This window comes from Grampus griseus (genome assembly GCF_964374135.1).
Source record: "Grampus griseus genome assembly, chromosome: X".
NCBI classification, from domain to species: domain Eukaryota; kingdom Metazoa; phylum Chordata; class Mammalia; order Artiodactyla; family Delphinidae; genus Grampus; species Grampus griseus.
Window position 1 is genome coordinate 42,207,936 of NC_138999.1, and position 68,688 is coordinate 42,276,623.

The 68,688-nt window shown below is 47.9% G+C and overlaps 5 protein-coding genes across 14 annotated transcripts; all 5 read left to right on the forward strand.

Annotated features, from left to right (window-relative positions):
• The first annotated feature begins 5,485 nt into the window (after nt 1-5,485).
• Nucleotides 5,486-16,057, forward strand: PORCN (porcupine O-acyltransferase). Of its 5 annotated transcripts, XM_082681032.1 has the most exons (15): nt 5,486-5,613; nt 6,280-6,452; nt 7,685-7,877; nt 8,202-8,245; nt 8,630-8,811; nt 8,893-9,023; nt 9,138-9,155; nt 10,373-10,387; nt 10,485-10,610; nt 10,771-10,871; nt 11,913-11,989; nt 12,083-12,146; nt 12,269-12,354; nt 13,377-13,487; nt 15,632-16,057. In XM_082681032.1, exons 2-15 carry the CDS (start codon nt 6,317-6,319, stop codon nt 15,731-15,733), a joined length of 1,386 nt encoding a protein of 461 aa, XP_082537158.1. In that variant the 5' UTR covers nt 5,486-5,613; nt 6,280-6,316; the 3' UTR covers nt 15,734-16,057. The 5 variants fall into 5 exon arrangements, with proteins under 5 accessions (XP_082537158.1, XP_082537160.1, XP_082537156.1 ...); XM_082681034.1 differs by lacking the exons at nt 9,138-9,155; nt 10,373-10,387; XM_082681030.1 differs by lacking the exons at nt 5,486-5,613; nt 6,280-6,452 and having other exon boundaries at nt 7,233-7,877.
• A 948-nt stretch (nt 16,058-17,005) lies between these two features.
• EBP (EBP cholestenol delta-isomerase) lies at nt 17,006-21,132 on the forward strand. 3 transcript variants are annotated; one of them, XM_082681142.1, is made up of 6 exons: nt 17,006-17,147; nt 17,420-17,569; nt 18,046-18,409; nt 19,744-19,780; nt 19,906-20,036; nt 20,661-21,132. In XM_082681142.1, exons 3-6 carry the CDS (start codon nt 18,109-18,111, stop codon nt 20,882-20,884), a joined length of 693 nt encoding a protein of 230 aa, XP_082537268.1. In that variant the 5' UTR covers nt 17,006-17,147; nt 17,420-17,569; nt 18,046-18,108; the 3' UTR covers nt 20,885-21,132. The 3 variants fall into 3 exon arrangements, with proteins under 3 accessions (XP_082537268.1, XP_082537269.1, XP_082537270.1); XM_082681144.1 differs by having other exon boundaries at nt 17,115-17,147; nt 17,450-17,569; XM_082681143.1 differs by lacking the exon at nt 17,420-17,569 and having other exon boundaries at nt 17,022-17,147.
• A 2,643-nt stretch (nt 21,133-23,775) lies between these two features.
• TBC1D25 (TBC1 domain family member 25) lies at nt 23,776-37,760 on the forward strand. The gene is made up of 6 exons (XM_082681385.1): nt 23,776-23,978; nt 25,576-25,685; nt 26,674-26,828; nt 35,471-35,598; nt 35,739-35,927; nt 36,175-37,760. Exons 1-6 carry the CDS (start codon nt 23,862-23,864, stop codon nt 37,534-37,536), a joined length of 2,061 nt encoding a protein of 686 aa, XP_082537511.1. The 5' UTR covers nt 23,776-23,861; the 3' UTR covers nt 37,537-37,760.
• Nucleotides 37,761-45,953: 8,193 nt separating this feature from the next.
• On the forward strand, nt 45,954-49,599 carry RBM3 (RNA binding motif protein 3). 2 transcript variants are annotated; one of them, XM_082681825.1, is made up of 7 exons: nt 45,954-46,076; nt 46,684-46,803; nt 47,041-47,147; nt 47,795-47,900; nt 48,000-48,093; nt 48,579-48,664; nt 49,003-49,599. In XM_082681825.1, the coding sequence occupies exons 2-6, from the start codon at nt 46,701-46,703 to the stop codon at nt 48,637-48,639; spliced, it is 471 nt and encodes a 156-aa protein (XP_082537951.1). In that variant the 5' UTR covers nt 45,954-46,076; nt 46,684-46,700; the 3' UTR covers nt 48,640-48,664; nt 49,003-49,599. The 2 variants fall into 2 exon arrangements, with proteins under 2 accessions (XP_082537951.1, XP_082537952.1); XM_082681826.1 differs by having other exon boundaries at nt 48,582-48,664.
• A 10,707-nt stretch (nt 49,600-60,306) lies between these two features.
• On the forward strand, nt 60,307-66,666 carry WDR13 (WD repeat domain 13). 3 transcript variants are annotated; one of them, XM_082681131.1, is made up of 10 exons: nt 60,307-60,400; nt 60,741-60,820; nt 61,496-61,736; nt 62,618-62,727; nt 62,840-62,970; nt 63,575-63,882; nt 64,606-64,786; nt 64,887-65,028; nt 65,868-65,986; nt 66,400-66,666. In XM_082681131.1, exons 2-10 carry the CDS (start codon nt 60,780-60,782, stop codon nt 66,582-66,584), a joined length of 1,458 nt encoding a protein of 485 aa, XP_082537257.1. In that variant the 5' UTR covers nt 60,307-60,400; nt 60,741-60,779; the 3' UTR covers nt 66,585-66,666. The 3 variants fall into 3 exon arrangements, with proteins under 3 accessions (XP_082537257.1, XP_082537258.1, XP_082537259.1); XM_082681132.1 differs by having other exon boundaries at nt 62,840-62,931; XM_082681133.1 differs by lacking the exon at nt 66,400-66,666 and adding an exon at nt 65,728-65,779.
• Nucleotides 66,667-68,688: the final 2,022 nt, after the last annotated feature.

The following is a 68,688-nucleotide window of genomic DNA, read 5'->3' on the forward strand; positions in this document are numbered from 1 at the left end:
TAAATAATCACAGTTTTTTTAAACAAATGGTGTTGGGAAAACTGTATATCCACATGCAAAAGAATGAAGTTGGGTCATATCATATACAAAAATTAACTCACAATGGATCAAACATATAAATGTTAGACCTAAAACTATAAAACTCTTGGAAGAAAACAGAGGGAAAGCTTCATGACATTGGATTTGGTAATGATTTCTTGGATATGACACCAAAAGCATAGGCAACAAAAGAAAAAAATAGGTAAGTCGGCTATCTCAAAATTAAGAACTTCTGTGCATCAAAGGACAAAATCAACAGAGTGAAAAGGCAATCCATGGAATGGGAAAGAATATTTACAAATCATATATCTGATAAGGGGCTAATATCCAGAACATACAAAGAACCCCTACAACTCAACAACAACCATCATTTTCAAATGAGCAAAGGACTTGAATAGACCTTTCTCCAAAGAATATATATAAATGAGGCCAATAACCACATGAAAAGATTATAAACATCACTAATCATTAGGGAAATACAAGTCAAAACCACAGTGAGGGGCTTCCCCGGTGGCGCAGTGGTTAAGAATCCGCCTGCCAAGGCAGGGGACATGGGTTCGAGCCCTGGTCCGGGAAGATCCCACATGCCGCGGAGCGACTAAGCCCGTGAGCCACAGCTACTGAGCCCGTGTGCCACAACTACTGAAGCCCTTGCACCTAGAGCCGGTGCTCTGCAACAAGAGAACCCACCGCAACGAGAAGCCCATGCACTGCAACAAAGAGTAGCCCCCGCTCGCCGCAATTAAAGAAAGCCTGTGTGCAGCAAAGACCCAATCCAGCCAAAACTAATAAACAAATAAATTTATTAAAAAAAAATACACACAGTGAGATACACCTCATACCCATTAGGGTGACTACTATAAAAATAAATAAATAAATAAAATAAAAAATAACAAGGGCTGGTTAAGATAACCTTGTTGGAACTCTTGTGCACTGTTGGTTGGAATGTAAAATGCTTCAGTCACTGCAGAAAACAATATGGTGGTTCCTCAGAAAACTAAGAATAGAATTACCATATGATACAGCAATTCCATTTCTGGACATATAACCAAAAGAATTGAAAGCAGGCTCTCAGAGAGGCATCTGTACACCTGTGTTCATAGTAGCATTATTCATAATAGCCAAAAGGTGGAAGCAACCCAAGTGTTCACCAATGGATGAATGGATAAACAAAATGTGGCATATACATATAATGGAACACTATCCAGTCTTAAAAAAGAAGGAGATTCTGACACATGCTACATACAATATGGATGAACCTTGAGGACATTATGCTAAGTGAAATAAGCCAGTCACAAAAGGGCAAATACTGTATGCTTCCATTTACATGGGGTACTTAGAGTAGCCAAATTCATAGAAACAGAAAGTAAAATGGTGGTTGCCAGGGGTTGGGGGACGAGGGGAGGGGATTTGATGTTTAACAGGTATGGAGTTTAAGTTTGGAAAGATGAAAAAAGTTCTGGAGATGGATGGTGGTGTTGATTGCACAACAATGTGAATGTATTTAATGCCACTGAACTGTACACTTAAAAATGGTTAAGACGGACTTCCCTGGTGGTGCAGTGGTTAAGAATCTGCCTGCCAATGCAGGGGACATGGGTTCGAGCCCTGGTCCGGGAAGATCCCACATGCTGAGGAGCAACTAAGCCCGTGCGCCACAACTGCTGAGCCTGTGCTCTAGAGCCACGAGCCACAACTACTGAGCCCACATGCCACAACTACTGAAGCCTGTGCGCCTAGAGCCCATGCTCCACAACAAGAGAAGCCACCGCAATGAGAAGCCCGTGCACCACAACAAACAGTAGCCCCCGCTCGCCACAACTAGAGAAAGCCCGCGCGCAGCAACGAAGACCCAATGCAGCCAAAAATAAATAAATAAATGTATTATTTTTTAAATGGTTAAGATGCTAAACTTTATGTTATGTGTATTTTATCACAGTTTAAAAAATTATGTTCAGTGAAAGAAACAAGACACAAAAGATTTGTGATTGTATGATTTCATTTATATGAAATGTCCAGAATAAGCAAATCCAGAATGAGATTAGTGGTTGCCTAGGGCTGTCAGAGACAGATAGGGATTGAATGCTAACAGTCACAGGGTTTCTTTTTGGGGTGATCGAAATATCCTAAAATTAGATTGTGGTGATTTTTGCACAAGCCTATAAATACACTAACTACCATTGCCTTGTACAACTAACTTGGGTGAATTTTATGGTATGTACATTACATCTCAATTAAGCTACTTTTATAACTACATAAAGATAGTAACTGGGACTTCCCTGGTGGCGCAGTGGTTAAGAATCCACCTGCCAATACAGGGGACATGGGTTCGAGCCCTGGTCCAGGAAGATCCCCCATGCCGTGGAGCAACTAAGCCCGCGCGCCACAACTACTGAAGCCCCCGCACCTAGAGCCCGTGCTCCACAACAAGAGAAGCCACACAATGAAGACTAGCCCCCGCTCGCCGCAACTAGAGAAAGCCCACATGCAGCAACGAAGACCCAATGCAGCCAAAAATAAATTAATTAATAAATTAATTTTAAAATGATAGTAACTGATTTTAACCTGTAAATTATGAGTCCCACACTGATACAAATAAACAAACGAATAAATAAATACATGGGGAAGAAGAGAAAGCTCTTTCTCACAGTAGAATCCCAGCTATACATGTAAAAGAAAATCATCATATGGCCACCATCATAGTAGTAATTGCTTCAGGCAAGAATCACCAACGGATGCTAAACTGGTGAGTGGAAGTTTGACGAAAAATAGGAAAGATACATAATCTCAAAGTATGTCCCTACAAGATACTTATTAATTACAAAGGGGAAAGAGTACATTTCGGTGGAGAAATCTGGAAAACACCACCTTAATCGAATGATCAAAGCTAATACCAACAATTTGGAATTAACCAATGCTTTGTGCTTCCGGATACACTGAGGAGAACACAGCGTCACTTCTGTGGAATTCCTGCCCAAAATGCATAATCCAAATCTAATCTTGAGGAAACATCAGATAAACCCAAATTTAAGGACATTCTTCCAAAGCACTGACCTGTGCTCTTCGAAAACATCAAGATCGTGAAAGTTAATGGAAGATGGAGACATTGTTCCAGATTGAAAGAGACCAAAAAGACCTGATAAAGGAATGCAGCTCGTGACCTAGGATTTCCTTTTCCTATAAAAGGACAGTATTGGCACACCCACTAGGATGGCTAGAATCAGATAACAAAGTGTTTGTGAAGATGTGGAGAAATTGGAACCCTCATACTCTGCTGGCAGGAACGTAAGAAAATATCCTTGTTCTTAGAAATTTTATACTGAAGTATTTCATTGAAAGGGCATCACACTTGCAACTACGATCAAATACTTTAGAAAAAATTATAGATAGATAGATAGAGATATACTGAGAGAAAAAGAGAGACAAAATGAGAGAGAGAAAACATTATTCTGAGGCTTGGCAATTTTTTTTTGTCAATCTAATAAGCAAAGAATGGGATCTCTTTGTCTTAATTTTCATCTTTAATTATAGGGAGACCATTTAAAATGTCCTAGAATCTATAACCCAGAATGACTACAAAGGCTATAAAGTCTGACAGATATTTATTGAGTGCCCACTCTCTACTAAGCTCCAGCGGTAAAAATATGAAACATCACACCTAGTAGATATGAAATCATATCTGTTGTTTTAATTTTGCATTTCCCTGATAAAGAGATTGAGTTATCTTTTCATATATTATACGTATTGGCCATTGCAGGTGACTTCTGCCGTGGATTACCTATTCATGTCTACTGTCCATTTTCTAGTGTATTGTTTGTCCTTTTCTTATTGATTTGTAGATGCCCTTTATATGTCCTAGAATCTAGAGACTAGTTCTTTGTCACACACATCAGAAGCCTAGATGGAAACAATCAAGTCTGTGAAGCTCAGGGTACACATAGTGAGGATCTTCCAGTTTTAAATGCCAGGTCTTGCAACCAAAGGAAATATTTCTTGCTTGTGCTGTGGGTCATTGTTGACTCGATTTGAGTATGTTTGAAAACTGAGGAAAAAATTAGAATGAAGTCTAAGTCATAAAATGTATGGCCTGTATTCTGCTGTTAAGGAAAGGAATTAATATTTGTGCATCTGGCCTATGTAATTATCCATTACAGTTGACCACTGAACAACTGGGGAGGGTCTCAATCCGTGTATAATTCATAGCCGGCCCTCCATACCCACAGTTCCTCTGCATCCCAGGAATCAACCAAACAAGGACTGTGTAGTACCGTAGTATTTACTATTGAAAAGTATCCACCTATCAGTGGATTGTGCAGTTCAAACCTGCGTTGTTCAAGGGTCAACTGTTAAATATTTTTCATTTGTAATATATGCATATTCATTTATGAGGTAAAACTCCATCTAACTTCATGTTAACATTTTTTTAAAGAGAGGAGACATGCATTTCTCTTCAATTGCCATTGGTATTTCCAAGCAAAGAACTGCTAATCCCACTCTTTTGTTTAACAGAAAGGGACACTGAAGCCCGGGGAGTGGGCATGGCTTGCCCAGCTCCATACAGGCAGGCATTAATCTGATTAGAACCTGTTTTCCTTAGCTCCTCAGGTCAGGGTGGGGTCCAGCTTGACCTTGGCTTCCTTCTCCCTTCCACCTGATAGCTAAGTAAGTATGCAGTCCGTGCCCAATAAATGCTCCTTTGGAAAAAGGCCCTTCATCAGCCTAGGGACAGAGCGGAGTGTCCAGACACTGCAGGGTAGGGTAGGCAGACAGCAAGTGCTGCATAAATCCTCAGAGTTGGTGCAGATAGGGCCCAATACAAACCATCGTTGGGGACGCTGTAAGTGCTTTATAAATGCTCCCAATCGGTGCTCCGTACTAGCCTCCGGAAGGAGTCCCTAGGGGAAAGCACAGGCGCCTAATTCTTGCTCCTAGGTGACAGTCAGTACTGGTGTTTCTGGCCGGTCCCTGGTGCTGGAAAGGGTTGGAAATTCCCACAGCTCCTTCAAAGGATGGGAAAGGAGAGACCTCGGTTTATTCTCCCATCTGTGAAAAGGGGGCACAACAGTGACACGAAGACGTGCGCGGGTGGGCAGTTTCGGGGGCGAGGCTGATGGCTGGGGAAACGGACTTTCTCTCCTCCCTCCCCCATCTTTCCCATCTCGGCTTCCAAGGATTAGGAATTTGGCGTTTGGACAGTTTGTTCTTGGACGGCCAGAAGACCTCCCGACGCGACCCTTCAGGGACTGGCACACCAAGAGGTCGGAAAGGTGCGGGATCCAACGTTCCACGCGCCGACGTCCTCCCGCGCCCGGCTCCTCTCAACCTCCCGCTCCTCCTTCCCTCAATCCTCCCGCTCCCCTCCTCCTCCGTCCCCGCCCCGCTCCTGTCCTCTTATTGGCCGAGCGGGCCGGCCGGGCCTCCCCGGGATTTAAAGGGCCCGCTCTCCGCGCTGCCCTGGGAGCCGCAGCTGGTCCCGGCCTTGCGGCCTGCGGGGGAGGCTGCCCGGAGGAGGCGGCGACGGTGGCGGCGGCTGTACGTCCCCGGCCCCCTGGACCGCAGCTTTCTTACTGCCAGGTAGGTCGCCGGTAGTGCACGTGCGGCTCTCCCGCTCGCATCCTGAGCCGGCCTCCCCTTGCGGGTCTGCAGCGCGTGTGCTAGGGCCCCCTCTCCATCACCTTTCCAACTCTCCCTTCTGCTGTGTCCCTTTCCACCACCTCCACCTCCCTGCAGCCCCCGGGCCTGGGCAGGGCTTTGTTGGCGGCCGGGAGAGGCCGGGTGGGGGTGGGATGGGGCGCGCGGGGGATACAGGACACCCCCCACATCCGTTCAAGGAGAGATGCACACGGCCCCCAAGTGTCACAGGATCTCCCTCTCTGCCCTCCACACTGAGTGACTCTACCTCGGAAACCAGGGAGCCCCCCAATTTGATATACAGGCCTACAATGTACACCATTCAATCACTATCGGACCCGGACTCTTCCCAGCATACAAGAAACACAGGTCCTTCATTCACCGCAGGTCATGGGCTGTGTGTGTGCACCCAGAACACTCCCCCACACACAGCTGGCGGCTCAATCTGATGTACCTGACACTCACACCTTCCCTCAGCCCCCCAGTACCCTGTCTCTACAAGGGTTGGACAGCCCCAGACTGAAATCTGAGTGCTCAAGTCCATCTCTTGAGCATCGTCTGCCCCGTGGACATCCCAACTAAGCTCCTTCTATGTCCCCCCTTTGGCAGGTCTATCCATCAGTCCATCCATCCGTGGGGGTCCACAATGGCCACCTTCAGCCGCCAGGAATTTTTCCAGCAGCTGCTGCAGGGCTGTCTCCTGCCTACTGCCCAGCAAGGCCTTGACCAGATCTGGCTGCTCCTTGCCATCTGCCTCGCCTGCCGCCTCCTGTGGAGGCTTGGTAAGTGCCTGCCACACCATGGGCCACCACGCCAGGCCAAATCACACCTGCCACGTTCATCTGTACCAAGCCCCACTTTATCCTGCCACATCTTGCCAAGCCAAGCCAGGCTCGTACACGTCCAGCCTACCACAGCCCACCAGGCTAAGCGCCATTCTACCACACCACGTCCCACTAACCCAGCCACCCCATGCTACACCACACCAAGCCACATCCTGCCATGCCAAGCCATACCTTTCCGTATCCCTGGGTTCTGGGACTGTTGAAAGCTGAGGTTCTTGAATCTTGGGATCCTGAAATGCCTACATCCCAAGGTTATAAGATTCTGAAATGCTGATGTCACAGGGTTATGGAAAGTACCATGTATCCCAAAGTGCCGTGTTATGGGGTTTGGGGATTCTGACAAGTTGGAATTCTCACATTCCAGGCTTCCAAAATGCTGGCATTCTGGATTTCTGGAATCAAGGCATGATAAAATCTCTGGATTCTAGGATTCTGGAATGTTTCCACAAATCGTGGCAAGCCTATATCCAAACAACGAGATCCCAAGTGCCCGAGATCCCCATGGGATGCTGAGAATTTTGGAAATCTGAGATTCAGAAGTTCTACACTTTCTTTTTTCTTGTTCTTTTATTTTAAATGGATGTTTTATTTTTTCCCCAGGTTTATCACTTTGAAAAGTTTCAAAGTTACTGAAAAGCTAAGTTGAAAGAATAGTACAATGAACACCCATATATGCATCACCTGATTCTCCAGCTGTCAACATCTTGCCACATTAGCTTGCTCTATCTACCTATCTATCTACCTACCTATCCATCCGTCCATCTGCCTATCTATCTGTCTATCATCTTCCTGAATCACTTGAATAACGTGCTGACACTTCATCCCAAATCCTCTTGCGTGTGTCCCCCAAGAACAAAGACATCTTCCCCCCACAGCCAGAGCCTCAACCATCACCCCTCAGGAAATTTAATCTTGATGCCATAATATTATTCAATATAAGTTATTCAAACTTCCTCCAGGATTCCCAAAGTGACCTTTATAGATGTCTCTTTTCTTTAAACCCAAGCCCTGCCACCTCCCCAGCTCCCCAACACCTGCTTTGGGCCCCCTGCAATCCCACCACGTTCCAACCTCTAAGCCTTTGCCTGAGCTTCGTCCTCTGCCCAGGCTGCCCTTCTACCAGCCCTGCTCTAATTCCCTTTCTTGTCCTCTCTTTCTCTCACCCAAAGGGCTGCCATCCTACCTGAAGCATGCAAGCACCGTGGCAGGCGGGTTCTTCAGCCTCTACCACTTCTTCCAGCTGCACATGGTTTGGGTCGTACTGCTCAGCCTCCTGTGCTACCTCGTGCTGTTCCTCTGCCGACATTCCTCCCATCGTGGCGTCTTCCTCTCCGTCACCATCCTCATCTACCTACTCATGGGGTATGGGTGTATGTCCTCATCCCCACGCTGTCCGCAGAAGGGCGGGGGGATCCCCAGGCCGCCCCTCCTGAGGCTGTCCAGGACAGGGAGGACGTGGGGTGTTTCTGGAGGGGATGGAAATCTGGGAGACTTGTTCTTTCCGAAGGCTACACAGAACAGGCTGGACTTGAGCTCCCCCTGGAGGAGGGAGCCCTGGAGAACTATTCCTCCATGAGGTTGTGCAGGGCAGGGAAGGGTATACCCTCTCTGCACCTTGGTTTCCCCCCTTTGTGGTATCTGAGGCCAGAGGAGTCACAGGGCCAAGACCACCACCTTTTTCCTCAGTGAGATGCACATGGTGGACACCGTGACATGGCACAAGATGAGAGGTAGGCAGCCCTGGCCCTCTCCCCTGCCCCAGCCCTCCAGCACCACTCCACATCTCCTAACTCCCCCCACCCTGTCTTTCCTTCCCCGCTTTTCTCCCTCATCTGCCTAGCCCACTGGACACGCAGCCCTTAGATTCCCCTTACATCTGTGTTTCTCTCTACCGTGTCTCTTCCCCATCTGTCTGTCCCATCTCATGTCCATGCCTGACTCTCTTGAGTCAAGACATCTGCCAGTCCTGGGCCTACCTGCTCAGCTGCCTGTCTGGCCCCATGCCCACCTCTCCACACTTGCTCTTCTTTCTTACCACCTCTCACCTGGTGTTCCCCGTACCCCATGATGACCTGCTCTCTGCTCATCCACTTGACCATGGGCACCACACCTAGGGGCCCAGATGATTGTGGCCATGAAGGCGGTGTCTCTGGGCTTCGACCTGGACCGGGGTGAGGTGGGTGCAGTGCCCTCGCCCGTGGAGTTCATGGGCTACCTCTACTTCGTGGGCACCATCGTCTTTGGGCCCTGGATATCCTTCCACAGCTACCTACAGGCCGTCCAAGGCCGCCCGCTGGTGAGGTCCTGGGTGGACAGGTGGGCAGGGACCATGGGAAGCCACCATGGGGCAGTGTTCATGGAGCCTTGATCCCCACAGAGCCGCCGATGGCTGCAGAAGGTGGCCCGGAGTCTGGCGCTGGCCCTGCTGTGCCTTGTGCTGTCCACCTGTGTGGGCCCCTACCTCTTCCCGTACTTCATCCCCCTTGATGGTGACCGCCTCCTTCGCAAGTGAGCACAGCCTTCGAGGCCTCTGCCCAGCAGTGAGGGGGTTGGGGAGGGACCTGGGGTCTCCCCAGCTCTGAGTTGTCTCTTAATGCTTCTGTCTGTCTTCTGTTACTACAGCAAGAAACGCAAAGCCAGGTAAATGAGGGCAGGTGCTGAGGGCGAGTGGGGCTGAATGGGGGTGGGTGCACAGTCTGTGACTGATTGGTTCTGTGAGTCTGAGACTGTCTGACCATCCACCCGGTGACTAGACAGAGACTGAGTGTCTGTGGCTGTGGTTTGACCAAGATTGGCCCTATGACTCCGTGTACAATGGATACTCCGTCACATACTGTGCCTGGCTGTCCGTCTGTTCTGCTATTTCACCATCAGAAGCAAGTTATGTGACTGCAGTGCCACAAGTATGTGTTGGTTGGTGACACTGACCTGTCTGTGACTCTAGCTAGGGGTTTGTATAGGTTGTTTACCTATCAGCCAGGGACTCCTGTGTGGGACTGGAGTTCTGGCTGTCTGGCTGGGCGGTTGTCCATGATGGGAGTATGTGGCTGTCACTGGATAGGATAAATCTGGCTTGTCTGTAACCCTGGCTGGGAATGGGTCTGACTGTCGCGTGTCGTGCGCATGTCTGTGATGGATTCTGCCTGTGGGTCTGCCTTCTCTGGCTCCTTGGTATTGTCTAGCTGAGGGGCAGAACCGACCTTCCACCCCGGGTGTGACTAGGATTTCATCCAGCTATTTGACTGTATGACCTTCTCCCCTACTCACTGGCCGCTGATTGTGTCTGATGCTGAATGAGGCTCTGAAGGGTGGAATGACTTGCCCAGTGTCACCCAACTAAGCAGCCAGGCACTAATCCCAGGCCTGAATCCAGAACCTATGCTTTTTCCAGTGTAAGACGCTGCTTGTCTTTGACCGTGTCTGACTGTACAACTGACAGGATGACTATCTGAGTACAGAATTGTGTGTGCATGCGTAACAGGGTGCTTGATGGTCTCTGTGCCTAACTAAAGGACTTCCGGGTATCTTATGGTCACCGAATCAGGTCAGAGAGCTTGGAGTCTGATAGTATGTGTGTCTGGCCATGTGGCTGTGAGGTCAGCCTCTAACAGTCCCTGGGTCTGGATGTCTGGCCACGTGAAGCTGCGGGACCGTGTCATATTATAGGGCAGCTCACACATCCATTTGAGCTGCCTGAAACTAACTGATGGTGTACGGATGGATAGATGTGTGGGACTATCACAGCGCACCTCTTTTGCCGCCATATTTGTCTGTCTTGTTGATGAACAACTCAGGCCAGCCTCCAGGGCCTCTCTGACTCTCTTTCCTTTCTTCTCTGCTGCCTTCCTGACCCCTAGGGGCACCATGGTAAGGTGAGTCTACAGAGGGGCCAGGGATGCTGGCACATGGTGGGGTGTCACGCTGGGGCCTGGGCGTGATGCCTCTCTCTCCCTGGCTCCTTTCCCGCAGGTGGCTGCGAGCCTATGAGAGTGCTGTCTCCTTCCACTTCAGCAACTATTTTGTGGGCTTTCTGTCCGAGGCCACGGCCACGTTGGCAGGGGCTGGCTTCACCGAGGAGAAGGATCACCTGGAATGGTGGGGAGGGCTGGGGAGCCCCATCTCCCACAGGGTGCTGCCTAGAGGAGCTGCAGGGAGGAGGGGGGTGTTCCTGGGGGAGGGAACAGCCAAGAACAAAAGTGTGGCCATCAGGTGGGTTGAAATCCCAAATGAGTTTGCGTGTCTCTTTTGCCCATAGGGACCTGACGGTCTCTAAGCCACTGAACGTGGAGCTGCCCCGGTCCATGGTGGAAGTTGTCACAAGCTGGAACCTGCCCATGTCTTATTGGCTAAATAACTGTGAGTCACCACTCCAAGAGAGTTGGCAGTCCTCAACCCACACCCCTTTCACACATTCATACAACAAGCTGAAGATAGTAGGGACCAAAAAATCTCCCAAATTCCTGCCCTTGTGGAGTTGACATTTTTGTGGGGGTAGCAGTATAATAAAAAGAAAATACACAATAGTTCAGGTAGTGATAAGTGCTATGGTAAAAAATAAAGAAAGCAGGTAAAGATGACCTGGGAGTCTTAGGAGTGTGTGAGTAGGGGTGGATGCAATTTTAAATACATCATCCAGAGCAAGTCTCACTGAGGAGCTAACGTTTGAGCAAAGACCTGAAGGAGGTGAGAGAGCAATCAATGCAAACATGTAGGGGAGGAATTTAACACATGGAAGGAACAGCAAGTGCAAAGGCCCTGAGGCAGGAGCATACCTGGCACATTTGAAAAACAGTGAGGAGACCAGTGTGGTGGGATCAGAGTGAGCGAGGGGACCAGTGGCAGGAGGTGAGTTCGGAGAGGTGACAGGGCCTGGTTCTGTAGGGCCTCTCTGGCCACGGGGAGGACTTTGGCTTTTTCTCTGAGAGAGATCTCAGAGCAGGGTTCTGAGCAGAGGAGGGCCATGGGCTGACTTAGGTTGTACCAGGACCCTCTGGCTACTGTGAGGACAGACAGGGAGTCGGGGAGGGCAGAGTGGAAATGGGGAGGAGAGGTCAGATTCTGGATAAACTCTGAAGATAGAACTGACAGGATTTGCTGAGTTTGGTTATGGGCGTTGGGGGTGGGGGGCAGATCAAGGGTGATAGTGAGGCTTTTGTCCTGAGGAACTGGAAGGGTGTAGTTGACACTGGCTGCACTTGGGAAAGACTATAGGAGGAGCAGGTTGGGAGGGAAGATCAGGAGCTAACTTTTAGACAATGTGAAGTTGGAGGCCATCATAAAGAGACTTCATCCTGGGGGCCCCAAGAGGTTGTGGGTATCCTCACCCTGCCCTATGGCCCTCCAGGAAGGGCAGGGGGGAATCTCAGGAGACACTTGCCCCACATCTCCCCCTTGCAGATGTTTTCAAGAATGCTCTCCGCCTGGGGACCTTCTCAGCTGTGCTGGTCACCTATGCAGCCAGCGCCCTCCTGCACGTGAGCAGGGCGGAGCGGGACCAGGGTGGTAGCTGGATGGGGGTGGTAGGGCCTCCTCCTCACTCACCTCATTGCCCCCCACCCCCACCCCAGGGCTTCAGCTTCCACCTGGCTGCGGTGCTGCTGTCCCTGGCGTTTATCACTTATGTGGAGCACGGTGAGGGCGGAACCCAGCCCAGTAGATGGGATGGAAGGTTGGTGGCGGGCTGGAACCACTGTCCCCTGAGGCTAACCTGACGCCCTTACCTCTGCCCCCCCCCCACCCCGCATCTGCCCTAGTCCTCCGAAAGCGCCTGGCTCGGATCCTCAGTGCCTGCATCTTGTCGAAACGGTGCCCAGCAGACTGTTCACACCAGCATCGCTTGGTGAGGGTTCAGCCTAGGCAGCGTTTTGTCCAACTCTCCCCCTCAAAAATTACTTCTGTCTCCATCTTATATCTGTCTCAGGGTGCCCAGCTTCCTCTTCCAGTGCCCGATCCACCCCCATAACCTCATCTCTATTCACTGGCATCCATTTATCTAACGAACATTTATCAAGCAACTGCTATATACCCACCTAGCGTTTATTTTCCCCAGTGAACATCTGTTGAGCACCTGCTGGTATCAGGCATTGTTCAAGGTGCTGGAGACACAGTGGTGAACAAAACAGACCAAAGTCCCAGCCCTCTGGGACAAACATTTTAACAGGGAAGACAGTAAATAAAAAATAAGTAAAGTATAATAGTTTGTTAGACTGTGATTAGTGCCAAGGAGAAAATACATAAGAGAAAGAGAAAGGGAAGTATCAGGGGCTGAGTGGTTTCAAGTTTAAATGGGGAGGTGACTTTTGAGTTCTTTAACTGAAGGAGGTGAGGGAGGGAAGCATTCCAGGCAAAGTCAACAACAGTGTAAAGGCCCTGAGATGGGAGAGGGCCTGGAATATTTGAGGAACAGCGAGGAGGCCGGTATGGCTTGAGCAGAGTGAGTGAGACAGGGAGAGGTGGGCCCTGTAGGTCACAGTGGGGATTTGCTTTCGTTTGAGTCTTTTTTTTTCTCATTCTTTTTGCAACAAGAAGTATGGAGAATTTCAGATTTTCCTCCCACCCGACAACCAATGTTTATCACCATAAACCCCCAACTCAAAGCCCTACCCACCATTTTTCCTCCTCTGCCTGAATACTCACATCTCCCCCAACCTGGACGCTCTCATGCTAACAGTACCCTCATCCTTGGATACCCCTTGAGCTCCCATAGGAGGATCAGAACCATCTCTTTCCTACCCTGGGGGTGGGTGCCCTGGACATCCTCATTCCTGTGCCTTGTGCATTTCCCTGTGTGCCCCTGCCCAAGTGGAGCTGGGGGATGGTGATTAGGTCCAGCTGCCAAGCATATCCATCTGTCCCCCACAGGGCCTGGGGGTGCGAGCCTTAAACCTGCTCTTTGGGGCCCTGGCCATCTTCCACCTGGCCTACCTGGGCTCCCTGTTCGATGTTGATGTGGACGACACCACAGAGGAGCAGGTGAGGTGGGGCCCTGGGCTCAGGGTTACCCAGGGATATGCTACCTATTCATGGGAACCATGAGGACAAAGGTGGGGAGGCCAAGGCATGGGAACCTTGTGTCATCTGTCTCCAGCTTGTGTAGCCACTGCTCTACCGTCCTTCTGTCCCCTTGTCCCTCTGGTTGATTCATACTGTTGGGTCTTTTACTTGGGTGGAGTGTGCAAAATACATTTATTTTACTTATAAAATTTATTTTCTAGAGATGGAGTGCAAAATCCAGGTTTTACTTTTTTAAAAGTTAATTATTTCATCATATTTTTATTTAGGTAGAATTCACAAGATTTCTTTATTTAATTTGTTTAAAAAAATAGTTTTACTTACATTGATTGTGCAAATCCTGGATTCTACTTAAAAAGTGTATGTTGGGATTCCCTGGTGGTGCAGTGATTGAGAGTCCACCTGCCGATGCAGGGGACACAGGTTTGTGCCCCGGTCCGGGAAGATCCCACATGCCGCGGAGCGGCTGGGCCCATGAGCCATGGCTGCTGAGCCTGCGCGTCCGGAGCCTGTGCTCCGCAACAGGAGAGGCCACAACAGTGAGAGGCCCGCGTACCGCAAAAAAAAAAAAAAAAATAGTGTATATTAAAATGTATATACTAGTTTTATGCAGGTGGAGTGTGCACGTTCCAGGTTTTACTCCTTTTTAAATGAAAAACAATTTCAAAATAATGTTTATTCATATGGCACTAGCAGGATCCCGGTTTAGCTTCTCTTTCAGCTCATTTTTTTCTTTTTTTTTTTTTTTTTTTGGCCATTCCAGGCGGCTTTCGGGATCTTAGTTCCCCGACCAGGGATTGAACCCTGGCCCCCGCAGTGAAAGCGCCGAGTCCTAACCACTGGACGGCCAGGGAATACCCTGCATTAACTATTTTTAAAGTTTTAATAAAAATAAAACAAAAATTTTATTTAAAAAGAAGCAAAACCCAGATTTTGCACATTCAACCTGAATAAAAAATTAAAAATTGTTTTTAATGACAAAATATAAAATAATATAAAGTTTTATTTTCAATTAAAAATTTAAGGAAATTCCCTGGCTGTCCAGTGGTTAGGACTCGGCGCTTTCACTGCAGGGGCCAGGGTTCAATCCCTAGTCGGGGAACTAAGATCCCTCAAGCCACGAGGCATGACCAAAAAAAAAAAAAAAAAAAAGTTAATGCATATCACATGGTTGAAAAACCAAACAGTATTCAAGATATTCAGGGGAGAGTCTTATTCCTGCCGTCTTACCCCCACCCTCTTACAGGTAACCACTTTTATTCATTTTATTAAACTATCCTTCTAAAATTGAAGCATAATAAGCAGATATAAAAATATATTTTAATTCCCTCCCCCCTGCTTTTTACCCTAAAGGTAACACATGAATGACACTGTGCTGCATGTTGCTTTTTTCACATAATTCCTGAAAACCTTCCACATGAAGACATAGAGTGTCCTCGTTCATTTTTTCCATTGTGACACAATGTAGTTTGTCCCTTATTGGTGGACACCCAGGTGATTCCCACTCTTTTCGTATGGTAAGTGGTGCTGCAGCAAGTAATACCCTCACATCCATGTGGATTCACATAGGTGCAGACAGAGCTGTAGGATCTAGTCTTGACAGTAATGGAGAAGTTACCTTTTTGCCCTCCCACCAGCAGTATGTGATCGTGCTTGACACCCCGACAACAGAGTGCCTCTCAGACCTCATGGATATGTTTGCCAGTTTGAGTGGAGGAAGATGATGAGTGAGGCTGAGTATTTTTTCGTATATTTAAGAGCCATTTGGGTTTTTTTTCCTTTACTGAAAATGGCCTACTCACCTCCTTTGCTAATTTTTGTCTTTTTAAAAAGTGAATTTCTAGGAGCTCTTTATATATACGGGAGAGTACAGGTCAGAGAGTGGGATTGCCTTGTCTTGTTTTTTAAATTTTTGAAAGAGAAGAAAATACAAAAGAAAAAAACTAAATATGCCTACCTTTCATATGTACCCAATCTCTTCTCTGGGGCCTCACTCAGGGCTGCAGTGGAGTCACAGAAACGTCCTTGAGCAAAGGGTAGGTTTTCCTGAGACCTTCTTTGTTCTTGCTGAGTGGGACCGACCATCACCGCTTTCTCTCCCACAGGGCTACGGCATGGCATACACTGTCCACAAATGGTCAGAGCTCAGCTGGGCCAGTCACTGGGTCACTTTTGGATGCTGGATCTTCTACCGTCTCATAGGCTGAGGCACATCTGTGGACCCTCACAACTCTCTCAAGACCCCTCCTCAGGGTGCCAGCTCTGATGGGGGATGAGGGAAGGCCCTCTCTCTAATTCTTGACCCTCTCTCCATCCTTGACCCCCCAACACCCATATACACACACACACACACACACACACACACAACCATTTCCATGCCTGTCAATCCCCACCCCACCACAAGGAGGGAAGGGAGTGGTCCCTGCTGGGGCCTAGGGGCGGGGGATGCTTGGGGAAGCAGAGAGGGGGAGATCCAGGGCCTCCCCGCCTTCCTTGACCCTTTTTATATACAGTTTGTTATTATCAAATAAAAGTAGGAAGTATACAAAAGGCTCGCTCTTCACTGCTCAGTGGGGAATAGAAGTGAGTGAGGAAGGGGGCACAGCATGGATAAAGGTTTGGAAGCTAGAAACCGTGAAGAGGGAGGTTGTGATTGGTTCATGGTTTATTATCATTCATGATTGGATGATGAGCCTGAGGATAGCACTGCTTGATTTGAGTGGGGCCAGGACAGATAGGATACTTGGATGTAGGGGAGGCCTGATACTAATTGGCTAGAAAAACTGAGGGATCCCCATTCGGTTTGGTTGCCCTGACTGGGACAGAGGAGGGAAAGACTGATGAAGAGTTGATGCTTATTGGTCCTTAGGACTGAGGGCTGTGGGTTCTAATTGGATAGGAGGCCTGGGTTGGATCTGGATACTGACTTAGTCTGGGCGCCCACTGGGTTAGAGTTATGGAGTCCTGATTGGTTCTTTAGAGTTGGCAGGGGGAGATTGAGGGTCTCCATGCCAATTGGCCAACAAGGCTGAAGGGCCTGGGTTTTGATTGGTTCTTCTGACTTGAAGTCAGGAGAGGTGAAGATGGCCTGAGGGAGAGGCAGAGGCAGCGTGTAGTATTGATCTGCCTGTTGTATTAACAGTTTCCTTGCCCATTCGGGGATTAGGATTGAAGGTTGGTCTAGGAAAAGATTTCGTTGCTCTGCCTTTGAAAATGAGGGCAAAGGTGAGAGGACACAACGCAATGCTGATGCAACAGCACAGAAACACCCGATTTCCGATGTGATTTATAAGGGGATAGGAAACTGAAGCCGCGACTCGCTGCAGGTTGGCTTCCGCCGAAAACGCCCACCAACCTTGGCCCTCCCAGCCTCTTCCACGCCTGACTGGGTCTCAACCAACAGCGAAAATGGTACCAACGCGTGAGGGCGGGGTCGGCGGCACAGAGAATTACTATTGGTTGGGAGCGGCAGTGGCCTCCTTCCCAGCCCCTCCATTGGCCAGTTCCGTAAGGCGGAACCTGTGAGGGGTTGGGTTTGAACTAGGGATATTTCGGAGCCAGCGAGCGATCCTAGAGAGACCCCGGAGCCGGTGGGAGAGGCCGCTGCAGCCGCGCTGCTGGGTGAGTTCCCTCCGCCTGGCCTGCCACTCCATCCCTTAGTTCTCAATTGCAAAACGGCCAGCCCTCGGCGCGCCTGCGCAAGACCCTACCCTTCCCCCCCCACCCCGCGCCGTCCCACCCCCCCCCGCCACCCCCACGCGCCTGCGCAGGACCCCCGGCTACCGCGCGGTCGTCCGGACGACAGAAGATCCGCCTTCTCATTGGGCAGCTGAACTAGCGGGTTCTAGTTCTGATTGGTGGTCTCTGTATTTGACCCTCCTTTTTCTCTTTAGCGCCCCGCGCAAGGCTCCTCTTTGTTGCAGGTTAGCCGCAGGCTGCGCAATTTCGGGAGGAGTCGGGCGATCCCACACACTGAACCTGAGGGTCGTCGTTCTGATTAGTCTTCTCTCTTCTGTCCTGCAGTTTCCAGGACTACGGGGAGGGTAATAGCTTTCCGTTGCATGATGCAAGACAGTGACCCCTGCAAATGGGACCTTACCTGGTCGTTGTGTCTCCCCCAGCCGACTGTGACCCCTGAGGGCGGGGATCAGGTGGCTCCCCCACCAAAGCGTGACCAATGAGGGCTGGGACCTAGTATGATTCTTGTGTCTGCCCACCAGACTGTGACCAATGAGGTCAGAGACTGAGCCTGGTTCCTATCTTCCCCAGCAAACTGACCAATGAGGGCTGGGACCTGTTCTAGTTCCTGTATCTACCGCATCCTATGGCTCCCGGAGGGCTGGAACAAGCTTTCAGTCTTTCTGTGGCCTTATAGTCATGTTTTTTAAAACAGTAAATAATTAGATTATTTTAATCATGTCTGTATTAATTGGTTAATTGAGTCCATTTACATTTCTTGTCATAATAAACTATTTGGATTTGATTTTATGATCTCATTCTGTGCTCTCTATTTGTTCAGGTTTTTCCTTTCCTTTTATTCTCCTTTCTACATATCCACACACCTCCATCAGCCTACAAAGACATGACCACCAATGCCAGCCCCGTGCACCCATACTGGCCTCGGCACCTGAGGCTGGACAACTTTGTGCCTAATGACTGCCCCACCTGGCATCTCCTGGCTGGCCTCTTCTTCATCTCTGGGGTCTTAGTTGTGACCACATGGCTGTTGTCAGGTCATGCTGCGGTCATCCCACTGGGGACTTGGCGGAGACTGTCCCTGTGCTGGTTTGCAGTGTGTGGGTTCATTCACTTGGTGATTGAGGGCTGGTTCAGCCTCTACCACGAGGACCTTCTCGGAGACCAAGCCATCTTGTCTCAACTCTGTGAGTCCTGAGTTCTTCAGTGTGCTGTGGAAGGGAATTTCCTGGGCAGGGATTGGCTTAGATGTTTACCCACCCACCAACTCTTTTCCATTCATTTTAAATAAAATTTTTAAATTTATTTAACTTTTTGTTGCATATATATTCACATGGATCCACAACTAAACAATTTAAAGAGGTATGCGGTGAAAATCTGCGTTCTATCCACCAAGTTTCCCCAAATAATTGCATATGTTTCTTTTCAGGGTTTTACACATAAATTAACACACATAAGCCTCAGTTTGCTCAATTATAAAAGAGGGATAATAAGTCATATCCAAATATATGTAAGACACTTAGAACAGTGTTTGGCAGATAGTAGATGCCATATTACTTATTATCATCATCATCATCATTTTTATTTTTTCTTTTGTGTAAATGGTAACATGCTATATACACTTCTGAACTTCGCTTTTTTTAAATGAGGACACTTACAGAACTATTTGACTTTTCCAGTACTGATAGCATTTTCCACCAATATTTTGCTGTTACAAACAATACTCCTTTTTGGCCTCAAGAATAAATCTGGTAGAACATTCTTCTGCAAGTCTCCGTGTGGAGATCTGCCTTCATTTCTCTAGGGTAAATATGGAGGAGTGGAATGGCTGGGTCACATGGTAGATGTGTGTTTACCTTTATGAAAAACTGCCAAACTTTTCAAGAATGGCTGCACCAAAAAAATTTTAAAAATGGCTGCGCCATTTTATATTCCCACCGGCAGTATATGAGAGTTCTAGTTTCCCACATCCTCACTGACACTTGGTATGGTCAGGTGTTTCTTAAATTTTAGTCCTTCCAGTGGATGTGAGTGATATCTCATTATGGTTTTAATTGGCTTTCCCTTAATGACTAACAAAAGTTTGAGTAGCTTTCATGTGTTTACTGACCATTTGGAAATCCTCTTTTGTGAAAAGCCTATTCCAGTCTCCTATTTTTACATTGGGTGATCTGTCTTTTTCTTGATTCTCTTCTCACTCTTTCATTTACTCATCTGTTCACCTTCTCTCTCTCTCTCTCTCTCTCTCTCTCTCGCTGTCACTCACTCATTGGCTACGTCCCTCACTCCATCATTTACACCTGCCTCATTTTACTCCACAAACATTTATTGAATACCAGACAATCACAGCAACACTTATTGTTCTGTGCCAGGTTTGCACACATTATCTTGTATACATATATTAACCCTAGAGTCCAAACAACTACCCCATTTCACAGATGAGGAAACTGAGGCATGGGGAAGTTAGTCTGAGTTCCTTTTCCTGATGATATTCTTCATGTATGTCTCTCGTCTTCTTCAGGGAAAGAGTATGCCAAGGGAGACAGCCGATACATCCTGTAAGTGTTTGCCTCTGTCAAGGGAGACCTGTGTTTTGGAGGGGTGGTGAGTCAGGGACCACTAATGGGGTGCCTTGTGGGGAGAGCACAGTGATGCCAGTGCCCCCCAATCCTTTCTCTTGCAGGAATGATAGCTTCATGATATGCATGGAGACCATCACAGCTTGCTTGTGGGGACCACTCAGCCTATGGGTGGTGATCGCCTTTCTCCGCCAGCAGCCCCTCCGCTTTGTCCTACAGCTTGTGGTCTCTGTGGGTGAGGAGAGGGCCCACACTGGGTGCTTGAGGGCTTGATGGGGGATCCACAGACGTGGGGGCATCCCTGCAGGTGGGACCTCTCAATGTGCCCATCCAGGGCTGAGTCAGACTGAATGACAAACTCCCTGAGGTTCTGGAACAGCCATGCCCCTCTTGGCCTGCATTCTCAAGCGAGGAGGGTTCATTTCTCCTCCCACTCCATCACAAAGTCTCCCATGAAGGTTACGGTTACATGAGGTGACCCATGATGGTGGGAGGCCCCTGGATCCTCCAGGAGCAAGATTCTGAGTTTCCTTCATCTGAGATTCAGTCCTCTTACGTTCTTACTTTGTTAACTTTCTGGAAATGTGAGTTCTCTCTAGTCCTGGAATCCTGAGATGTCTTGAATGAAAGGATTTTGAGCTTCCTTAAACTCTAGAGATACGAACTCTCCTGAGTTCAGAAAGTCTCAGCTTCTGATTTCTGGAAATCTCACTTCTGTTTTCTGAAATCCTCAGCCATATGATTGCAGAACACTTAGGTCTCTGAATTTGGGAATCCTGAGCTCTGATGACTTGGAAAATGGCTTGGAATTGTTCCCCCTCCTTACAGGCTTTCCTTCTTCCCCTTCTATCTCCCACAGGTCAGATATACGGGGATGTGCTATATTTCCTGACAGAGCACCGTGAGGGATTCCAGCATGGGGAGCTGGGCCACCCTCTCTACTTCTGGTTTTACTTTGTCTTCTTGAACGCCCTGTGGCTGGTGCTGCCCGGAATCCTCGTGCTTGATTCTATAAAGCAACTTGCTCGTGCTCAGAGCATGCTGGACACCAAAGCCACAAAAGCCAAGAGCAAGCAGAACTAATGAGTGATGAACTGGGCTTGAACACTGGCTATTGAGGAACTCTCCACCTGCCAGAAGATTCCAATCCTTGCTCTCACAGGTTGGAAGGACAAATCAAATTGATCTGTCAAACTCAGGCTGATGGGTGAACAGGGGGAAGAAAGGAGCTGTGTGGAGCTACTGTCAGGAGCTGTTGGGACAAAGGTACAAGAGAACCTTGGAAGTCTGTGATGGGGACAATTTTTTTAAATCAGGAAATAAAGATCTTGACCCTATGCTGAGAGATCTTTAATGACTAACCCCAGAGATGCCCCATGACTGACCCCATAGACCCCTCCAGCACTCATTCCACAGACCATCATTCTCTCAGCCATAGACTGCCATCATCATCATGTAGACCTCGAATCTATGACCTCACAAATCCCCATCACTGACCCCACAGATTCCTCTGATGGCTGATTAGATCCATGAATCACACCTGTCAGCTCTTTTAAGGCGTGATCATCCACCCACGCCCTTGGCGTTCTCTCCAGAACACACCTCTCTTTTTACAATGTGGATAGGCTGAGAATTTTCCAAATCCAAGTTCTTCAGTTCACTCAACCTCTTGTCTCCTGATCAGGTACCCCACAACTATCCCATCACTAACTCCACAGGCCCCTCATTACTCCAAAGACCCCCATCACTACCCTAACCTTCCCATCACTCACACCAGAGACCCCACAAAACTCACTCCACCACCCTCCCATCACTCACACCACATACTCCATCATTAACAACTAAGATACCCATCACTCTCCCCACAGCCTTTCATTTGCTCCAGAGACAGACCATCATTCACCTCACAGACCTCTGTCACTCACACCACAGACCCCATCACTCGCCCCAACAGACCTCCCATCACGTACAACTCCAAGACTCACCTCATAGACTCCCTATCATGTGTCACACAAACCCTCTCACTCTCCCCACAAACCCCCTATCATTTACCCCATAGGCCTCATCACTCACCATACAGATCCCCTATCACCACCCTATAAACTCCCCATAACTCACCCTGCAGAATCCATCACTTACCTTACATACCCCATCACTCACCCTATAGATCCCCAATTACCCCACAGATCTTCCATCACTTACCCCATATCCTATCACTCAACCCCACAGACCACCTGTCATGTACCCACAGATACTCTTCACCCTACAGACCCCCATCACTCATCCTGCACTCTCTGTCATTAACCTCATAGACCTTCAGTCATAAAACAAATGGGTACTTGAGGAATTTTGAGGAGATGACAAAGAATGAATAATAAAACTGCAGATACCTGGAAACTGGCTCCAGGTAACCTGTGCAGAGCAGGACTTCATTTTAAATCCTGGTTCCGCTCAAGCCTACAGTGTAGCTTTTGACAAATGCCTCACTGTTAAGGCCGTGCTTCACTTTCTCACCTCAGATCCATCACTTACCTCATGGTTTACTTAAGGCATGCTGGCCTCTGTGTTCTTCCTCAGACACACCAGGCACAGGCCCACCTTCCGTCCATTGCACTGTCTGCTCTCTGTGCCATTTACTATCGCTTTGGTCTAGAGCATGTTTTCCCCTTTCATTCAGTGCTTTCATCTGTAAAATGCTTATAATAATAGTACCTATCTCATAGAGTTTTTATGCAGATTAAAGGAATTAATATATTTAGACTATCTGGCGTACACTTTGTTGAATGGAACAATGAACAAATGAAAGAGAAAGTTCTCCCCAGCACTATGGCAAGGACCTCCTTTTTGAATTCCGTGCTTCCAGTATCTTTCCTTCCAGGGCTCTCTCCACAACCAAGACAGGGACATCTGATCACATCATACCCCCATCTAAAACCTGTGCTCCAGGGCCTGCAGGATAAAACTCCAAGCTCTAGGCTAATGTTTTGCTCATTCCACCCTATGGTAATTTTAATGAGAAACAGACTTTCAAACTCCCTGTTTCCATCAGAAAATCCAGCAGTGCCACAGAAGTGTTTTAGAATTGCAGACTTCTCTAAAAAGGTAACGTTAACGGTAGCATCCATACAATACTGCAGCAACAGCTGGAGTCCAGGTAACTTACAGGACTCCTTTGTGAGAAATTACATTTGTAAGGGCAGCCTGTATTTTGTCCAAACCATATAGATGTTATACAGTAAAGTGAGGAGAATGCCTTTTTGCATTTTGTGGTACATAAAGTTTCTCAAAGGAGTCTAAGCTATGTCCAGTATTCAGCTGATATTTGGTGGACACACCATTTAATAACAGGATCGATCTCAACGTGTTGTAAGGATTCAATAAAAACAAAGGCAAACTTTAAAAAGCTAGGACCTCCAGAGAGCATACAAATGGCTTTTTTGGGTAAATTACTTATTGAAGTATAACATGCGGGCAGAAACTGCAAAAATCATAAATGTACAGCTCCATGAATTTTCACAACGTGTAAACTATTTTTTAAAAGATTCTGGAAAAAGGATTATTCTTCCGTTCAGCGGATTCATTTGAAGTGAGGATCACAGGCGTTTGAAATAGATGACATCATCTCTAAGCAGAGACGCGAGGCGACTTGGGGCGGGATGTGGAGGCTTGACGTCGTCGCGCAGCAGCTTCCTTTCCCCGCCCACTTTTCTCGCCTGAATAGGTCGTCACTTTAACACGCACCTAGGTGAACCCGGAAGCAAACTGCCCAAACAACCAAACCAAGAACAAGGGCGGGGCGGGCCCTCAATAAGCGCCTGCACACTGGCTAAAGTGAGGCAAAATGCCCGGCTTTGGGGGGCGGGGCTCCTGGCAACAGCACACTGTGCGCGTGCGCAGAGGCGACCTCCACCCTGTGCCAGGTGGTGGGGGGGTAGGGTCCCGTGGCGCCCTCTGCGCCTGCGCCCGGGCGCAAGGTGGGGCCGCAGGCGCCCGCATTTTGGGGTGTGCGCAAGGGTAGGGGGCAACGGTCAGCTGTCACCTGGAGGCGGGTGGTGGAGGGATGGCGACGGCCTCTGGATCCTCGGACTTGGCCGGCTCCGGAGCGCCCCCGCCTGGTGGGGGAGCCCAAGCGGCAGCTGAGGAGGAAGAGCGAGAGGTGGTGCGGGTCCGAGTCAAGGTGAGGCTGGCGGCCCGTCGTCTAGCCTGCCCCGAGCTCCCAGGGGAAGGGAAGGCGGTGGCTGTCCTAGGCTGGAGGGCGGGACCTGAGAATTGGGGTGTTACGTGAGGGGCGAGGCTTGAGGGCAGAGTGATGGTGGCGTGAGTGGAGGGTGGGGGAGAGGCTGGACCTGGGAATGCGAGGGCAGGGCATGGGGCGTGATGACTGCAAATGGAAAGGTAGAGGCCCCTGGAATGGATGGGTGGAGATTGTGGGTAGAGAGGAGGGGCTATAGGGCTGGAGGAGGGGCCTTAATAGTTGAGTGGGGCCTTGAGAAATGAGGGAGGCTGTTGCTGTCTGAAAAGGAACCTCTGACATCAGTCAACATATGTGTTGAGAGTGCACTTTTGTGCAAGTCCCCACCCTGGATGAGCGGACATACTCGTCGGGGAGACAAACAGCTCAGTAAATGAGATGCTTCAGACACTGGTAGATGTCATGGGGAAATAACGAAAAAGGTTCGGAACTAGGGAGTTACTTTAGCCAAGGTCGTACAGGGAAATCCCCAGAGAGGTACTGAAGGAGCAGAGACACAAATAAAAAGGAGTCAGGCATGTGCATATCAGGGGGGAAGAGTGTTCTAGACAGAGGGAACAGCAAGGGCAAAGGCTGGGAGGTGGGGATGAGCTTGGCATGTTCCCTTAGGTTCCCATGTTGCTGGAGCCCAGAGAGTGAGGGGAAGAGTGGTAGGAGGTGAATCGGAGAGGTAAGAGAGGGGCAGATTGTGAAGGGCCTTTGGCATGTACTCTTGAGTAAGAAAGCTGTTGCAGTAGTTCCAGCAGGCAGTCAGTGATGGTGGCTCAGACTAGGGTGGTGGCACTGGTGGTGATGAGAAGAGGGTAGATTCTGGTGAGAAGTAAACAGATCACTTCAGTGTAATAGAGGAAGCTCAAAGGTAGAGGTTTGGGAGTTCAGAAAAGAGAAGATGCCTGAGCTGTGTGTGAGCCAGCTGAAGAAAGTGGGAAGGACGTACCAGACTGGGGGATCTGCATAAGCAAAGGCCTGGAGCCAGAATGTATTCAGAGTATAACTTCCAGGAGTCTGGTAGTACCAGAATGTAAAGTTCAAAAAAGCTGACTGGAGGGAGGCTGGCTGGGGTCCTATAGGCCCACCTGTTGGGGATCCTGGGGTTCCCTTTGAAGAGATTTAAGCAGGGGAGTGTTGTAGATAGATGTGCTAGATTGGTTGCAGCGCGGAGGACTGGTTTAGTGAGGGCCAGACTGGACATGGTGATCCAGGCAACCATCATTGAGGGGATGTAGAAGAAGGATTGGGTGCCTGGACTATTGCAGTAGCCCCCTCACTGGAACACTCCTTTCTCCTTTGTCCCCCACAGACTGTTCATAGAGCAGCCAGAAGGATCCTGTTAAATCCTGAGTCAGACCACATCCCTCCTCTGCTCAGAACCCTCCCAAGCCTCCCCCACCCTCCATTCAGAGCAAAAACAACAGTTCTCCCCATGGCTCAGAACTCCCGCCTTGATCTGGTCCCTGCTACTCACTCCATGTCAGCATGGTGATGTGACCCCTGATGGCCGACCCCTGTCTTCTCTCCCCAGAAATGTGAGAGCTTCTTGCCACCTGAGTTTCGCTCTTTTGCTGTGGACCCCCAGATCACCTCACTCGATGTGTTACAGCACATCCTCATCCGAGCCTTTGACTTGAACGGGTGAGTAACGGGAGCCTGGGGAAAGCCAGTGGGCCACCCACCTCGACAGCGGTTGTTTGGCATTTTTATTGTTGTTGTTTGGTAAAGGGGGAGGTTGTTTTCTTGTTATTATTACTATTATTATTATTATTATTATTATTATTATTATTATTATTATTGAAATAATCCCACAGTGAACAAACAGCCACATACATATCTTGGAATATTTGGGGAAATCTAGTCATAGGAGTAATATTGCTGAGTTAAACGGTGTATGCTTTTTTAAAATTTCAACAGATGTTTCCAAAATGTTCTCCAGGTAGGTATTACCAATTTACAGTCTCACCAGCAGCCCATAAAATTCCTGTTTCCCTCACACCCTCACAAACACTGGCTACTAGAAAACATTGGAAAATTTGCCAACCTGATAGATGAAAAGTAGTGTCTCTTGGAGACAGGTGTGATGGTTATTTTGTTGTCGTTGTTATTTTGGACGAATGCACATGGTAACAAACTCAAATAATACAAAAGTGATGGGTATTTAGGATGTTTCCATGGTTACAATAGTTATCACACAACATACTTCTTTGCATAGTTGCACAGGTGTATCTGAAGAACAAATTCTTAGTTGTTATTTGACTTTTTGTGCATAAACATTTTTTGTTGTGAAATATAACAAACATACAGATTGCTTTTTTTTTTATGCACAAGGCTGCTTTCTTCCCACTTCTATCCCTCAGCTACTCTGTTACCCTCCCTAGAGGGGACCACGTTACCAGTTCCCAGTGTGCTCTCCAGATACAAGCAGGTGTGTATCTGCTTCTGTTTGTGAAACAAAATAGAAAAAAACGATCTGACCTCAGGCTGCCTGAAATCCTTGGCACAGTGTCCAGCACATAGTAGGAAGTTGTTTTCAAAACCATCTATCCTCCTCAGCTTCTTTTGGAAACTGTCCCTGAGGCCTCCAGGGCACTGGGGCACTGAAAGATGCCATGTCTTCTCTGTCCAGGAAGAAGAATTTTGGTATCAGCTACCTGGGCCGGGATCGGCTGGGGCAGGAAGCTTATCTCTCACTCCTGTCTGACTGGGACCTCAGCACGGCCTTCGCCACCGCCTCCAAACCTTACCTGCAGTTGCGTGTAGATATTCGGCCCACTGAGGATAGTGAGTACCTGGTGCCTTGCGGGCACTGCTCTGGGATGTCCCCCTTTCCCCGTGGGATGACTCCACTCCTCACAATGCACTCCCTCACGGTGGGCTAGGGAGCAAGGAATCCTGGGTCCAAATCCTGGCTTGGCCACTGGCCCTCAATTTCTTTATCTGTAAAGTAGAGATAATGGTATCTTAGGGCCATCATGATGATTAAACAGGGAAATTCATGTAAAAAACCTGGAAAGGTGCATGGCTGCATAGTGAATGCTCAAAAAGTATTAGCTCTAATAACAATAATGATCACATTTATTATAGCATATAATGTAGTAACATATAACTGTATAATGCAATATAATAGAGCTACAGTATTATATGTTTCAGTTATAATAATATTGTAAATATAACAATGCTGATTATAGTCATGGTAATTGTATTTATTCATTGACTCACCCTGCACTCATATTCATTTGTTTGTTCCTTTTATCTCTCAGCCACTTCCAGTCTTCTCATATTTGTTCCCCTAGTCTTACCTGTACTGGTCCCTGAGAGCCCACAGATAAATTAAGACACGGTCCCCAAAATTTGATTATTGAGCTTACATTAGAAAATAATAGTGTGTCAGGGTTAAAGTTCCTGGGTATGGTAACGGTATCATGGTTATAGAAGGAAAATATCCTTGTTCTTGGGAAAAACACAGTTAAGTATTAAGGGGTAAAGCATCGTGATATCTGCAAATAATTCAGCAAAAAAATATACAATGGAATATTACTCAGCCATAAAAATAAACGAAATTGAGTTATTTGTAGTGAGGTGGATGGACCTAGAGTCTGTCATACAGAGTGAAGTAAGTCAGAAAGAGAAAAACAAATACCGTATGCTAACACATATATATGGAATCTAAGGGAAAAAAAAAAGGTCATGAAGAACCTAGGGGTAAGACGGGAATAAAGACACAGACCTACTAGAGCATGGACTTGAGGATATGGGGAGGGGGAAGGGTAAGCTGTGACAAAGTGAGAGAGTGGCATGGACATATATACACTACCAAACGTAAAATAGATAGCTAGTGGGAAGCAGCCACGTGGCACAGGGAGATCAGCTCGGTGCTTTGTGACCACCTAGAGGGGTGGGATAGGGAGGGTGGGAGGGAGGGAGACGCAAGAGGGGAAAGATATGGGAACATATGTATATGTATAACTGATTCACTTTGTTATAAAGCAGAAACTAACACACCATTGTAAAGCAATTATACTCCAATAAAGATGTTAAAAAAATAAAAAAATTTTAAAAATGTATATATATATGGAGAGAGCAAGATGAAGCAAATGTGGCAAAATGTGAACAGCTGGGGGAGCTAGATGAAGGACATATGGATGGTCAATGTATTCATCTTTTAACTTTGTCATAGATTTGAAATTTTTTTAAAATAAAAAGTTGTGGAGTGGAAGACACGGTTCCCAGCCTCAGGGAATTCACAGTGCCTATTTGGGGTGACTGAGGCATTTTATTTTACTTTATTTATTTATTTTTAATATTTATTTATTTATTTGGTTGTGCCAGGTCTTAGTTGCGGCTCGCGGGCTCCTTAGTTGCGGCTTGCCAGCTCCTTAGTTGCGGCGTGCATATGGGATCTAGTTCCCTGACCAGGAATTGAACCCGGGTCCCCTGCATTGGGGGCACAGAGTCTTAACTACCGAGCCGCCAGGGAAGTCCTGAGGCATTTTATTGATGTCATAATAACATATAAATAGCTAACATGTGTCAAACACTTGGGGCCATTCTGCACACATAATGTTTATTCATTGGATTGTCAAAACAATTCTACAGGGTAGGGACAATCGTTATCCCCATGTTATAAATGGGGAAACTGAGGCTCATAGAGGGGACAGGACTTGTCCATGTGACACAGACAGTAAGTGGAGGAGCAGGATTTGAACCCAGGTGGTGGCTGAACTGTCTTCAGAGTCCTTGCTTTTAACCATTTAACTCTACAAAATGTGGGGCTTGTTAAGAAAAAGAAACTAGAGAAAAAGATAGGCAGAGAGAGAGAGAGAGAGAAACAAGAGTCAGAGGGAAAGATAGTGACAGAGACAGGCAGAGAGACAAATGGGAAAAGACAGGTAGCCAGAAACACAGGAACCTCTGCACTGAGCAGCCCTATGTGCTACTGTGTGTCAGTCACTTAGCTAAGTCCCCAAGCCTCCATTTCCTCACCTATAAAATAGACACAATAGCACTATTTCAGTAAGGAAATAAAATCTGCCCCACTAATAAACATGTGAAGAAAACCCCAACTGCACAAGAACTGAGAGGAATGCAAATTACAGAGAGACACACACCCATCAGTTTGGCAAAAGGACATTTAAAAGTTATCTTTTTAAAGAGAATCAACTTTCCAGTTACTGATGAGTTAGTTCTATTCCTACCATTGTCTTGTTTCCCAAACTCCTGCAAATACACGAGTTTGTTTCTGAATTCCTGATCCCCTTACACTGATCTCTTTGTTCAACCCTAAGCCAATTCTATGTTGTTTTAATCATGTAGCTTTATGATATGTTTTAATGTTCTCCTTTTAAAATTTTTTCTTGAATATTCTCACGCACTTACTGTTCTTTTTTTTTAAATTATTTATTTATTTTTTGTATGCGTTGGGTCTTGGTTGCTACGCACGGGCTTTCTCTAGTTGCGGCAAGCGGGGGCTACTCTTCATTGTGGTGCATGGGCTTCTCATTGTGGTGGCTTCTCTTGTTGCAGAGCATGGGCTCTAGGGTGCGTGAGCTTCAGTAGTTGTGGCACGCAGGCTCAGTAGTTGTAGCGCACAGGCTTAGTTGCTCCGTGGCATGTGGAATCTTCCCAGACCAGGGCTCGAACCCATGTCCCCTGCACTGGCAGGTGGATTCTTAACCACTGCACCACCAGGGAAGTCCCACTGTTCTTTTCATTTAATAGAATTAGCTTATCATTTCATTAAAATCCTGATGGGAATTTGATTGGAGCTACTTTTTTTGGTGGGGGCTGTGCCACACAGCTTGCAGGATCTTACTTAGTTCCCTGACCAGGAATGGAACCCAGTGAACCTGGGCCCACGGCAGTGAAAGTGCCAAGTCCTAACCAGTGGACCGCCAGAGAATTCCATGCAGTTGCATTTTTTTTTTTTTACATTTTTTAATGAAACTATTTTTTTTTTTTTTTTTAGCCGCACCACGTGGCTTGTGGTATCTTAGTTCCCCGACCAGGGACTGAACCCAGGCCTTCCACAGTGAAAGCACAGAGTCCTAACCACCGGACCGCCAGGGAATTCCCTAATGAAACTAATCTTTAATTATCCAGTAAATACATTCTCCTTATTATAAATAATGCTGAAGTCTCCTGGAACCAGTGTGCCTAATCTTTTTTTTAAATTTATTTATTTTATTTTTGGCTGCATCGGGTCTTCGTTGCTGCACACAGGCTTTTCTGCGGTTGCTGCGAGCAGGGGCTACTCTTTGTTGCAGTGCGCGGGCTTCTCATTGTGGTGGCTTCTCTTGTTTGGAGCACGGGCTCTGGGCTCACGGGCTTCAGTAGTTGTGGCACACGGGCTCAGTAGTTGTGGCTCGCAAGCTCTAGAGTGCAGACTCAGTAGTTGTGGTTCATGGGCTTAGTTGCTCCGCGGCATGTGGGATCTTCCCGGACCAGGGCTCAAACCTGTGTCTCCTGCATTGTCAAGGCGGATTCTTAACCACTGCACCACCAGGGAAGCCCCCACTGTGCCTAATCTTGTTCCCCTACCCTTTTGCCCTGCAGGAGCTACTTTGATCAGTTTGATGTATAACCTTACAGGTCCTTTATTTATTCACACACACATACACACAGACAAATTAATCTACATATAGAGATACGTAAGTATATTCATATTTGTATATATACACAGACGGTATGTGTTTAACATTAATGGTATCATGCTATACATTAATAGGTAAGTAAGGGCTTCCCTGGTGGCGCAGTGGTTGAGAGTCCGCCTGCCGATGCAGGGGACACGGGTTCACGCCCCGGTCCAGGAAGATCCCACATGCCGCGGAGCGGCTGGGCCCGTGAGCCATGGCTGCTGAGCCTGCGCGTCTGGAGCCTGTGCTCCGCAACGGGAGAGGCCACAACAGTGAGAGGCCCGCGTACCGCAAAAAAAAAAAAAAAAAAAAAAAGGTAAGTAAGTGTCCAATCAATGGAGCTGTTACAAATATTATTAATGGAATTCTTGGGATCGTGTTTATGACTGTGAAAGCAACAGGCATGTTGTGACCACTTAGATGGCCCAGTCCCTCTTTCAGGGAAGAAGTCAGTTTCTGTCACCTCTACAGTTGGAAGATTACCAAGCCTAGACCATCAACCAATCTGTGCATTTGTGATATGAATCCTCTTTCTGTCATATGTATTGCAGATATTTTTTTCCAAGCTTATCTTTTTGTTTTATGGCTTTGTTTATGGTGCTTTTCTGATCCTATCAAAAACTAAAATATGTATGCAGTCTTATACATATATCTGTCTTTTTCTTTATGATTTCTGAATTTCTCCTTACTTTGGAACATCCTCCCCATCCACAAGCTTATACAAATATTCTCTTACATTTTCTTCTAATATGCTTATTATTTTCTTTTCTACATATAAATCTCTGTCAGCATTGTGATTAGTAGACCTAGCTTTAAAAAAAAAATTCCAGACAAATAGGTATGTCAGCATCATTTATTAAATAACCACTTTTTCTACACTGATTTGAAATGCCACTTTTGTCATGTACTGAGTTCCCATATGTCCTTGGATTTATTTCTGGGCTTTCTATATTGAATTCCACCAGTTGGCTCTATTTGTCTCATGCTATGCTAACACCATATTTTTATCACAGTGGTTTTCTGATACATTTTAATAAGGCAAGCATTGCCTTCCTCCCACTATTCTTTTTTTTTGGCTCTCCTTTTTCTTAACTATTCTTAAATGTGAATTCTTTCATATGAACCTTAAAATAATTTTATCCAGTTCCAGGAAAAAACCCACTACGTCACTGATTGGCATTGCACAACATATATAATTTAGGATTTGGGAGGTTTGACAATTTTATGGTAAGGAGGTACAGTATGTATAGTACATATTGTGTAATACTGCAAGAAGGGCCTGGGGCAGCACCCCATAATGAAACGTGCATGTTTCTTCAGGGAAGTGTGTGCATATTCACACTTAGTGAGTTACATAAAGACTAGATATAGGGTTTCCCTGATGGCGCAGTGGTTAAGAATCTGCCTGCCAATGCAGGGGACACGGGTTTGAGCCCTGGTCTGGGAAGATCCCACATGCCGCGGAGCAACTAAGCCCGTGCGCCACAACTACTGAGCCTGCACCCTAAAGCCCATGAGCCACAACTACTGAAGCCCACGTGCCACAACTACTGAGCCCGTGCACCACAACTACTGAAGCCCACTCACCTAGAGCCCGTGCTCTGCAACAAGAGAAGCCACTGCAGTGAGAAGCCCACGCACCGCACCAAAGAGTGCTTGCTCACCACAGCTAGAGATAGCCCACGCACAGCAACGAACACCCAACGCAGCCAAAAATAAATAAATAAAGTAATTTATTTAAAAAAAAAAAAGACTACATATAGTCACACGTCAGTTCAGATCCGGTTTTGCCACTAGATGAGTTTGGGCTTGTAGAAATCCTTTGTCCATTTTATTAACAGGTTCTTTCTTTCTTTTAAAAGTCAATATAGAATATCTCTCTTTTCCTGTCATGTGTTTTGTCTTTTATTTTTTTTTAAACTCACTGAGTTATACACTTTATTTATTTTTTAATTTGGTTGCACCAGGTCTTAGTTGCGGCTCACGGGCTCCTTAGTTGCAGCATGTGAACTCTTAGTTGTGGCCTGCTTGTGGGATCTAGTTCCCTGACCAGGGATCAAACTGAGGCCCCCCGCATTGGGAGCGCCGAGTCTTAGCCCCTGCGCCACCAGGGAAGTCCCATGTTTTTGATGTTGAGCGGTGCTTTTTCTGATATTCACATGGCTGCTCTTGCTTTCTGCTTGTGTTTGCCAGGTACACCTTCATGTTTCTTCAATTTTTAACCTTTCTTTGTCACCTAGTTTTAGTATGTCTCTCACAAAATCTCCGTAGCTGGATTTATGCTTTTTTACACAATTGACAGTGAAATCTTTTGAGCACTTTTCCCCTCCAGTCTCCCCCACCCTCCGTAGCCCGTGAAATGGAAGCTTTGGAACACTTCTCATTCTCATCCTTCTCCTGCTCCCTAACCCTTAACTTCTGGGCTTTGCTCCAACAGTAATTTTTTCTCTTTTTCAATTCCAGGCTATCATTATCTTTTCTTTAGAGTCACTCGCTTATGTTTCAGGAATCCTAATGTAACAATGTTACAAACTCCCAGTCACAGTCTCTTTGTCGTTTTATGTTTAACTGTATATATTAAAAACTTGTGGCCTGTCCCCATTTACCCTCCCTTTTGCCTTCCCCCACCCACCTTGAGCCCTTGTAGTCATTCAGTAGTCATTTCTTAGAGAACTTCTTCGTTCTCCTCCAGTAAGGCGCATGCGTTAGATGTATGCTAATGATCAGAAACTTCAGTCGTGGTGGATACGTACTGGGTTGGCTGGATGTGGGACCCTTGGATCTCAGGCCTCTCTTGTCAGTACTCCGTGGGTGCTGCAAGCCACTGTCTTGCTTCCAGAGTTGTGGAACAGAAGCCCATCGGCAATCGGACCTTCTTTCAGTTGTAAGCAGCCTGTTCTTCATCTTTGGAAGCTGGCAAGAGTTTGTCTTCATTCTTAGAATGTGGGCACTTCGCCAGCAGGTGAATAGAGTTGGGGGAGCCCGTGGTCTGTGCTGTTCGTTGATTCATCCTACCTGAGACCTGCCGAGCCACTTCTTCATCTCAGGGACAGTTTCCTTCACATCTGGGTAATTCTGTCTCCACCTGACCCCTTTGCTCCTCCTGCATTTCTTAGGGTTTGCATTGTCAGGTCTCCTGGACTTGTCCTCCAGGTCTCTCTGCTTTCCTCTCAAATCATCAAGCTTTAGCTCTGTGCCTTGACAGGGGCTCCTCTCTTTGGTATTTCAGACCATTGGTGTGACCTTCTTTATTTTACCTGTTGAGTAGTGCAACCTTCTTTATTTTATGTGTTTTCATGTTTTAGAAAGCCCACTCTGGCAGCTGTTGGGAGAGGGTGCAGAGGGGCAAAGGGGAGGCAGGGACTGGTTGGGAGGCAGTTTCAGGTGAGAGGCGTGGTGTGAGCTGAGAGAAGAGGTGGAATTGAAGTGTGTTCTGCATGCAGAAGCTATTTAGCTTGGCGATGGTTTGGCCCTGGGAATTGAGAGAGTGGGAGGCGGCAAGGACATCTGTGAGGTGTGGGACTTAAGCAGCTGAACAGGTAGAGACACTGTTCACTCACACGAGGAGCAGAGGAGGAGGTTATGTCTAGAGTGGATCTTGGGCTCCCCTTTTGGACCCCTTAGGTTTGCAGTGCCCCATGGGACACCTAAAGAGAGGCAGTGACATCCACTTGTGGCCCAGGGTTTGCTTCCCCCTCAGCTCTGTGGGAGAAAGTACAGTGGACTTCATGGAAATGTTGCTTAGTGACGGCATTTGCCTGCAAATGACAATGGCTTGAACAAATCCCAGTTGATTTGTTTCGTATAATAGAGTTTGAAAGCTACTGGTCTTTGCTGTTGTCAGCTTAGCAGCTCTGTGGCGCCAGGGCCGACATCTCTTAAGTCTCTCGAACTTATTCAGGTGGCCACTGCTGCTTCAGCCACATGACATTTGAGGTGGGCAGAAAGGATGCAAGGGGGAGTAAAGAAGAGAGAGAAGGGACAGACTTCTGCTGATGTTCCAAGGGCCAGAATTGGGTAATATCAAGCATAGCATTGTTTCTTCTGTCTAACATGCATGGCATACCTGTTCTACAAATACTTTTGCTAAACTTTATCTGGGCCCTGGAGTAAGGTAAATGAGATTCACATCCCAGCCCTACCGTTTCCTTGGCCACTTACTAACTGTTCCAAGCTGTTTGTCATGGTCTGCAAAATAAGAATGATAATGGTAGTCTATACCAATTGTGGGAGGAAAACTAGCAGGAATATAAGATTAAAAGAGTTTGGGCTCTTGAGCTTTGGGCCTGGCCTTCAAATTTCGGTTCTTTCACCCACTTGCTGTGGGGCCTTGGGCAACTTCTAGTCCTGACTATGCATGTTTCCACATAGAGTGGCGATAATAATAGTGCCTAACTTAGAGGATGGATGTGAATATTAAATGAGTTAATATTTGCAAAGGGCTCAGAACGCTTCCTGGCACTTAGCCGTATGGAAGTGTTGTCTACTGTTCTTATCGTTTATATTGACGTTAAGCCCTGTCACAGTGCCTGGCACATAGTAAGTGCTTGATAAATATTACCTTATATCATTAAAATACTACTATTAGAGTCTGCTCAGCCATTCTGTGAGACAGTTTCCACAAGAGGATTATTCGTGGTTTTATTTTTTACGTGATTGGGATGACATGGGAAGGGAGAGTGGAGTGGCTCATTGCCCTGTGGGTGGCCTGGCTTTGGAGGGAGAGGAACCCGACCCTGAGGTCTGGGGTTCTCATCCGCATTCTCATACGGCGTCATTCTGTGTGCCCAGGCCCGCTGCTGGAAGACTGGGACATAATCAGCCCCAAGGATGTCATTGGCTCCGACATGCTGCTGGCTGAGAAGCGGTCATCGCTGACGACAGCTGCCCTGCCCTTCACACAGTCCATCCTCTCTCAGGTGCTTTCAGGGAGCCGCGGGGCCCAGCTGTGATTGGAGGGCAGGGCATCCCTGGCACCCCCGATTCCGAGCATGCCGGTTGGTACCTGCCCCTGGCCTGCCCAGCTGAGTGGTGGCCTCCCTCCCTCCTTCCTTCACAGGTGGGCCGCACCTTGTCCAAGGTCCAGCAGGTGCTGAGCTGGTCATATGGGGAAGACGTCAAGCCCTTCAAGCCTCCCCTAAGCGATGCGGAGTTTCACACATACCTGAACCACGAGGGCCAGCTCTCACGCCCCGAGGAGTTGCGCCTGCGGATCTACCATGGTGGTGTTGAGCCCTCCCTGCGAAAGGTGAGCCCTCTTGGTCACTCATTGGATCCATCACAGCAGTCATGAATAGCTCAAGAGACACATGCGGTGGGCCACACTCTCGGCGGATGGCGTGGAAGTATTCCAGCACAGCAGGCTTACCTTCAGGAGGGGCAGGCTTTTCCAAAGGAGGGCAGAGGCCCAGGGTGGCTGGGTGGTGATGGATCCACACGAGGGTGTGGCAGCTCATCTGTAGACCCTCAGCCTCATCCCTTTCATCCCTGGCCAGGTGGTGTGGAGGTACCTTCTGAACGTGTACCCAGACGGGCTGACAGGCCGTGAGCGGATGGACTACATGAAACGCAAGAGCCGCGAGTATGAGCAGCTCAAGAGCGAGTGGGCCCAGCGAGCGAGCCCCGAGGACCTGGAGTTCATCCGCAGCACGGTCCTCAAGGATGTGCTGCGTACCGACCGGGCCCACCCCTACTTCGCAGGGCCCGAGGATGGCCCACACCTGCAGGCTCTGCACGACCTGCTCACCACTTACGCCGTTACCCACCCACAGGTGTCCTACTGCCAGGGCATGAGCGACCTGGCCTCGCCCATCCTTGCCGTCATGGACCACGAGGGCCATGCCTTTGTCTGCTTTTGTGGCATCATGAAGCGCCTGGCTGCGAACTTCCACCCTGATGGCCGCGCCATGGCCACCAAGTTCGCTCACCTCAAGCTGCTGCTGAGACACGCCGACCCTGACTTCTACCAGTACTTGCAGGAAGCCGGTGCTGACGACCTCTTCTTCTGTTACCGCTGGCTGCTGCTCGAGCTCAAGCGCGAGTTCGCCTTTGATGACGCTCTCCGCATGCTGGAGGTCACCTGGAGCTCGCTGCCCCCCGACCCTCCCGAGCATGAGGTAGAGCTCGTGGGACCCCCCAGCCTGGTGGCAGACACTGGCTTTGGGGGCCACAGGGGACGGCCCGTGCGGCAGAGGCACATGCTGAGGCCCGCCGGTGGAGGAGATGGTGCTTTTGAAGATGCTGTTGACCACTTGGCCACCACCAGCCAGGGGCCTGGTGGTGGAGGGCGTCTCCTGAGACAGGCCAGTCTGGATGACCTCCAGCAACTCAGGGATAACACAGGCCCCAGGAGGGACCTTCTGGTCCAGCTGCCCCACCCAGCTGCCCTCATCAGCTCCAAGTCTCTCTCTGAGCCCTTGCTGAACTCCTCAGACCCACTGCTTTCCTCCTCTTCCCACCCTGATTCCCCATCGTCTTCATCTCCGCCATCCACCCAGGACGCCTCTCCCACTGGTGACATGGCTGCAGGATCCCCCTTGATGCCAGAGGTGGGCTCCCCACAAGACCCTGGGAAGTCCCTGCCACCCCCACCCCCACTGGGCCTGCCCCCGCCCCAGGAGTTTGGCCGAGGGAACCCATTCATGCTTTTCCTGTGCCTCGCCATCCTGCTGGAGCACCGCGACCATATCATGCGCAACGGGCTGGATTACAACGAGCTGGCCATGCACTTTGACCGCCTCGTGCGAAAACACCACCTGGGGCGCGTCCTACGCCGGGCCAAGGCTCTCTTCGCTGATTACCTGCAGTCAGAGGTGTGGGACTCAGAGGAGGGGGCCGAGGCCACAGCCCCATCTTGATCAGACTCCCTCCAGCCCACTATCAGCCCCACCAGATATCCGTTCTTTGCCAAGAGGGCCTACACATGAGACCCCGCCTCCCTGCCTGCCAGCCCTAGACATGTGGGAGCATAGTGCCCTCTCTCCCCAGGTCTGAGAGTATGGGGCTCTGCTTCAGTACTGCCCCATGGCGACCACGGCCTCTTTTTTCTGTTTTTGTTGTTTTGTTTTTAACAATTGTACTTTGCACACATGAAGGTCACTGTGGTCTGTGTATTTCTCTGCCTTCTCCCTGGTTTTTGTTGTAGATGGAGTCCCCAGGGCCTCTTTACCTGCTGGAGCTGAAATACTTCCCATTTCAGGTGAAGGGCGGCTCCTGCTTCCCCAGTGGCAGGAGAATGGATGCTGAGAAATCAGTTCTAGAAGGTGAGCCCAGGTCGAGGACTGCTTGAGGAGGCCTGAGGCTGTTTTGTCGTACATCTGTCTGCCTGTAAGGGTCTGGATGATGTCTGTGAATGTATGTTTTTAGGACAGGCCCTTTGAATGAGGGATGGGAGAGAGAGATCCTGATTCAGAAAGGGCAAGATTCATTACAAAGACTGGGAAGTATGGGCTACTTAGAAACATTGGGCCAGCTACCTCTAGCATTCCACACGTCACCATTTCTAGGATCCAGCCCCTTCTCTGTGAGTCTTATGCACTAATGCTAGTGGTCCTGGACAGGGGTCTAAGGTTCCTATTCTCGTCACTTGCTCTGGGGACAGCTTAAGGGACTATGGCCTTGCCATGCCTCAGGCTGTCAGCACTAAACTGGGTTTCCAGCTCATGGATACCTGTCTTAACCATTTCAACAATAGAAACCATTTATTTGCCTTCTCCATCCCACTACTGTGGACAGACAAATCAAGCACTGATAAAGCTCAGGCCCTAAAAGGAGTCACCTACCTGTGTGGAGGATAATGATCCAAAAGAAGTTCATTTTTCCCACTTACCTTCTCAGAAGGCAGATTCTCTCACAGGCCGAGTTGTCCCTCCACAGAAGACATGGCAGATGATGGATGAAGTAACTTGGGGTCCTTCGGGTCGTGGCCTCACTGTGCCAGGTTCTGGCCAGAAGTTGCTGCTCTAGGCAATACTGACAGGTGAGGGGCACGAGGGCAGCTATCCTCTCATCTGTCTCTCCCAAAACAATGTCATATAAAGCTGGAGTTAACTCTTAAAAGGCTCCCATCACCCCCCATTATTGGACAGGAGGCTGACCACTCCTCAGATGAGGGCTCAGTCACCGGAGGCAGGACAAGACCATTCTGTGCCTAGGGTCTCCAAGACTGTGGGTCTAACAAGTGCGGATAAGGGGCTCAGGCACCCTGGCCCCAGGGGCCATCCAAGATATGGGAGAATCTGGCCCTCTGAGGACCTGAAATGTCCCATTTGTCAGTAACCAGCTGACACCCTCTGGGTGTATTCTGTGATTTATGAGCTTAGATATTTGAGAAGTCAGACAAGTCAATTCTGTGTATGGCAGCTTGGGACCTCTGAAGGCCAGAGGAGTCCTTTCTGTGAACAGGAGGCTCAGATAACCTGAAGGACAGAAATCTCTATTAGTTTCCGAAGTTACTTGGGACTTCTGGTTCCCGCTAAGATGGCAGACAGCACAAGCCACTGATTCCCTTGCCCAAAAACTACTCTGGAGAAACTACAGAGGGAAACATGAGTTCCAGAAACTAGCACAGCTATGAAGACCTATGAGGAGATGGAAGGTTATCTTTAACTGACCTGTGTTTTGAGTGGTAGATGGCTGGAGGCAACAAATACAGGACAGGTTAGAGATTTAAGTTCTGGCTGGTGCCTCTCCCCCATGTTGCCTTGCCTGCCCCCTCATTGCAGAAATCATCCAAACCACTGGTACAGGTGTCTGGTTGCGGGGGCTAGTATCAGGGTAACAAGAGCCCTGCTGAGGGGAGGAAATGAGCAGCCAGAGGAGTGATTACTCCCCCACTGTCCCCCTCCAGACACCAGGGCTAGTGGTAACACCTGGGAGATGACCCCCCCTCTTAGGGTTTAAGGATGAAACCTACCAGCAGAATTGTTGGGTGGTGTGATCGTAGATGGGAGTGAGAGCTCTACTTGTGTGGTGCCTGGGACTCTCCACCCTTTGGCTCATCTCCCCTCACACCCCTTTACCCCTTGGACTCCAGGTGATTAACCAGGGTCAAGTCTGGCCTTCAGCCTTCCCTCAGTACAGTTACCAGCCAGAACAGCTGCTCACATCAGGGGAATATGAGCTCACGGCCAAAAGAACAAGACACCCGGGCAGTATAATGACCTCCAGTGAAAAATAAACTGGATGTATTAGTTATCTATTGCTGTATAACAAATCACCCCCAAACTTAGCTTAAAACAACAAATATTTATTTTCTCAGTTTCTGAGGGTCAGGAGTCTGGGAGCAGCTTAGCCATGAGGTTTTGGCTCAGGGTCTCTTCTGAGGTTTCAGTCAAGTTGTCAGCCAGGACTGCAGTCAGCTGAAGGCATGACTTGGCTGAACGACCCAACACTAACGTGGCCCACTCACAGAGCTGTTGGTAGGAGGCTTCAGTTTTTCACCACGTGAGCCTCTCCATGGGGGTCCAAACAACACGTGGTCCCAGCAGGCAGGCAAGAGACCATAACCAAGACAGATCTGCAATGTCTATTATAACTTAACCTCAGAAATGGCATACCGTCACTTCTGTTGTATTTTCTTGGTCACATAGGCCTATGTGTTTTACTAGGCCCTAGTAAAACATGGAGGGGAACCATGCAGGATGTGAACATCAGGAGGCAGGGATCATTGGGGGCTATATCAGACTGGCTACCACACTGGGTGACATACAGTATCTGAAGCAGAAATACTGGGACATACAGATGAAGACTTTTAAATAAGTACAATAAGAGAGAAAATATAAAACAGGAACAAGAAATAGAAAAAGGACTCAAAACAAAATAAGGTATGAGTATGATGGTAGAAAAAAAAGAAACAAAAATACTGTAAATGGAGAAGATGAAATGAGATGTCAAGTTTTAATATAATAGTAAGTACAAAAAACATTTAGAACACCACCCTCAATGGATTTTGTTTTTTTAAAAAAAGGTCCAACTGTACACACACACACACACACACGGATGTTGAAAATGAAAGGATGAAGAAAATATATAGCAGACTAATAAAAGCCCAAAGAAAGCTGGGAGAGACATCCTAATAGCTAACAAAATGAAATTTCAGATCGCGAAAAACAAAGAAGGACATATACTCATTAACAAAGAATATATGTCTACCATAAACACATATACTCCTAAGGAGACCTGAACAATACATTTTTAAGCTTGATATATAATTTCATATATATGACACACGTTCCTATATAACCCTCCACTTAACAAATGGAGAAGACTCCTTTTATGCTTACACTTAATTACAAAAAACAGACCCTGTTAGGGCACAAAGAAAGCCTCAATGAATTCAAAAGTATCAATATCAACCATGTTCTCTGGCCACAATGCAATAAAATTAGCAATAATGAAAAGCAATGAAAAAAAAGGCCCCAGGAGTTCCCTGGTGGCCTACTAGTTAGGATTCTGGGCTTTCACTACCATGGTCTGGGATCAATCCTTGGTTGGGGAACTGATATCCCACACAGCACGGCCAAAAAAAAAAAAAAAAAAGGTCCCCATTTTTGGAAACTAGCATTACTAAATAACCCCTGGGTAAAGGAAGAAATAAAGGAACTTTAGAAATACTTAGAACTAAACAGTAAAAACACTACATGCAAAATTTCTGGGACACAGAAAAATCAGTTATTAAAAGAAAATGCATAGCTTTAAGTACATTTATCAGGAGAGAAGAAAGGTTGAAATATAAATGACCTAAGCATTCAAATCAAGAAGTTGGGAAAACAGCAGAGGAACAAACCCATGACTCCATGAGTCATGAAGGAAATATCGTTAAGGAAGGAAATAAGTGCCAAAGAGAATTTTTAAAGTAATGATAAAGAATAGCAAAATGAAAAGCTGGTTCTTTTAAAATATTAATGATAGGCCTCTGCCAAGACTGCTTTAAAAGAATGCAAAATACAACACAGAAAAAGGGAAATTATAGACACAAAAAGGCTCAATATTGGAAGCTAATACATTCGAAAACCTTGATGAAAGGCTTAAGTTTCTGGAAAAATTAAAATGTGCTCAGACTGATGCAAAAAGAAATTGAGAAATATAACAAGTTTTAAGAAAATTTGAAATGATAGTTAAAGACACTCCATCTCGGGCTTCCCTAGTGGCGCAGTGGTTGAGAGTCCGCCTGCCGATGCAGGGGACACGGGTTCGTGCCCCAGTCCGGGAAGATCCCACATGCCGCGAAGCGGCTGGGCCCGTGAGCCATGGCCGCTGGGCCTGCGCATCCGGAGCCTGTGCTCCGCAACGGGAGAGGCCACAACAGTGAGAGGCCCGCGTACCGCTAAAAAAAAATAAAAGACACTCCATCTCATTGTAACAAAAAGCTCAGGCCCAGACCCAGATGGTTTTGCAGATGTAGTTCATCAAACTTCCAAGGAACTGTTAATTCCCAAATATACAAATCGTTCCAGAAACTAGGAAAAAAGCAAAAGCTGCCCAACTCATTTTTTGAGGCTAGTATAGTCTTGATTCTAAAACCAGATAAGGAACATACAAGACAATAAAGTTATAGACCCATTTCACTTATGAATATAGATGCAAAAATTCTAATAAAATATTAGCTACCCGAGTTCAACAGTGTTAGTTTAAAAAAAATCATAAGTAGGGCTTATCCCAGGAATTCAAACATAATCCAAATTAGAAAATTAATGAGTGAACTACCACATTAATAAGGAGGAGAAATCATATGATAGTCACAAAGCAGAAAAAAAATTTGATAAAATTCAGCACTTGTTTATGATATTAAAAAAATAACTGAGCAAACAAAATAAGAGTAGAAGAGAACATCTTTGACTTGATAAAGGTTACGTGGCAAAAAGAGCAAAAATGCCCAATAGTAAAAAACAAAAACAAATTTTTTTAAAAGAAAGAAAACAACAAACAAAATGCCTAACAGAGAAAATTTAAACACATTTTCCCTCTAAGATCAGGAATAAGGCAAGGATGTTCCCTCTCAATATTGCTACTTAACATACAGCTGGCCAGTGCTGTAAGGAAAGAAAAAGAAATGAGATGTAAGTTTTGGAAGGAATTGATAAAAACCCATTTGTAAATGATATGACTGACTACCTTAAGGAACTAACAATGACCAGAAAAACTGTTAGGACCAATAAGACAGTTCGGCAAGGTTTCCAGATTAACCTATAAAAACCATTTCTCTACAATAAGAAAATAAAGTATCTAGGAAAGAATTTAACCAATACAAAAGACTTCTATAAGAAAAAAATTGGGGGCTTCCCTGGTGGTGCAGTGGTTAAGAATCCGCCTGCCAACACGGGACACAGGTTCGAGCTCTGCTCCGGGAAGATCCCACAGGCCGCGAAGCAACTAAGCCCGTGCACCACAACTACTGAGCCTGCGCTCTAGAACCCGTGAGCCACAACTACTGAAGCCCGCGTGCCACAACTACGGAAGCCTGCGCGCCTAGGGCCTGTGCTCCGCAACAAGAGAAGCCACCGCTGTGAGAAGCCCTCGCACTGCAACGAAGAGTAGCCCCCACTCGCCGCAACTAGAGAAAGCCCGCGTGCAGCAACGAAGACCCAACGCAGCCAAAAAATAAATCAATAAATCAATAAAATCTATTAAAAAATTTTTTTAACTCTAATAACAAATACTGTAGGTGATCTGAATAAAAGGAGAGACATCTCATGCTCTTTGCTGGGAAGATTTCGTGATGTATTAGCTATGTATTGGCAACAAATTACTCCCAGACTTAAAATAATAATCATTATCTCAGTTTCAGAGGGTCAGAATTCTGGGAGTGGCTTAGCTGGGTGGTTCTGAACCTGAGTCTCTCATGAGGTTGCAGTCAGGATGCAGAAGGGGGCTGCAGTCATCTGAAGGCTTGATTCCACTTCCAAGAATGTCCACTCACATAGCTGTTAGCAGGAGGCTTCAGTTCCACCATAGGGCTGCTGCATGAAGTACCAGGTACCGTCCCACAGAGAAAGCAGTCTGTGTGAAAGCAGGAAACTGAAGTGCCTTTTCTTTTTTTTTTTTATGGTACGCAGGCCTCTCACTATTGCGGCCTCTCCTGTTGCGGGGCACAGGCTCCGGACGCACAGGCTCCGGACGCACAGGCTCAGCGGCCATGGCTCACAGGCCCAGCCACTCCGGGCATGTGGGATCCTCCTGGCTGGGGCATGAACCTGTGTCCCCTGCATTGACAGGCGGACTCTCAACCACTGCGCCACCAGGGAAGCCCCGAAGTGCCTTTTATGACCTAGTTTTGGAAGTGATGTGCTCATTCTGTGCATTACAAGTGAGTCAAAAGTCCAGCCTACCCTCAAGGGAAAGGGAACTAGGCTCCAACTCTTGAAGGGGGCATTATCAAAGAGTTTGTGAACATATTTTAAAACCTCCACAGGTAATATTATTAAGATATTATTTTGCCCCAAATCTATTAATTCAATGCAATCCCAACAAAACTCCCATTAATGTTTTTTTTGTTTGTTCTTTTGTTTGTTTTTTGTTTTGGCCACACTGCACAGCTTGTGGGATCTTAGTTCCCCGACCAGGGATCGAACCTGGGTCCCAGGAATGAAAGCACAGAGTATTAACCACTGGACCACCAGGGAATTTCCACAGATGGAATAAAAATATAATGCTGGTTGAAAAAAAGAGTAAAAAAAACCAAAAACAAACGACACTACCATTTAAATTAAAAGCATACCAAGGGACTTCCGTGGTGGTCCAATGGGTAGGACTCTGCGCTCCCAATGCAGGGGGCCTGGGTTCGATCCCTGGTCAGGGAACTAGATCCTGCATGCATGCTGCAACTAAAGAGTTTGCATGCCCCAACCAAGAAGTCTGCATGCTGCAACTAAGATCCTGTATGCCACAACTAAGACCCAGTGCAGCCTAAATAAATACATTTTTAAAAAAACATACACAAAAATGCACATTTTATATGAAATCACACCAAGAGATAACATTAAACCCAATAAAAGAGTTAACGGTGGGAGGAAGAGAATGATAGTTGGGTGCAGGAATAAAAGAATAAATAAAATGAGAGGCTTCGCATAGAACAACCATGACGATGTGTCACGAACTGTGAAATATGATCAGAGCTCAGACACTTTGAGAGGTAAATAAGTACCTCTAATTTTTGCATGGGGGCTCAGATTATCAGAGGGCTAAGACTAGCACATGTGTGGACAATGTGAAATCTCTTCACGTCCATCCTGGGCATAGAAGTCTGGATATGGCAAAAGCCAGACAAGTCCATTTTGTGGATGCATACCATACCGTACTCCAAAAGTTAAATCTAGTCTGTGTTTGGGGTGCTCACCCTTAGCAGGCTGGACAAGTCCATTCTATGGATGACATATTTAGAGTCTCTGAGGGAAAACTAACCCATTCTTCCTTGATGGGGAGTTCAGAAACGAAAAGTCTGTCAAATCCATTCATTGTAAAAGTAGCTCAGACACTCAGAAGACTGAACAAGAACAAACTGTGGGGAGTGGGCTCAGACACTCTTTGCTTTGGATAAGTCCATTATGTTTTGTGAAAGTCCTTTCTGTGGATCAAGGGTTCAGCAACTCTGAGTGACAGCAAATAATCGTTCTGTTGGATTGGGATTTACTCCTTCTGAAGATTGAAGCATCCTCTTCTGTAGAAGGCACCTCAAGTGGTCCAATGGTAGGGAATTCGAGAAACTGGCTTCAGGAGGCTGTCAGATAAGGATGAGGGCTGAAGTTATAAATGAGAAGGAACGATGCCAGGGAAAAGGGTCCCATAACAAGTGGCTAGATGTTGGGCACAGAGAAGGAAACGTAGGGGTCAGGGTCAGGGACTAAGAAACAAAGGGTCTGATGTTAAGGACTGTGAAGGGCGATGACGTCAGGGACAGTGGGGAGATAAAACATCGAGGCCTCGAGAGGTATGAGGTTAGAGGACTAGAAGGTGAAAGAAGTTATCAGAGGACGGTAATTATGTCCTCAGGGACCTAGAGGAAGACGTCAAAACCAATGGGGGAGACGACGTCAAGGATGGTGAGGGTGATGTCCGGGACGGAAATGGGTGTGACAGGAAAAAGGCTCGTGCGTGTAAGGGATGAAGACGGCTGGGGCCAGTGGAGCGATGCTGATGCCAGGCGGAACCAACTACACAAGCCTCGCCTCCATTCCCGGAAGCGTACTGAGCGCATCGATCCCTTTGCATCTCCGCCCCTTCCTCCCACCCCGCCCCCTCACTGGCGTCAGCCAATGAGCGCGCACGCCGGCACGCGTGACGGACGACCCGTGACGTACCGCTACGTACGCTTTATCAGGAGTCTTCCCGCGTAGCGCCCTTCCCAGTCTCTCGGCTTCTTGGCGGTAGCTGTCTCGTCGGCCTTTTACTTAATTTCCAGGTAAGCAGCATGTTTTGCGGAGCGACCGCTTCTCGCCCCACTGACGTGTGCCACGCCGGGCAAGAGCGAGGTGCGCGAGTGGGGAGAGTACTGGCTTTTGACACGTAGGCCTGGGCTTCTCCGGGGCGAGTGGGTCCCGTACTCGGAGGTGACACTTTGTTTGGTGCGAGGTTGGCGCGCTATATCCAATTGCGAGGAATGCCGGGAGGGCTGGCGGCGTGGCTGGTGGCAGTGACCGCGCGACAGCGGAGGCCTGGGTGGGGGTGGGGGGGTTTTCTTACGTTACCGCCGCCATCTTGTTTTGCGGGTGCGGAGGGAGCGCAAGGGTGTTCTGGGCATGCGCGGCCGCACAAAATGACGGGCGCGGTGGCGGGGGATGTTGTGGGCATGCGCGAAGGCGGCCCCCAAATGGCTACCTCGCTGAGTTCGCCCCGTAGATTCCCGCCGCTTTGGCCTTTCTGTGTTTCAACATAGTTACCCCTTATTTTGTTCCTTTTGTCTCTTCTGTGTTCTTTTCTCTCTTCTCTTTATCTTTTCTCGTTTCTCCAATCTCTTCTTTCTCCCAACTACACTGCTGCTTCTACTCTTCTCCATATTTTCTCCACAGGACTTGAATTTACCGCCATGTCTTCTGAAGAAGGGAAGCTCTTCGTGGGAGGGCTCAACTTCAACACTGATGAGCAGGCTCTGGAAGACCACTTCAGCAGCTTCGGACCTATTTCTGAGGGTGAGACATGGGCCAGACACGTGATGGGGGGGGTGTGGAAGGAAGTCTGGGGCCCATGCATTTCAGGAAACAGGAGAAAAGGGTCAGAATTCCAGGCCTTTACATTACTCCTCTCCTGCTTTTGTTCCTAGGTCTAAGACTGAGAACTCGATAACTTTCCATTGAGGATTGGTGGGAGGAGGGTCCAACACCCTTTGCCACTTGTCCTCTTATCTCTCTCCCCTCTCCCTTTTCCAGTGGTTGTTGTCAAGGACCGGGACACTCAGCGATCCCGGGGTTTTGGCTTCATCACCTTCACCAATCCAGAGCATGCCTCAGATGCCATGAGAGCCATGAATGGAGAGGTGAGGCCGCCTACCTGCATAGGGGCCCTGCTCCTATCTGTCACTTCGACCATTCTTTCTGTTTTTCCCTCTGTGTCTGCTAGGGGCAGCGCGGCCACCAAGCTCCGCAGTGCCCACTCACAGGAGCGTGACTGCCTTCTGTTCTAGGGGGTGGAGGGCAGCGGCAGACAGAGCCGGGCTGCCTGGGAGGCGACGACTGGTCCTGCATGAGGCCGAGAAGCCACCTGTGGATGGTTGACCTGCTCTGGGCTTAGGTAGTAGAGTCTGCAGACCTGCGGGCCTGGCCCGGAGAGGACCTCGTGAGTCTTCTGGGATGGACTCTGAAGCCTCAAACCAAGAGAGGTGTCTATCTAGCCCTAATAGTCGGGCAGCTTAGAGGAGTGGGGAGGAGAACTCAACCTGAGTTCAGTCAAGATGTAAGTAGTAGCAGGGGGAACACGGTGGATTCAGGTCATTTTGTGGGATTCTGTAGCTCCTGATAAAGCCATTCTGGTCAAAGGAGCTTGTTCTGGAATATGGTACCCAGAACCTGGTGCCCAGCAGGAATTTCTGGGCTCTTTTGCCCACCTGCCCAGCCCGCTCTTACCTCATCCCTGCTCTGTTTGACCACCAACCCATCCATCCTCCTTGTGTCTCCCCACACCTAGTCTCTGGACGGTCGTCAGATCCGTGTAGACCACGCGGGCAAGTCGGCCCGGGGAACAAGAGGGGGTGCCTTTGGGGCCTATGGGCGTGGTCGCAGCTACTCTAGAGGTAAGTGCAGTGGTAAGTTTGATAATGGGATATGGAGGAGAGTTGCCTGTTAGCCTATGTCTGGACAATTGCCATTTGAATATTTTTTATCTGCTGTAGGTGGTGGGGACCAGGGCTATGGAAGTGGCAGGTATGATAGCCGACCTGGAGGATATGGATATGGATATGGAAGGTCCAGAGACTATGGCGGCAGGTGGGTAGCCAAGGGGTTGGGGTACTCTGGTGGTGCTCTTCCCTCTCCCCAAGATCTCAGCTCGGCTGCCTGAGTATTCATACATTTCTTACTGTGGTGCTACTAGTGTTTGTTTTTATAAATTATAACGAAACTACAAAATAAGTGTGCAACAATAATTTGGGTTAAATACAACAGTAAGATATTAGGTCATATAATTGCAGTGTGTAGTCGACAGTGACCCATACACGTTTATTGTACTGTCTTGATTAATTGTGTGTATTCTATTAATGTTTAATATGGTTTAAAATGCTATACGTAAGTTATACATGATGTGATTATTTGATGTTTACTTGGTGTTCATGTTTAACATCTCATTTTACACGTTAAAGTTTATATTATAGTACATAAAAATGTGATAGGATTTGTAAGTATACATGGTTTTTAGTATTATTAGAAGGTGTATATAAGATATTCCTGTGATACTTATGTATGTTTTTTCCCAGAAGCCAGGGTGGTTATGACCGCTACTCAGGAGGAAATTACAGGGATAATTATGACAACTGAGATGAGGCATGCACACCTAATGTAGGTGAGGCTTCTGTGTTGCCACCGAGCAGACTTCTATGTACCAGTCCTGCCCCTCTCACTTCTCTCCTGCCTATGCATACCTCAACAAGCCCACCTGACAGCATTCCTAGGCCTTCCTTGCTCTCAGGTGCCTGTTAAAGGCTAGTCTGCTTTGGCGGGGGGTTGGGGGGGTGGGGGTGTCAAACCTATCTCGTCTATAATCATCTATTCCTATTGAGCATGGAAGAGGTGGAGGGGTGTCCCTGCTGTCTAGCCTTTCAGCATCCTCATCAGCCCTGGGAAGTGAGCATGTTGGCCTATTCCCAACATCACAATTCTCCCCCTTCTTACTGTTCTCAGATACACAAGGAATAAAACTTCTTCTGATCCAGGACCATCCCTCCAAATGGCTGTATTTATAAAGATTTTTGGAGCTGCACTGAAACATCTGTTTTAGTTACGTCAACTTCTTTTTTTGAGTAGAGCTCCCAAGGTAGCTTGTTAAAGACCTTTCAGAAAGTTCCGTGTGTTTTTTTGTTAAATTTTTCTCCCATTTAAAGACAAATTCTGAGACATTTGTGGAGTCTGGATATTGTTTCCTTTTTTTTTTTTTTTTTTTTTTACCAGTTTTTTAGTTCCGGCTCAGGAATGTTGGTTCTGGCAAAAAATGTTTGGCCAGACTGATTTTTTTTTTAAATAATGTGCATCTAGGAACATTTTGAACACAATGTTTAATTATGATTAGGAAGCAATCTCTGACTGTAACTATAAGAAATGAAGAACATGATTACTTAGAGGTGTTTTTTACTCCAGATCTCTGCCTTGATTATATAGAAGTTTCTTAAAAATATTTGTGTCATTTTTTTTAATACTGGAAGAAAAAAATATTCTGTTGTGTTTCATGTAGTGTTTAGGATGTCTTTCAACGAGTTGATTAAAAAGATGAAAACAAATCGATATTGATAGTGCTTTTTCCTTACTCAAATTAAGGTATAGAGGCTTATTATGAATTAAAAATAGAAGAAGTTCAAGAGGGAGACTGAGAAAAGGATTTAGTTACGGGGTGGGCAGGGACTGCCGAAGGGGTAGAGACCTTGAGTTCAAAGTTTGGTTGAGTTTGGGATTGGTTTTGGTATACATAAGGCTTGTGGGAAGGGTGGGGAGTCCAGGTGAAATCCCCTTATGGCTGGAATTGGGTTTCCTGAGATGGTGTCTTGGTCCTGTTGTGATCATCTCGGTGTCACCTTTGGAATGACTGCTTTGGTTTGAATCTCCCTGTCTTTGAGCATCAGGTAGGTGCCCTTCTCACAAGATTGTTCTGAGAATGTAGGCTAAATCCTGCTGTAAACAGTGGTGCCAGCTCCTCCTCCTGAAATACTGGGGGTGGGGGCAGGTATAGTAAACTCACCTTGGTGTGAGAGACACAGGAAGGGACACAGGAGAATCCTGGTTTGAAAACAGGGTTCTAGGAGCACAGCCTCTGGGTTCTGATTCCAGGATTCAAATCCAGGCTCTGCTGCTGTCCACTTATTTGACCTTCAGTGGGTCATTTAACATGTCTCTCAGCCTCATGGACAATTTACATTTTCTGTTGGGGGGTCAAGTGCATTTAATAAGCATGTTTATAGCTGTTAACAGTTTGCAAAGGCATCAACCACAGGCGTTCAGTCTTCCATGGTGGTGTGAGGGTCTTCAGTGGTAAAGTGGTAGTTCCTCAGTTTTAACTCCCTTTAGTCATGGTTCTGGTGCCTGTATTGGAGTCCCATGGGCTCTATTCCTCTTTAGAGTTTCTGATCAGTTATGTCCATTGCGTCTAACTGGCAGATACTGAGCCAAGTACCACCAGATTGTAAGTTTCAGGACATCCTAAACTGCCTTATTCACTCATTCATGGGGCAGGTGTTAATGGACTGATAGTGTACTCCCCAATGTGATGGCATTAGGAGATGAGGCCTTTGTGGGGGGTGATTAGGGTTAGATGAGGTCATGAAGGCTCCACTGTCACGATGGGATTAGTGCCCTTATAATAGTCACTAAGAAAGCTTCAATCTCCTGCTCTCCACCATGTGAGGATGCAACAAGAAGTTGGCAGTCTGCAATCTAGAAAGCTCTCTCCCCCAGGAGAGCTTGGACATGCTGGCACCCTGATCTAGGACTCCAGCCTCGAGAAGTATGGGAAATTTCTGTTTATAAACCACCCAGTGTATGGTGCTGTTAAATGGCAACCAGAGCTGACGGGTTACATGGGTCCCTGTATTGTGAGAGTTCCAGTATTGATGGCCTGTCTCCTGTGCCTCCCAGCTAGTTGAGACAGGCCCCAGGACCATTCCTCCCATCCAGTCATGAATTTGTTTTGCCAGGTGGATGGAGACTTGGGAACTTCAGAGACCTGCCTGGACTGCTGATCCAGGCCCAGGTAAAGGGACATTGTGGCTACTCCTTACTGGTTGAGTACTCAGTCTAAGGCATTCTGTGCTGGGCCTCCAGGGAGTTAAGGCTGTGGGATCTGGCAGGAGGACCACTGTTACTGTCTAGGGCGGGGGGCACCTCTGCATCCTACCTCAGGAAGTAAAATGTCCGTCTCACAATGTGGCCTGAGACAGGATCCCATAATCACAAAGTTTCTGCAACAAAATGATCCCCCAAGTGACATCAACAAAAACCATAAACGTCCTTTCAGAAGGTGCTGTTTAGTAATCCAGCCTTCAGAGGCCCAGTCTCTTGTTTACTTGCTCTAAGGAAGGGGCCTAGAAGACACAGTTTTCTTTGGCACATACTCAGCAATACAATTTCTGGACTTGAGATTGAAAACCCTTATTAAAAGCTTCTTAGTCCTCTTCACTTTGACCAGAATCTCACTAGTGTGCATGTTTCCCAAGAACCCACTGAGACCACAAGCACATTCAAAGGTGCTTTGAGAACCTGTGTCCCAAAGCCTGTGAAGACCAGACCCCTGGCCTACAGGTATTTGTATTTTCAATCCCTGGATCTTGCCTACCCCCCACCAAACTTGGACAAACATCTCACAGACCCTGCTTCCTAGCTTAGTTTTTTTATCTGCCTCAGGTTCAACGTGCAAAATGGGAATAATAGTGCCACCTCACAGAGCGGTACTGGAGGTGACCTTTAGAACAAGGTAGGTCTGTGATGCTACCCCCACACCTTGCCCTACATTCTGGTTTGGGGGATGTAAACTTTCAAAAAGCTTTTTAAAATAAGTTGCTGTAAATACTTAGGTATGTAGGAAAGCATATCGGATAACAGTGGGCAGTGTTCCTTCCACTCCTGCTTTTGGAGACAAAGCATGCCACAGTTCCTGCCTAGCTGCATTCCTCTTCCACCTCTCACCCCTCTCCAGGCTAGCATGATCCCTTATAATTCGAAGTGCACAGAGATCTGCAAAACTAAAAGTCATTTTATTTCAAATTCAGTGACAAGACCTGAAGCTTTTCATAATCTTTATTTTTCCCACTTAGTGTGAATATGTATGCAATATATTGCAGAAGTATTAGTGTTAGGTTATGGAGAACTGCCCTGGAGCCTATGGGACATGGGTTCTAACATAACCAGTGAAGGCACAAAGAAACCTAAGGCTTCTAAATTGTTGAAAACAATCTGTGGCATTGTTCTGCATAAAAATTTCTAATATGCTGTTCTAAATTCAGTTTTAAGCTTCCTTCAAGTAAAATTCAGAAAGTTTTCTTTACTCTGTCTACTTAATAGTCATTCAAGCACAGTACTTGTGGTCTCCATTTTAAACTTTGACTGCAATCCTTAGTAAGAAGTACATTTTTTTAAATTGGGATACAATCTACCCATTTGTCTATTTAAGTGGAAGAAAGGTTTAATGAATTAAATGTGCAAAATGCCCTGATGTTTTCTAGTTATCTTTTTGTTAACAGAAACAGTTGGCTCCAAACCACTCAAATGCTTATGGAGCCTGCAGCTTAGAAAATGCAGTGTGTTTATAATTGTTGAACCTGGGTGATAGGTACATGGAAGTACATTAAATCACTACTATTGTAAGTTTGAGACTTTCCGTAATAAAAAGTTCAAAAGAAAACTGTTAGGGGTGTGGTTTGTTAGACGTTTGCGTTGGCATGGGAAGTGGATGGCTGTCAGCTATTTTTGGCTGGCTTGCCCCTGTTCCCCAAAGCCTTCTCCATTGTTACAGGCATCTCTATTCCAAGGGCCTCAAGAAACCCTGCAATGCTAGCTTGTATTTCTTGACATCTGACAATACTTTCCAGATGCTGGTCCTAGGGAATTCCCTGGTGGTCCAGTGGTTGGGACTCTGCACTTCCACTTCAGAGGTCATGGGTTCGATCCCTGGTCAGGGAACTAAGATCCTGTATGCCATGCTGCGTGGCCAAAAAAACAAAACCAGATACAGGTCCTAGAACCCCTTCCTGCCTCTCCCCCCCCAATCACAGCCCTCAGGACCCCTCTGGCTTCTCCAGGCAGATGGACCATTCTTTGCCCAGCACCAGAGGTCCTGCCTGCCTTCCTTCAAAACCCAGGACCTCTTAGAAACCTTTCTCCTTAAGGGTAAAATGGGGATCATACCCATTGAATGAGTCAAGACATGGGAAACACCTAGAACAGTGTCTGGTAGTTACGTGTAGTCAATAAATGTTACCAAGCATTTGTTATGTGTGCCAGATAATAATAGTAGGAACACAGCAACATAATGACAGATTCCTTTGCTTAGGAATCACATATTGGGGTCTACGGATGATAAAGTAATAAATTGGTATGTGATGTAATGTTAGAAAGTGACAAGCGTTAAGGAGAATAAAGCAGAGGGAATGAAGAGTGTTGGGGTCTTACACAAGATGGTCTAGGGAAGGCGACTCGGAAGAGGTGACCTTACAACAGAGACTTGAAATTAGAGGGAGAATGGTAGGGGAATGGGTCTGCCACGGTGCTCTGGCTGCCTAGCATGTCTCCTCATAGGCCACGTAGGCAAGCTGATCTAAGTATTGGGAGAACGCCCTGTGATCCTCGGAACACAGAGCACGAGAGGCTACATGGCCATTTCTCATTAAGATCCTCTCTACCAAGGAGGCTGCCATGAGACGGTTTCTCATCTCCCGAGGTTCTGGTGAGGTATGAGGCTTTCTGTTCCTTCTCTCCCCCAATTTAAGGTTATAGAACTGCTTAGCGTGTACTAGCTTCTCGGCAACACAGTATCCCACCACCTGTGCTGCAGTCATCTGGCCCCTTTTTGTTGCTGCGTTACCCTGCATGAGGGACATGAGCTGGCATCTGTGGCTCTTCTTGTTTCTGCTGTCTATGTAAGTAGCAAACATCTGAATCGAACCAGGGTATGTTTCTTTACCAGCCAAATATCTCAGCCTTGCCTTTCCTGGAAGAGGAGAATTAGAGGCAGAAGAAAAAGCAAGTAAGTGCAAAGGCCCTGAGTTGGGAGCTTGCTTGGTGTGTGTGAGGAACAGCAAGAAGGTCAGTGCAGCCAGAGCAGAGTGAGTGAGGGGACTAGTGGCAGGAGGTGAGGTCGGAGAGGTGACGGGGCCTGGTTCTGTAGGGCCTCTCTGGCCACGGGGAGGACTTTGGCTTTTTCTCTGAGAGAGATGGAGCAGGGGTCTGAGCAGAGGAGGGCCATGGGCTGACTTGGGTTGTAACAGGACCCTCTGGCAACTGTGAGGACAGACTTGGGGCGGGGGCAAGGGCGGAAGCAGTGAGGAGGCCACCACAGTAGTCCAGGCCAGCAGTGGTGGTGGCGGCAGTGGATGTGGAGAGGAGAGGTTGGATTCTGGATACGTTCTGAAGGTAGAACCGACAGGATTTGCTGACAGATCAAAAACAAAGGGGGTGGGATGAGAGAGAGAAATTGTTATGAATCCACACTGGAGAACCTCACACAAAGTAACTTGGGAATTAGTGTAAAATAGTGTAGTGGTTAAGAGCAAGGATTCTGGAACCAGGTGGCCTGGGTGTAAATCCAACTCCATTGTTTACTGGCTATGCAGCCTTGGGCAGGTTACTTCATCTTTTTGTCTTCATTTCCTGATCTGTGACATGGGATAATAATAGTAACCTGCAACTTCATAGGGTTGTGAGTATTAAAGAAGGTTTTCTATGTAAAATATTTCGAACAGTGTCTGGCACAAAGTGCTTTGTTATCAGTAATATTAGCGTAGGATGAGTAGAAGTATTTGTTTGCAGGCACAGAAGAGAGTGTTCCAGATCTCAGGAACAATTTGTGCAGTTTGAAAAGGATGTGCAAGAAAGCCAGTGTAACTGGAACATAACCAGATAGAGTAAGAGCAACAGGGGATGAAGTTGGAGAGGAGGCCTAAAGAGGTCGGCTTCTCACAGCAACTGGAAGCTGTTGTAGATTTCAGGGCCGATCTACCAGTGCAGAAGGTCAGAAGAGAGACAGGAGTGGAAATTGATTTGGGACTTGATGCGGGGATGGGGGGTGGGTGGGGAGACATACAGAGAGGTGAGAGAGGGATAGGGTACTGTTGTCAACACTCCTGGCTAGTTACCGGGGGTGGTGGTTTCTGGTATCCAGGATAAGAAACAGTCCAGTTCTACTTCCTGCCTGGGTCCAAATGCTAGTTTTAATATTTTCTATGTCTGTGGCCATGGACAGTAAACCCCTCCAGGGTTCACTTTCCTCATCTTCAAAGTGGGGCTAAATGTTGCACCTACCTCATTAGGGCTGTTGTGACAGTTCTATAAGATGCATATTGTAAGAGCTTGGTAAATGCAGGCGGTCACCAAAACCAGGTGAAACGTACCCCAAGAAAGCAAGGATGGCTTAATATTTAAAAAGCAACCAGATGTAGGTCCGTGTATTAACAGAAAAAAATGAGATGAATCAAGGGCTGTGCCCATGTAGCTATATCACCTGAGACTGAGGTACCAAACCTAGGGTCCAGTTTTGGTTTTTTTTTTTTTTTTTTTTTTTGCGATACGCGGGCCTCTCACTGTTGTGGCCTCTCCCGTTGCGGAGCACAGGCCCTGGACTCACAGGCTCAGCGGCCATGGCTCACGGGCCCAGCCGCTCCGTGGCATGTGGGATCCTCCCAGACCGGGGCACAAACCCGCGTCCCCTGCATCAGCAGGCGGACTCTCAACCACTGCGCCACCAGGGAAGCCCCCAGGGTCCAGTCTTGCTCAGGCCCTCAGTTTGGCCCTGAATCACTCACTGGGTAAATGCAATTGAGATCTTAAGAGTAGAGTGGGGCTTCCCTGGTGGTGCAGTGGTTAAGAATCCGTCTGCCAATGCAGGGGACACGGGTTCAAGACCTGGTCTGGGAAGATCCCACATGCCGCGGAGCAACTAAGCCCGTGTGCCACAACTGCTGAGCCTGTGCTCTAGAGCCCGCGAGCCACAACTACTGAGCCTGTGTGCCACAACTACTGAAGCCCGCACACCTAGAGCCTGTGCTCCGCAACAAGGGAAGCCACTGCAATGAGAAGTCCACGCACCGCAGCGAAAAGTAGCCCCTGCTCCCTGCAACTAGAGAAAGCACCGCGCAGCAACGAAGACCCAATGCAGCCAAAAATAAATAAATTTTAAAAAAAAAAAGGAAAAGAGAAGTGTGACTCCAGTTCTAGCCCTGTGAAGTGATTTCTCTTCTGAATCACTTCCTGGCCTCACTGGCCTTATCCACACATTCACTGTCCAGAGCTTTGTGTATTTGGCTCCTTTTCATTCAGGTTCCAGCTTAAATTGTTGTTTTATTTTAAAAAATTTTATTTTATTGAAGTGTAGTTGATTTACAGTGTTGTGACCAGCTCAAATTTATTTCTCGTCCCTGCCCCCTTCGCCCACCACTCAGCAATGCTAACCAAACTATTTTAATGATAGTGAGCACCAATTTTAAAAAGTGATCTTATTTATCAATTATCTTTCTAGCTAAAATGGCAGTTCCATGAGAGTGGGGACCTTTTGTCTGAGTTACTGCTGTTTTTCCAGTGCCTGGCACCTAATAGGGGCTTGCTAAATATTTGTCGGAAAGCTGGCTTGCTATTGCAGCTTGCTGGAGGCTGCTCAAATGGTCTGGGAGGCTTTTCCCAAGTGTAGGAATCTGGTTTCTGACTCAGACCATGGAGAGTTGTCACCATTAAGACTTTGGGGATTGTGAGAACTTTGGCTTCAGAGGCAAACGTTTTCCTATCAGGAAATGGTCAGATTTAAATTATGATCTTATGTCCCAACCCCCACTTCTCCAGTTTGGGAAGAAACCTCAGGGATAAGATAAGTGAATAAGGACTCAGGGTCTACACGCCAGTTACACCTCAGCTCCATGTGTCCTCCCACTTTGCTCTCTGGCCTTGACTCTTAGCACACCCTTGTCACCCCAAGCCACCTAAGCTTTCCCTCAAATCGTGCTCCTTTTCGTTCCTGAGGATGAGGCCCAACTTCAGGTTTCATTTCAGCCTGTGATAGTAATGAAAAGCAGACACAGCCAGTGGGGTCCAATGCTCGCCTTTGCAGTTATAAACTCTGGAGGCCAAATAGGAGGCACATGAAGAAAGGAGTCCAAAAAAGACATGGCCCCTGCCTGTTTCTGCCGTCACTTAAGTTACTATTGTGATGTGGCATTATCTTTAAACCGCTCTGGCTTACCTGTCCTTTCTGTCCAAATGTGTTTTTGTTTGTTCATTCAGCTAGGACCCTCAACCATCACTCTGACAGTAAAATAACCCCAGACTCTGTTAGAGTGGGTGGGACTTGTAGTCCCCCATGGACTTGAGCTTTTTCAGATATCATGATTGTAACCAAGGTCTCTCACAACCTCCAGGAGCTGCTTCTGGTGACTTGATACCCCCAGGCCTGAGACCCTTCTTTCCCCACCCACTGACCTGCCATTCATGTACCTAAATTCTGCCCCTTTCTCTCCAGGCTCCCAACAAACAAAGTGCCTTCTGTCATCAGCTTGTTGTTCAAAACCCATTTTTAATCCAGTAAGAGTGTGTAAATGTTTAAAAACAAAAATTGAAAAAATGCAGAGCACATAAATGTAAGAGGTGGCTGTGGTCATTCTCATTCACATTATTCTGCACCAGATTTACCTCTGGCAGATGGATCTGTTATCGGGAAAAGTTATTAAAACAACTAACAGTAGTCAGCATTTAGTGGATATCTTCTCTGTTCCAGATGCTTGTCTAAACTTTAAAAATATTAACTCATTTAGTCCTCACACTAAGTCTATGAGGCAGTTTTTTTTCAGATGAGGAGGCTGAGTCACAAAGGGGTTAAGTGACCTGCCCAAGACCACATAGTTGTCAGAGCCTGTGGCAGTGGCCAGGTTATACTGCCTTCTGAAAAGTACTGTACTACTTCCTGGAATGACAGCAAATGTTCTCGCAACAGGTGTCGTTCTGAACACTTTCTCTGCATTAATAGCTAATTCATATTTATAACAACCCTGTCATTAGTGTCTTATATATAGTATCTTATATATAGCCTTCTAGGAATGAGGTTTTTAAAATAATTTTTGAAATTTTAACATGAATATTGTAAAAACAACAAGAACAAAAAATCAATTCTGGCAGTGAGACAGTAGATCTCCTTGGTATTGCTGACTCTCCTGTGATTTCTTCCCACCACGTTTCTTTGTTTTGTTTGTTTGTTTTTTGGCTGCACCGGGTCTTAGTTGTGGCACGCGGGATCTTTTAGTTGTGGCATGTGGGCTCTTAGTTGCAGCATGCGGGATCTAGTTCCCTGACCAGGGATCGAACCCGGGCCCTCTGCATTGGGAGCGTGGAGTCTTAACCATTGGACCACCAGGAAAGTCCCCTCACCACGTTTCTTTGGAAGCTGAATGGTGGGGTGAAGGGGTGGGGTTCTGTCCTGGGAGGGTCAAGGTGAATGGGAAAGGCATTGATTGTATCATCCTTTACGGCAAAAAAAAGAAAAGAAAAGAAATACAGTTGTTCATCAGTGTCTGTGGCCGATGGGTTTTAGGACCTGCCATGGATACCAGAATCCACAGATGCTCAAATCCCATAATTGGTCCTCCGTATCCGCAGTTATGCATATGCGGATTCAACCAACCACAGATGGTGTAATACTGTAATATTTATTGAAAAAAATCTGTGTGTAAGTGGACCCGTGGAGTTCAAACCTGTGTTGTTCAAGGGCCGACTGTAAACCCAATGCTGGTCACAGATAGGGGTCCAGTTCAACAAAATGTCACACTTGAACTTCCTGGGCTTCAGGTTTCCTTATCTGTAAAATGGGGGTAGTAATGGACCCACAACATTCAGTTATTAGGATTAAGTGGATAATACATGTAAATCACCTTAAACAGTATCCAGCACATTGTCCAATAAATGTTAGTGGTTACACGTTTGTGCAAAGTTTATTCTTTAGCAATCGTGAAACAAAAGAGTGTTCAATATCCTGAAAAGACCACCCATAGCTTAGTTACATGGACAAGGGAGGTTGCTGCATCAGTACAGTACAGTGTGGTCTATTTTTGTTAGAATACAAAGGGCAATACGTTTTTGGCCGTGTCTCATTTAAGGTTGCTTTAAAAAATACTGTTCAGATTGTTGTATTATAAAAATAGTGTGGGGACTTCCCTGGTGGTGCAGTGGTTAAGAATCCACCTGCCAATGCAGGGGACACGGGTTTGAGCCCTGGTCCGGGAAGATCCCACATGCCGTGGAGCGACTAAGCCCGTGTGCCACAACTACTGAGCCTGCACTCTAGAGCCCACGAGCCACAACTACTGAGCCCACGTGCCACAGCTACTGCAGCCCACATGCCTAGAGCCTGTGCTCTGCAACAAAGAGAAGCCACCGCAATGAGAAGCCCGCACACCACAGCAAAGAGTAGCCCCGCTCGCCGCAACTAGAGAAAAGCCCACGCACGGCAACGAAGACCCAACACAGCCAAAAAATAAATATATTTTAAAAATAAAAATAGTGTGAAAATAACACTATTTTTATAACACATACAATAATCTGAACAATAATGAGAATTGTGTCAAAGTCAAGATCCGAAAGGAAGCCACTAAACATTGTGTTCCAACTTCGTACATTGTATATCCTGGTCACCTTAAGATGAATAGAGATGCAGCTTCTTGTTGGAGTTGAAATAAGGATGATTTCAGATAGCCTCCTGGGATCCAAACCCCAAAGCTTGTTGTACCTATTTATATCTTCTGGCTTCAGAGCCTCACGCCCAGACCAAGCTCCCTGGGAGTATCCAAGCCGCCCACCCCAACGCAGACACACAGAAAGGACTCTTCTTACTCTGGGCGTGCCTGAAGGCCCATCAGTCACCTAGGAACTGGAGAATTTTCTGGGGGCCTCTGCATGTGTGATTATTTTTTATTCTGCACTTCAAATCTTGCTTGGCCAAGATTGTGCTGCTAAAAAGCAGCTTATACCACTCTTTCAAAAAAAGTCCTTTCGTTTTTTTTTTTTGAAAGTCATATTTCTGATTTTCAGTGAGTGATTCGCATACTAGCCCCTGTCCCTGTGGTCCCTGGACATTGTTCTTGTGTACACAAAAAAATGCCATTAGGGACTGAGGCTGGATAGAACTTAAAAGGGCGGAGCCTCCATCCTTGTGTCAGAACCTACCGTCCCTTAATACGCTTGCGTGGTTCTCCCACGCCCTGGGGAGGATTCCTATCGATCTGTTCTGCGTTCGGAAGTTCTTCCTGGCAGCAGGCGGCCATCTTGCTGGAGCTTGAGAGAGGAGAGAAGGGTGACACTGGTTTCAGGGCCGCCCCGGGAGCCTCAAGAGCGGGAGGCAGCCCCGGAGGTGGTCCCTAATCCCGGGTCCTGCTCTTGGACCCGAGAAGGGAAGGCGGGGGTCGGTGGGGGCAAGATGGGTGGAGAATGCCAACAAGGATTGCTAGGCGGCGGGAGGAGGGGCGTTGCTATGGTGACCGGGGAGGGGCGGGGCCAGGTCTGCTGTGAATCATCTGGGCGCTGCCTGGGAAGGGCAGGACTGGGGTGGTGACCATGCTAAGAGCCGGGTGGGATATCGTGACATCCTGGACTGGAGGGACTCCGTGTCTATGGCAACGATCGCCTGGCGGAAGGGGCGGATCTAGATCTCTTCACTTGAGACGCTGACATTCCAGGCCCTTGTCCTGCAGGCTCCCGCGGGCGGACGCGCCGGAAGAGGAGGCCGGGGAATGGCTGCGGTGTGGCAGCAGGTCTTAGCAGTAGACGCGAGGTGAGGCGTGGGGTCGAAGCTCGCGGGAGCGGAAGTTACGTGGTGCATGCGCAATGGCGATAAGTGAGGCTGGGCGGAGAACTTGCCTTATGCGGCTGAGTGGGCTTGCTGGAGGTGAGCATGCGCAGTAGCAGGGTGTGGGGCTTGCCCGCAGGGAATGACTGGCAAGCGAGGGTTGTTAAACAGCACGCTAGGATAATGCAGTCACATGTGGGCATGCGCAGAGTCTGTGGTATTGGAGCCTTTGTCGGGGGTGGGGGGGTGATAGAGCCCATGCTGGTGACATCCTGTTCCCCACTTTTGCCCCCAGACTTCTCTTACCATCACTTCCCCAGTCTGACCCAATCGCCATACTGACCCCCACCATTGCCCCATGCTAACCCCCGTCACCATGTCAGATTGGCCCCTATTGTCTACACTGACTCAGTCACCCCATACCAATTCCAGCAGAACTGCAGACTGCCTCCATTGTGCCCACACTGCCCTCATTGCCATGCCCATTATTACTGCGGACACACCCTTATCACAACACCAGAGTGACCCCCATCACCACTGCTGATCACTTGCCATCCTGACCTATCACTGCCACACACCTCATTCTCCTTCCCTATCCCCTGAGCTGATTGATTCCCTCTGTCCTGTGCCTGCTGCCCGCCTTGCCTCCTGCCATCGCAGGTACAATGCGTACCGCACACCAACGTTTCCACAGTTTCGGACACAATATATCCGACGGCGCAGCCAGCTACTGCGGGAGAATGCCAAGGCTGGGCACCCTCCAGCATTGCGTCGGCAGTACCTGAGGCTGCGTGGGCAGCTGCTGGGCCAGCGCTACGGGCCCCTCTCTGAGCCAGGCAGTGCTCGTGCCTATAGCAACAGCATCGTCCGCAGCAGCCGCACTACCCTTGACCGCATGGAGGTGAGCTTCTCCCCACGCCACCTGCCTCCATATATATTCACTCCACAGACTTGTCGAGCACCTGCTATGTTCCAGGCACTGTTCCTGGCTCTTAGGATGAGCAGAGGGCAAAAAGAGATAATGTATGTCATAAATCAACAGACAATAAGATAAATAGGTTGATAAGCAGGCAATAAACAAGATAAATAGGTCAATAAACGTAGCAAACCAGGTAAACAAGTGAATAACTACCATGGCTTGTAGTGAGGAGTGCTAACATGGAAAAATAAGGCTGACTTGGGGAATGAAACAGGACAGGTGTTGGGAACAGAGAGAAGCTATTTTTAATGGGGATGCTCAGGGAAGGCGTCTCTGAGGAGGTGACAATTGAGCTGAGACTTGAATGAGGCAAGAGACAAAGCTGAGTGGTTTTCTGGGGGAAAAGTGTTCATTCTTTGTTCAAAGAGCATTTGTTAAGTATTTGCTGAGTGGGGCAAGGGTGAGAGTAGGGGAACTAGTGCAGAGGACACCACAGTAGTCCAGGTGACGGTGGTGACAGTGGAAGGGGTGAGAAGGGATCTGGTTCCAGCATGCAGTATCTCAGTTGCCTGACCAGGGATCGAACCTGCGCCCTCTGCAGTGGAAGCACAGAGTCTTAACCACTGGACCACCAGGGAAGTCCCATGGTTCTGGGTATATTTTGAAGACTCTAGATCTCATAGGTTCTTGAGGGCTGTTTGCAAGGTGCGCCTACCTTGACCCTCTGCAATGGAAGCACAGAGTCTTAACCACTGGACCACCAGGGAAGTCCCATGGTTCTGGGTATATTTTGAAAACTCTAGATCTCATAGGTTCTTGAGGGCTGTTTGCAAGGTGTACCTACCCTGACCCTCTGTTTGCAGGACTTCGAGGATGACCCTCGGGCCCTGGGGGCCCGTGGGCACCGCCGCTCTGTCAGCCGAGGCTCCTACCAGCTGCAGGCACAGATGAACCGTGCCGTCTATGAGGACAGGTATGCACCAGGGGCAGCTGAAGGTTTGTGAGGAGGAGGGGAGCCACAGGGCAATGGCAGGCCAAACGCTAGTACCTCCCTCCTCTCACCCCTCACTCCTGTTGGGGCCTAGGCCCCCCGGCAGCGTGGTTCCCACGTCAGCGGCAGAAGCAAGTCGAGCCATGGCCGGGGACACATCGCTGAGTGAGAACTACGCCTTTGCGGGCATGTACCATGTTTTTGACCAGCACGTGGATGAGGCAGGTGAGCCAGTGGATGGCGGGTCCCGTCACCACGCATTTGCCCAAACAACTGGGTGACAACCACCCAGTGCATCCTTTTCTGGAATGCAGAGTCTCAGGCCCACCTCGGAGGAATTGCTATTCATCACACCTTTCGCAAAACCTAAAAGCCCTCTGCAAAGTGATCTGCAAAGTCTTGGTTACTTTGTCTACCATAAAGGGGCTCAGCAGCTTAAAAGAGCACTTTGCAGAAGGCTTCTGGGGTCATGAGTCGCTTGAACGAGCTTAAAACCTTTGCTGCAGAGAAATCTCCTTGCAAAGGGCAGAGTGGGTTTTGCAAACTGCCAAGACCCTGGTAACTGTAAAGTGCTTACTGAGATGTAGAAGGCTTTTTGCATTGCAGAAGTCATTTGCAATCCATAAAGTACCTGCCAAGATTTAGGGAGCTTTGGGTAGAGGGCCTTCTGGCGTTCCAACTCTCTTTCTCAGCCAAGGAAAACCCTTTGCTGAGGCCACTGTGCCTGGTGCAGTCGGTCCCGGCCCCTGGCTCACACGTCAGAACCTTCTGTAAATGAAAGCACCCGGTGAGCATGGCAGCTCTCACAAATGGCTCCTTGGCCTTGCAGTCCCCAGGGTGCGCTTCGCCAATGACGACCGGCACCGCCTGGCCTGCTGCTCACTCGATGGCAGCATTTCGCTGTGCCAGCTGGTGCCCGCCCCGCCCACCGTGCTCCGAGTGCTGCGGGGCCACACCCGCGGGGTCTCCGACTTCGCCTGGTCCCTCTCCAACGACATCCTCGTGTCCACCTCGCTTGACGCCACCATGCGCATCTGGGCCTCTGAGGACGGCCGCTGCATCCGGGAGATCCCTGACCCAGACAGCGCCGAACTGCTCTGCTGCACCTTCCAGCCAGTCAACAACAACCTCACTGTGGTCAGGCTCCAGAGCACCCCCTTGCCGAGGGCGGGATGCCAGGCCAGGAGGGCTGTCGCAGGGAGTCGGGATAAGGGGGTCCCCTCTAGTCCATCGCCTCCGTCCTCCTCTGGCCAGACTCAGAGGGAAACAGGGCAGAACTGGGGACGTGGTTCTTGGTCTGGGATGGCCTCACTGTGGTAGACTCCGGGGATGGGGGGCGGTCTGGGGGTAGGGTCATGGTCCCATCAGCAGTAGTCCTACCATTTTCCAACTGCAGGGGCTGCTGGTTGGGGAGCAGGATTACTAGTTGGAAACCTTGTTTCATCTCAGTGGCAGCATCATGGTGGTCCGACCCGGATAGAGAGTCAGAGGGCAGGGGAAGGAAATGAAAAGTCTGGCCTGGTCCTGAGTGGGGAGTAGGGGGAGCTGGCCCAGTGAGCCTGTGCTCTGGGATCCTTTCAGCTGTAGCAGCAGCCGCCGCCCTAGTATAGTCAAGGCTCCAGGAAGGACCAGGCAGGCCCCTTGAGTTCTGGGAGAAGCTGTCTCTTCTGGTCAGATTGCAAGAGGGACTGGCTGGGGAGGATGACCGGCCTGAGTCACCTTCCAGTCTACCGGCCCACCCTCACTGTGATGAGAGTCCAGTAGGGATCAGCCAGTCCCATCAACAGCAGCCCTGCTGTGGTCAGACTCAAGGAGGGAGTGGCTGGGAGCAGGGTGATGGTGTGCGGGTCTCACACACAGGTGGGGAATGCCAAGCACAACGTGCACGTCATGAACATCTCCACGGGCAAGAAAGTGAAGGGTGGATCCAGCAAGCTGACAGGCCGTGTCCTCGCTCTGTCCTTTGATGCCCCTGGCCGGCTGCTCTGGGCGGGTGATGACCGCGGCAGTGTTTTCTCCTTCCTCTTCGACATGGCCACAGGTAGGCAGACCCTAGGCCTGCATCCAGCTGCTCACACCCTCACCCTTCTGGTGCACAGTCCCAACCCTCACCGTTGCCTCCCCTCCTTCTGCTGCCGCAGGGAAGCTGACCAAAGCCAAGCGTCTGGTGGTGCATGAGGGCAGCCCTGTGACCAGCATCTCCGCCCGCTCCTGGGTCAGCCGCGAGGCCCGGGACCCCTCGCTGCTCATAAATGCTTGCCTCAACAAGCTGCTGCTCTACAGGTGGGTCTCCTCTCTGGGCCACCTGGAGGTGGGGGGCCTGCCGCCTCTGTCAGACTGAGACAAGAGCCCTGTCTCCCCAGCAGACTAAGCCATGGAGGTTAACTTCATTGAGGGGAGAGGTTCGGTCTCCTAATAATAGTAATAATATGATAATGGTGACATCAATAGGAGCAGTAATACTAATAGCAGTAGCTATCATGTGCGTAGCAGTTGCTGGGCCAGGCCCTGTTCATATCCCCTCATTTAATCCTCACAGCAACCCTGTGAGGTGGGTGCTGTAATCATGTCCATTTTACAGATGAGCAAACTGAGCCATAAAATAGACTAGAGTCCCCTTAGAGCAGTGGCCTGCTTTCCCTTCCTTCATTTTTTAAAAAATTTTTTTTTTTGAAGCTGGGAGTTTTACTATCCCCACTCACTTATGTCTGTCATCTAAATGCAGTTCTCAGCCTGGGCTGCACGCTGCTCCCTGCAGTAGCTCGGGTTCATTCCTTTGAATAGCCATGTGGTATTCCACGGTGCAGGGGTGCTGTAGTTTGGTCAGTCATTCCCTCTCTTTGTGCCTGTCCTAAAATCAGGATCTCTTAGGGACCCTTAGGAAAAGAAACTAGCAAATTAAACAGCAGAGGCTCCCCATTTGTATCAACAGATACAGTTTCCAAACTGTCACTAACTCACACACCATCCCGTGCTTTATAGGTTTATGCAGTCGTCTCAAAACTGGATTTCATGAACCTTGAAAAGACCTCAGGTGCAGGGGTGGGGACACAAACTGGCCCACCATTCGTCCCCCTCTGGGGCTGAGGCTGCCCCCTAACCCACTCTCTTCCTCCTCTCAGGGTGGTGGACAACGAGGGGACCCTGCAGCTGAAGAGAAGCTTCCCCATTGAGCAGAGCTCGCACCCCGTACGCAGCATTTTCTGCCCCCTCATGTCCTTCCGCCAGGGGGCCTGTGTGGGTGAGTCCCATGGGGTCGGGGTGTCTGGGTGGCCAGGGAGGGGCAGGGACCAGGGCTGGTGCTGATCTGGCTCAGCTGTCACGACATCCTAATGCCCTGACTTCCTGGGCCTCAAGAACTCTCACGCCCCAGCAACCTCACACTTTGAACACAGACCCCCCAGACAGCCCAGAAACCTCACAGCCTAAGACACAGACCCCTCCCCGCCACCAACAAAGAGCTCAGAGACCTCACACTCCGGACGCGGAGCCAAAACAGCTAGGTGACCTTGCATCTGGGGATGGTCCACCCCAGAGCCCCCAGCCCCGGGACCTTACACCTTGGACATAAATCCCTCAACACCTCAGAGACTTCACATGCAGGGCACCCCGCTGCCTCCTGCAACACCTCCTGATGGTCTCTCATCTGGGCAGTGACGGGCAGCGAGGACATGTGCGTGCATTTCTTTGACGTGGAGCGGGCAGCCAAGGCCGCCGTCAACAAGCTGCAGGGCCACAGCGCGCCCGTGCTGGATGTCAGCTTCAACTGCGATGAGAGCCTGCTGGCTTCCAGCGACGCTAGCGGCATGGTCATCGTCTGGAGGCGGGAGCAGAAGTAGGAGACTTCCATCCTTGCCACTGTCCACCTTCCCACCTGCCTCCGGCCCCAGCCTTGTGTTTGTAAATAAAGTTCCTGTGGTTGTGCCGATGGCTGGCTCCCAGATCTTCTGGGGTTGGGATGGGGGAGAGGGCAGCTCTAGGACCCAAGATGGGATGGGGTTCACCTCCTCATTCATGCCTTCATGCATTGATTCATTGATGGATTCATTCAACAACCGTTTATGAACGTCTGCCATGTCACAGGCACCACTTCAAGTGTTTTACACAGTCACGCTTTGGACAGACATTGTGGAGCACCTCTGTGCGCCGGGACCTGTTCTAGGCACTGAGGGTACAAGCTGTGACTTAAACTGGCAGGAATGGCTGCCCTCGTGGAGCTTACGTTCTAGAGGAGGCAGGTTGATAATAGACAAAAATATATAACAGGTCAGCTAAAGCTGAGCGTTGTGAGGAAAAAGGGCAGGGGATAGAGTGCAGGAGTGAGGGGAGGGTTAGGCTCTTTTTGGTGTCCTGATCAGGGAAGATGTTCCTGACAGTGTGACATTTATTTTTCTTTAATTTTTATTTTATATTGGAGTATTACATTAGGTCCTAGTTGATTATCTTTTTTATGTTTAGAAGTGTGTATACGTTAATCCCAAACTCCTAATTTATCCCCTCCTCCCACCTTTCCCCTTTGGTAACCATACGCTTGTTTTCTAAGTCTGTGAGTCTGTTTCTGTTTTGTAAATAAGTTCATTTGTATCATTGTTTTAGATTCCTCATATAAGTGATACCATATGATATTTGTCTGTCTGACTTACTTCACTTAGTATGATAATCTCTAGGCCCATCCATGTTGCTGCAAATGGCATTATTTCATTCCTTTTTATGGCTGAGTAATATTCCATTGTATATATGTACCACATCTTCTTTATCCATTCATCTGTCAGTGGACATTTAGGTTGCTTCCGTGTCTTGGCTATTGTAAATAGTGCTGCAGTGAACATTGTGGGTGCATGTATCTTTTCAAATTATGGTTTTTTCTCTGGATCTATGCCCAGGAATGGGATTGCTGGATCATATGGGTTTTTTTTTTTTTTGGTTTTGGGTTTTTTTTTTAATATCTTTATCAGAGTATAATTGCTTTACAATGGTGTGTTAGTTTCTGATTTATAACAAAGTGAATCAGTTATACATATACATATATCCCCATATCTCTTCCCTCTTGCGTCTCCCTCCCACCCTCCCTATCCCACCCCTCTAGGTCATCACAAAGCATCAAGCTGATCTCGCTGCGCTATGTGGCTGCTTCCCACTAGCTATCTATTTTACATTTGGTAGTGTATATATGTCCGTGCCACTCTCTCACTTCGTCCCAGCTTACGTTTCCCCCTCCCCGTGTCCTCAAGTCCATTCTCTACGTCTGTGTCTTTATTCCTGTCCTACCCCTAGGTTCATCAGAACAACTTTTTTTTTAGATTCCATATATATGTGTTAGCATATGGTATTTGTTTTTCTTTTTCTGACTGACTTCGCTCTGTATGACAGACTCTAGGTCCATCCACCTCACTACAGATAATTCAATTTCATTTCTTTTTATGGCTGAATAATATTGCATTGTATATATGTGCCACATCTTTATCCATTCATCTGTCAATGGACACTTAGGTTACTTCCATGTCTTGGTTATTGTAAATAGTGCTGCAATGAACATTGTGGTACATGACTCTTTTTGAATTATGGTTTTCTCAGGGTATATGCCCAATGGTGGGGTTGCTGGGTAGATTGGTAGTTCTATTTTTACTTTTTTAAGGCACCTCCATACTGTTCTCCATAGTGGCTGTGTCAATTTACATTCCCACCAACAGTGCAAGAGGGTTCCCTTTTCTCCACACGCTCTCCAGCATTTGTTGTTTGTAGATTTTCTAATGATGCCCATTCTAACTGGTGTGAGGTGATACCTTATTGTAGTTTGATTTGCACTTCTCTAATAGAGAAGATGGGAGATAGATAACCCAAATTAGTGATGTTGAGCAGCTTTTCATGTACTTCTTGGCCATCTGTATGTCTTCTTTGGAGAAATGCCTATTTAGATCTTCTGCCCATTTTTTGATTGGGTTG

Coding starts and splice junctions, on each gene's coding strand:
- TBC1D25 (XM_082681385.1), top strand. CDS start 23,862: ATGGCGACGGCCTCTGGATCCTCGGACTTGGCCGGCTCCGGAGCGCCC. Junction 23,979..25,575: donor TGGTGCGGGTCCGAGTCAAG/GTGAGGCTGGCG, acceptor TTCTCTCCCCAG/AAATGTGAGAGCTTCTTGCC. Junction 26,829..35,470: donor TATTCGGCCCACTGAGGATA/GTGAGTACCTGG, acceptor CTGTGTGCCCAG/GCCCGCTGCTGGAAGACTGG.
- WDR13 (XM_082681131.1), top strand. CDS start 60,780: ATGGCTGCGGTGTGGCAGCAGGTCTTAGCAGTAGACGCGAG. Junction 60,821..61,495: donor GTCTTAGCAGTAGACGCGAG/GTGAGGCGTGGG, acceptor CTGCCATCGCAG/GTACAATGCGTACCGCACAC. Junction 63,883..64,605: donor TCAACAACAACCTCACTGTG/GTCAGGCTCCAG, acceptor TCTCACACACAG/GTGGGGAATGCCAAGCACAA.
- PORCN (XM_082681030.1), top strand. CDS start 7,498: ATGTCTCTTTTCTTTAAACCCAAGCCCTGCCACCTCCCCAGCTCCCCA. Junction 10,872..11,912: donor GTCTTATTGGCTAAATAACT/GTGAGTCACCAC, acceptor TCCCCCTTGCAG/ATGTTTTCAAGAATGCTCTC. Junction 12,147..12,268: donor TATCACTTATGTGGAGCACG/GTGAGGGCGGAA, acceptor CATCTGCCCTAG/TCCTCCGAAAGCGCCTGGCT.
- RBM3 (XM_082681825.1), top strand. CDS start 46,701: ATGTCTTCTGAAGAAGGGAAGCTCTTCGTGGGAGGGCTCAACTTCAAC. Junction 47,148..47,794: donor TGAGAGCCATGAATGGAGAG/GTGAGGCCGCCT, acceptor CCCCACACCTAG/TCTCTGGACGGTCGTCAGAT. Junction 48,094..48,578: donor TCCAGAGACTATGGCGGCAG/GTGGGTAGCCAA, acceptor GTTTTTTCCCAG/AAGCCAGGGTGGTTATGACC.
- EBP (XM_082681142.1), top strand. CDS start 18,109: ATGACCACCAATGCCAGCCCCGTGCACCCATACTGGCCTCGGCACCTG. Junction 18,410..19,743: donor AGCCATCTTGTCTCAACTCT/GTGAGTCCTGAG, acceptor CGTCTTCTTCAG/GGAAAGAGTATGCCAAGGGA. Junction 20,037..20,660: donor ACAGCTTGTGGTCTCTGTGG/GTGAGGAGAGGG, acceptor TATCTCCCACAG/GTCAGATATACGGGGATGTG.